Raw genomic sequence first — 51,646 nt, 5'->3', positions numbered from 1 at the left:
TACTGTCTCAGGAAGCCTAGGTCAGAACAGAGATGTACTAGGTGTCTTCTTTCTAGAAAAGAAACCCTCCAAACATAAAAGAGAAGCATCCAATTTAATAAAAAGGCTGGGGGGGGATCTGGGTACCAGAAGCGCTACTGGAAGGCAAAAATTTATCCGAGTGATGCAAAAGCTGGTTAAGACCTGGATTCTGAGGCTGTTTTATAGGTAAACTGTTGTAGGAAGAAATATCCTTCTGGGTTCAGCTCCAAGTGGGGAAAAAGACACTGGAAACATGGAGACTGCTTGGAAAGTTGGATTAATGGTGGACAGGATCACATGGCTTGAGTTCCTGAACAGAAAAGGGTGAGATACAGTACCCGGGTTTTATGCTCTCTCTGGCTTTGAACTTCCTGGGGCCCCGAAAGAGTATCCTGACTGGTTGTCAGACTCCCAGGGGGTGGGGGTCTTAGCTAGCCTTGCTGGCTGGTGTAATCTTCCCAGGTGCCATGTGGTGAGTTTCTGTCCTAGATGGGTCCCATTGTGTTGCAGATGATGGTCCTTTGACAAAGGATTGAGTTTCTGCCTCTGGCCCATTAACAAAGGTGTGTGGGGGTGGGGAGAGGCAGGAAGCTGCTTTGTCTTTAAAACATGGTTCTCCATTTCCCATCCAGGGAAATATAATATTCTGCCTTTTTAAAATTTCCTAAAATATTTCATTCTTCCAGGAAAGGGGGGGGTGCTAACTTCCTACACTGTAGTTTGGGGTTTGGGGTTGTTTTGGATTGTTTTTAAGTGCCGTGGGTTAGTGGTTGAATGGACTTCCCCTTCACTCTGTATTTTGGACAAATCGCACCAGCAGACTAGAGGCTTTTTAGTCTTTGACTTCTGACAAGAGGGGCACCGTATCTAAGATGCAAATACAAATGCAGTATTTGTATTTCTGGGAGTTGAAGTTCATTCATCTTAAAGTTACCAAGGTTGCTAAACGCTGCTGTAGTGCTTTTCTGCCATCTACTGATCATGTAGAGTTTTGCAACCAGTTATGGCTGTTAAAAGCAACTCCTAATACAGGTAGTCCTCAATTTACAACAGTTCATTTAGTGACCATTTAAAGTTACAACAGCGCTGAAAAAAGTGTCTTATGACCATTTTTCATACTCACAACCGTTGCAGCATCCTCATGGTCACGTGATCAAAATTCAGAGGCTTGGCAACTGACTGATAGTTATGGTGGCTGCAATGTCCCAGGGTCATGTGATCATTGTGCAACCTTCTGACAAGCAAAGTCAATGATGAAGCCAGATTCACTTAACATCTTTGTAACTACCTTAACTATTGTAGGAAGTTAGCACCAGTAGTGGGATTCAAGTAATTTAACAACTGGTTCTCTGCCCTAATGATTTCTTCCAACAACCAGTTTGCCAAACTGCTCAGAAAGTTAACAACCGGTTCTCCCGAAGTGGTGCGAACTGGCTGAATCCCACCACTGGTTAGCACCTACCCCTCTCCTAGAAAAATGAAATATTCTAGGAAATATTAAAAAGGCAGAATATTATACTTTCCTGGATGAGAAATGGAAAAACATGTTTTTATGCAGGAAGCAGACTCATTTATTTTTTTAATTTTAATTTTTATTATAACACAATATGACAAATACAAAACACACAACATATGGCATAGGACCCGGGTACCTTCGACCGGCCACCAATAGCCTCCCACCGACCAGTCCGCTCCCACAGAGAGGGTCTCCTCAGGGTGCCATCAGCCAAGTTATGTCGGCTGGCGACACCCAGGGGGAGGGCCTTCTCTGTGGGAGCCCCAGCTCTGTGGAATGAACTGCCCCCGGAAATACGTAAGATCACCGACCTCCGGGTGTTTCGCTGCGCACTGAAGACCCTGTTGTTCCGCCAGGCCGGGCTATCAATATAATAATTTTAAATTGGGGTATTTTAAATTTTTGGGGTTTTAAACCGGCCAAATCTATTTAATTATTTTAATTTTTAATCATTGTTGTGTTTTGTGTTTTTAAATTGGCTGTACACCGCCCTGAGTCCTTCGGGAGAAGGGCGGTATAGAAATAAAATTATATATATATAACCAAATATATATATATATTTTGGTTATATATATATAACCAAAGACCTACATATATATATATATATATATATATATATATATATATATATATATATATATATATATATATATATATATATATGTCTTTTTCTTTTTTCATAGGCTTTTATGTGCATATTCTTTCTAGCCAGGTTCCACCTATGTAAGCTAAGTTGTTCTTCAGCCCTAGTTGTGAATGAGATTTCACAAAACTAGGGCTGAAGAACAACTTAGCTTACATAGGTGGAACCTGGCTAGAAAGAATATGCATATATATACACTCTTTTAACACTATTTCGTGGTGGTCATCTCTTAATAGCCCCCATACTCTCAATAGCCCACAGCAGATGTCAGCACTTAAGAGAGAAAGAGATAGCTAGGTCTATTCATAAGCAAATGTCCTCACCCAAGATCCAACAAAGATAGGATTAGCCCTCTACTCATCTAGCAACAGAACTCACACATGGCACCTGGGGAGATTGCATCACCAAGCAAGACTCAACCAAGCCTGGCACTCAAAAGACAACCTACAAAGTTACCCCTGCATGGCCCCATGGAAGTCTGACAACCAATCAGAATACAAGCTCAAATTCAAAGCCCAACAGAGGGTATAAATCAACTCAATCTCTCTCTCTCTCTCGCTCTCGCTCTCGCTCTCTTACCCATCAATGTGCTTGTTTGCCCAGGACCTCAAAACCATGTGGTCCTCTCCACTATTAAACATCTTTTCAAGCAGTCTTCATGTTTGCAGTGTCTTTCTCCCCACTTGGAACTGAACCCAGACGGACATTTCTTCCAACAATATGGCAAGAAATGTCGTAAAATGGGGCAAACTCACAACGTCTCACTTAGCAACAGAAATTTTGGACACAATTGTGATCTTAAGTCTAAGACTAACTATTGTAGTCTGCAGGCTGTGGCCTAGCTTCACAGCAGTCTGCCCAGAAGCTGAGTGGCTCTCCTCCATCTGTCCTTGCCTTCTGACTCACCTATTGGATTCTTTCTCCGTGGGTGAATGTGACTCCTACTTTACCAGCTTTTTTGGTAATCAATGCTTTTAAAAAGTCCCAATATCATACTTATTAAGCTATAATTTTTATTAATAGAACCAGATTGGTGTAGTGGTGGGACAAGGGGAAAGCCATGAGTTCTAGTCCCTCTTTGGGTACAAATCCAGTTTGGGTGACCCTAAACTACTCTCCATCTCTCTCAATGGCAATCCGCTTTCTGAAATCTTGCCCAGAAAAGTGTCTTGTCCAGGCAGTCGCCAGGAGTTATCATTGACTCGAAGTCACACACACAAAATTTGTCATGACTCGTTTATTTGTGCTGGCTGTCTTATTGCACTATTGTAATATTTAGTTTTCGTTACCCTTTATGAAAGCATTGGTATTTCAAAGATTGCAGATGTACAAACGATCGAAAGCTCCTCTTGCTTGGGAACTTCAAACGCACAAATAGCGGACTTGTCCTTACGTGGATTTCAACAACGTGAAATAAGTTGCGCCTTTCTATATTAATTACAGAGGAAATTAGAGATCTTTAATGTAGCCTTGGGTTGAAATCATCTGTTCTGCGGCCTAATCAAAGAAGGCAAAAACACTCGCTTTTGGGGGGGGGGTGTTGGCCACTCCTAATTTTCTATACACGAAAAGTCCTCTCGCTTTTTCTTTTCTTCGCCTTCTTTTATCGGGCATTTAGGTTAGACGCCTATAAAGCAGCGATCGCGCCCGAAGTAGTGAAAGGTCCCCTCTTTTCCCGCAAGATGGCGATGCTGGCGGAACGTGAGTATGAAGCCGGTTGAAACGGAGGAGGTAGAAAATAGCGCGAGGTATGGGGGCGAAACTGGTGACCCCCATCCCCCGCTTCGTATCTGCCAGTGATCATTATCCGATGTCTATGATTTGGGTAAAGGAGCTATGATAAAGTGAGATTTAAACCTCTATCCATCCAGGATCTTCCTTCCAGTATGGGACGATTAGCTATTGATGCCCATAAGCAAAGCATGGGAATGGCAGCTGCTTCTATCTATATATCTATCTATCATCTATCTATCCTATTTATTTCTTCTAGGTTTCAAAAGCATTCAGTCTCCAAATCTTTGTTTGGTTCTTCAATTGCTCGAGCGGGGGGGGGGAGGGGGGGCTTGGACTAGAAGACCTCCAAGGTCGCTTTCAACCCTGTGAAGATCTAAAGCAGTGTTTCTGCCCTGATGATTCCTAGGCGACAGTACAGTGTTATTTGCACCTTTTGGTCGTCCAGATTTTCATAGCCAGAGAACGTAATGTAGATTTCTGTGCTGTGGGTTTTAAGCAAATCATTTTAAAAAATTATTTCACGTGCATATGCTGCCCCCAAATGGTATCAGAGGAGTTAGAAACAATATTGGGGGGGGGGGTTTAAGGGAAGCTTTACCGTTGTAACTTGCTTTGAAGTACCCAACACACATTTTAAGAGGCTGAGTTTGAGAAGCCATAGAAAGTGCCTCCAGAGGATTTAAGAATAGAGGGGACAGAGAGAAACTCGCATTAAATACTGTTGTCAGATTTATCTGTAAACTAGTGAGCAGCGCTGCGATATTAGTCAATGCAATATCAAAGAGGGTATCTGAGGAGTCATCTCACCCCAATGGAATTGGCCATCCTACTCACTCCAGCAGAAGAGACTTGCTACAGACCCCGTCTGCCAAGAAATTTTGGCTGGTTGCATCCAGGAGAAAATGTTTTTCTCCTGTGGGTCCCACCCTTTGGAAATTTCTGCTGCCAGAAATGAGTTCCATCCCAACCTTTTGGCCTTCCAGAAGGATCTTAAAAACTGGCACTTCCAGCTGGCCTGGGGTCCTACACTGGGAATGGCTGAATGCAATACAAAGAACACCCCACCCCTATGCCATTCATCCTCTTGATTTTTAATTTCTATTCAATCCTTGTTAATAATTTTAATTATTTCCAAATTATCTTTTTATACTTTGTAAGATGCCTAATTTATCTCAATAAAGAGCTAGCATATGAATTTTATAAATAAATAAAATGCTAAGTTAATATTGAATTAGTTTTTGAGATCAGAACTATAATATATATTTCAATTATTACTATTTTATCAACAGCAGTTCCTATTTCCTGACCCTTATTCTTCATCAATCATTTTTTCTTTCTTTGGACAGATTTAAGGAATGCTGCAGATGAATGTTTGGAAACATAGAAATTCACAAAATTACTACAAAATGGCAGACTTGAATATGATATTAGCTCATTAAGCATTTGTCAGTAAAATGTTTAAAATGGTTTGTCAATCATCCTGCTTGATTGTTGGGATTCCCAGTGCCTTGTGTACTCATTCCCTAAAATGTTATTTAAAAATCTTTACAGAAAAAGTGCTTTGGTTAGGAGAAGCACTAATTGTGAAGAAGAAAGACTTCCAATTTCAATTTTGAAAATATAACTAGATTTCATTTCATTTTCTCTTGTAGCACGTCACAAACTGAAATGGTCTGTGGATCCCCGGAACAGTGCTTGGAGTAAAGATGAATCAAAATTTGGCCAGAAGATGTTGGAAAAAATGGGATGGTCAAAAGGCAAGGTAAATTCGTATGGTTGAAAATAGTTGCTTAAGTTTTCTTTAGTATTTTCAAGGTTAATTAGAGAATAAAATGTTTATGAAATAAAATAAGTATTGTAAATGTTGCCAGAAAAAGAAATTAAATGGAGATCATATGCCTCCTTGGCCTTCCTAACAAGGATCATCTTGCTTTAATCTGGAACAAATTACTTTTTAAATAAAATCTGAAGTTTAATGCAAACTGATTTCCCTTGGCATAAGGACTCTGGATAAATTTCCTGAAATAACTATCCTGAATCCAGTTGTTAAATCTTGAAGATGTGCCTCAACCTGGACTTTCATTACAGGAAAGTTGTCCCAGTTAAACTCTTATATTTGTATTGCCTTATGAGTGCAACGCTGATGCAAGCAGAAGCCTTTCTAGACCCATTTGTTGCCTAAGAATCAAGAATCATTGAGAAGATATACCTCAAGAGTTTTCAGATTAGTAAGAGAAAGCTTCCATCTCGTACAAAAGGAGCAACCTCAGGGACTCACTTCCCTTTCTCTGCAAGTATGAATGGTTGATTTCTGATTGCTAGTTGTTTTAATATGTGTGGGTTTTATTTTGTTTTCTAATTATTTCAACTTGTTGAGAATAATTGGATTGAAAAAAGAAAACAAAATGAAAAATGACACCCTTGTGCACACTAAAAACAAATGAAGTTCTCCAAGACAGATCTGTTTGTCATTTGTTTCCACTAGGGGCTTGGGGCTCAAGAACAAGGCAGCACAGAGCATATTAAGGTTCAGGTGAAGAACAACACATTGGGATTGGGAGCATCTGTGAGCCAGGAGGTAAGTGGAGGTAATAGAATTGAGGCTACACAGACTCGTAGCTCAAGCACTTACACACACACACACACACACACACACACACACACACACACTTATTTATAAATCAGGATTTGTATTAGGTTTTACAGAAATAGAATTAAGTCTATAAACTTAGCAGATGTAAAGTTAATTTGATTTGGAAAGACACAGAAAGTAACTACAATGCATTTTTGTTTGGTTTGACAAAAATATTTTCATATGAGACTGAATTAGTTGGCTGTTTGTAATGATTTAGAATGTTGATAATTTTAGTGCAAAATGTTCAGTTCACGCATTAAACCAACATTGAAATGGAAGTGCTACAATTTGTATGATGTATAAAATTATAAATATAGTTTACAGTTAGCCATCAAATCAGCATTGCAAGCTTTAGTTCCAAGTTTCTCTGAATTGCTAAACCCCAAAGCTTCTAGAGGCTACTATATCACATCAAGGATGTGTAGAATGTAGTGAACCACAAAGTAAAGCAGCTTTAAATCATGACTCTTCTGCTTGTGCATTTGGGAGTATAGATGATGGTTTGTATACCAAACTCAGATTTATGATAACTGATTTGGTGGTCTGAATTTGAATCAGTAGAACATGGAAGAGACATGCCTTTTTTGTCATCTTTCCCTCATTCCTGATCAGTTTAGATTGTAATCATTTGGTTTGTGTGTTGGGTGCAGGACAACTGGATTGCTCACCAAGATGATTTCAACCAGCTTTTGGCAGAGTTGAATAACAGTTATGCACAAGATGACCCAGGTAACATGATTCAACTTTGAGAGTAACTGGCATTGAAAATCTTAATATAAAATTACATACAGTATGTTGGCCACATGAGGTCACTATTGCTGTTTGAGAGCAAGCATATGAAATTAAAGCCACCTCCTACCCTGTCAGACTTGCCGAACATTAGAATTTTGTGGGATTGGGATTATGAATTTTGGATGAGGGGGCATTACTCTCACATCCTGCTGATAGTTTTACCAAAAGAGTGATGCTTGTAGTCTGGAGGAATTATCCTTTTGAGATCCTCATCTTGATGCAGATCTTCTTTATCATCAAGATCACTTTGCATCTGAATTTGGCTTTTGACATTTGATTTGCCTTTGGATCTTAGTGTCCATTCACACACATTTCTGAAGATGTCTGAAAGAACAACTCACATCATGACAGACACAGAAAAAGCTGCCATTCTTCAGCACATGTTCTTCCTGTTTATAGTGATCCAAAGCGAAAACTGAATTGTCCATTCTCTGGCTGATTGGCAACAGGGCCGAGAAGAACACAAATCTCTTACACAAGTTATCCACTGCTGGAACTTGAAGCAAGACTTTTATAATTTGAGAAACTCAGGGAAAAACAACACTAAGAGTAGAAGCTGGTGTCAGCGTTCCAGAAAAAAACCCAGCTCCAAGTAAAAACTTTGAAGCAAGCATTTTTCAGAGTTCTATTTACTAGAATAAGTAAACTGGCACATCTGGGAAAACCCGAATCTGAGAGGTCCGGGTTTTCCCTCAGTAAATCAAAACCCCCCAAACCATCCCCTCATTCCTCAGTCGATACATGTCCAATCACTATCCATCCCATCTTGAGACAGCACCCTGACCACTCCTTCTCCAGATGCAGGATTGGCCTGACCTTGACCGACAGTATGAATGCTATTATGTCTAAAGACAACCCCTCTACTAAATCCCCCCTCCTACTTTCCCACACATGAGAAGGTGGCAGCATGGAAGCTTTCGGCCTAATATGGCTTCCAAAGCTAACAGCTGGGAGCAAGCTATTGCTATTGTAAGAATCAGTAAAGATGCACTGGGAAAACAAGAAATACCAAGGGGATGTTCTACATTGGAATTTAGTATGTCAGGAGGACTACAGATTTTGGGCTCATGTAATTTTCTGTTTCTATTCTAGAATCTACTTACAAAAATAGAAAGAAAACTTTTAACCTCGAAGAAAAATCCAAGATCTCTAAAAAACGAGTTCACTATGTGAAATTTGCCAAAGGTAAATTCAAATGAAACTAAATAAAACCTGTTACATGAAAAAACCCATTAAAATGTTTCTAATGTGATCAGTACAGTAACCACACTGGAAAAAAATATATTTAAATATATCAAATTATTGTTGAGAATTAGAGTATTTGATGGAGAATGTGTAGCATGGAAAGGGTTAAATTTGAAGCTGAGGCATGTGTGTTGGTACCTGTAGGATATTGAATGCAGTTGGTTTTGATGTACATTGCAACTTTTACTTAAAGGAAGCAAGTTTTCAGTGTTCCCTCCAAAAACAATATCTATGGTAGGAGAATTTTTTCTGGTTTAAGCCCATTGAAATGAATCAAACGGAGAAAAATTAATTTTCTTCTTCAAGAGCATTGATCTAACTTTATTCTATAAGAAAGCAATAAATTGTTTTGTTGTTTTTCCTGCATTTCTATCCAGGAAAAGATCTTTCTTCACGAAGTGAAGATGACCTATCCTGTATTTTTGGGAAACGCAAAGTCAAAAAAATGCAAGTATGTGATTTTACTTGATATTGTTGATACGTATTGGGCTGTATGCTTTAAATAGTGATTTATTCTAATCACTTAAAAAATACTTCTCATCTGCTGTGCATCATTTGAGAATTATATACATTGCTGTAGCTTAGGTCACACAAAGCCTTCAGTCTTGAAGTGGTTTCAGAGAATGCTTTTCCACGGCCTCTGCAGTTTTTTTGGAGGGAAAGCCTTTGAAAAGCAAAAGCACACCCATTCTTTTGTGATTTTTAGAGGGTCTGGAGGCTACACAAGAGCATGGCCCTCTCACACAACTTCTGGAGGCTGTGCAAGACCACACTCCATGCAGCCTCCACAGACTCTGAAAATCACACAAAAACAAGTTATGTTTTTTTTTTTTTTTTTTTATTTGATTTATATGCCGCCCTTCTCCGGAGACTCAGGGCGGCTTACAGTGCATTAAGCAATAGCCTTCATACTTTTGTATATTTATACAAAGTCAGCTTATTGCCCCCACAAACTGGGTCCTCATTTAACCTACCTTAGAAAGGATGGAAGGCTGAGTCAACCTTGAGCCTTGGAGAGATTCGAACCAGCAGTAAATTGCAGGCAGCTGTGTTAATAACAGGGTGCTTTAAACCACTGTAGTACCAAGGCTCTTTTTGAGAATAGTAGTTGAAAGTTGGTACATGCTGGCATATCACCTAAAACATTATGCCATTTCATGGTCACCGTTACTGAGCTACTTGCAAATAGATTATTAGTGCCCATTTATAAAACATAATAAAAAGCTAAGCACAGCGCTTCACATTTTGTGTCATAAAAAAAATTAGGAAGCATAGGTCTCAGCTAAACTCTATTTTCTATTCCTGTAAACCAACCTTGTACAACATGATATGTTTCACCAGAAATACCAAACCTGTTGATTGGAAATCATAGGAATATTTGTCCATTCAGTTTGGGAATAATGTTCTAAATTCTCTGGAAATGCAGGTGATATTTCCTTGATGGTGGACTTTGGAAACCATAATTTGCTGAGGAACTAGTATGAATCAATACTTGGGACAAGGTGATTAAATTCATCTGTAAAAAGTGTCAACATACAAAATTAGAAATTAGGCAATTTATAAAGTTTTGTTTGTTTGTTTTTAGAAAAAAAACTCATGTTTTATCTACTTATTTATTAAGATTTGTTCCACAATGGATGCCTTTGGGAAAAATATAAAATCCTGGAAAATGTAAGGAAATTGCAGCCTTCCAGATATCTACCACCCATAATTTCCATTCATCTTAAGCCAGGAATGATGGGGAATGAAATCTAGTAACATGTGGAAGAGCATTATTTTCTTTTGCCTATAGTTTAATATGGAAGTTCTAAGGAGCCTCAAATTTTAAGGCCTCCGGTTTACTTTCTGGTGGGTATAAAAAGTTGAAAAGGATAGTTTCCTTCAGAATCTTCTTTTAAAATGGCCAAAAATAAATGTTCGACCTCTGCTGAAAATTGAGTATCAAACTAAATATTAAATTGAATATAATCAAACTAAATATTCCTTTGTTCTAGCTCTTTTTCTGCTTGTAAAACAGCCAGAGCTGCTTCAGAAAAACTGAGGGAAATGAATGGATTTTTTTAAAAAATATATATTATTTGATCATTTCAACGATCATATAAATTGTTAACTGCCTACTCCCAGACTGCTTTCCTGGTTCCTGTTTTATGTCTTGGAAGCTGAGATTATATAGTGATAGGGAAGCTTATTTCATTCAAAAACTGTATTTCAAGTTAAAGCTCTTCTTTTTATCTAGTCTGGTATGTGGGATTGATTAGAAATAATAAAATGTGGTATTAGACAGGACCCATGAGCTCTTGGTACAGTATGTCCTTAGGATATGGTTGAAGATTTGTATTCTTTGGAAGATTGGCACTAAACACACACCCTTGATTTTAAAATCTTGGCATATATGAGTGTTTAAAAGATTGAAGGAACAGGAAATACTGGATGAGAACATCCTTGTATCTCTTCCTGCCTAGATAGGAAGAGTCCTGGTGTCCATCGAAGCTTAGAGTTCTGTTGTCAGTCAAAGATTAGCACAGCCAACATTTTCAATTTTAGTATCTAAGTCACGTGGATCAGGTGAGGAATGTTCCTTTGCTAATATAGTTTTTAGCCCATGTTTCTTCCTATCTAATTTCAAGAGATTCACTTCTGCTTTTTTGAATGTTTTATGTCCTGAAGAAGCTCCAGTGTACCTTTCCTCTTCTTTGAATATGCATCAGCTCTTTCATTGGTTACAAAACACCAAAAACTCCTGTGATTGCTTTTCAGTTCCGTCAAGATTCAGGCATATCTAGCCAGCACTTTAAGTGAACTCTTAAAAAAAAATGCCAGCAACTGAGAATAGGCTTTCTCTGACTTCCTAAAGGAGGTGCCTCTGTCAAGCATGATCCTTTCTACCTTTTGCCCTCTAGATACATTGGATTAGCACAGCCTCCCTTAAAAAATGAGATAAGCTTGCCAATAATAATGATATTTTTATATCTTAACCTTACGGACTTCCTGCGTTGCAGATCCTCTAAAACTAAACCTCTGAGCCTAGCTTTTATATTCCCCCTCACCCCCCACCCCCTTTGAGGCAAATATTCATGTTCTTTTGTCAACCTCCAATTAAATCTCCAGTGGTAGAATAATCTCCATTTCTTCTCTTATGTGATAAACTTTTCCACTTTTTTTGACTTAGCTGCAAACCAACATTTGGCCTCCTTATGAGCTTATTTCCTTTACAACAAATTATAAGGGTAAGCAACGGTGTGTTTTGTACCTAGTTAGGGGGGGATTTCTGTCATCCTTGATGTTCTTGCTATATACAAACCACACAAAACATAAATATTTTTACATTCAGATTGTTCACATTTTTTCTCAGGGAGATGGTGAAGCAATTGGAGTTACTGATTAGACTTACATCAAAGAACGTTTTTAGTAAGGGGAGAATTGCTTAGGTGTTTACTTTTTTATTGTACTGAGCACAAGTTCTCAACTAAATTATTCGAATTCTGGAGAACTACTGAAAGCCCAGTGATTAAAAGCCAACAAATATTCCTGTCTTTAAAAAAAAAAGTTGGGGGAAGATCCATGAACTACAGGGCAACAGTCCAACAACAATACCTGGAAACATTCTGGAGAAAAACATAATCTGGAAACATTAAACATTAAAAATATCATTATCAAATAAGCGTCAAGAACAAATCTTGCAAAATTAATTTATTCTAATTTTTTATCTGTTAACTTTCTAAAAAGCATGGAATGCATTAGACATAATATATTGTGACTATAATAAAGGAATAGCCTATTTTGTATAAATGTATAGCTCTTAGAGAATTATCAGTGATTTTCATCAAATAGAGAAAAAGTTTTGGGTGTGCTTCCACAAGGACCAGTTCTCAATACTCTACGTTTAAATATTTTTATTAATTATTTTGATTTAAAAGATAGAAGAAATGTTTATCAAATGATACAAAATAGATGGAATTTTTAATATTCTAGAACGGGTCCCCAACCTGTGGGCCACGACCTGCTAGTGGGCCGTGAGGGGATTGCAACCGGGCCACAGAAATGGCTGTTGAGCATGTGGCATATCCTCATTTGCGCGAGTGGCAGGCATGCGTGCACGCTACTCACACAAATGGAGCTGCGAGCGCGTGTGCTTGCCAGCCTTTCCCACGGAACCACCACTACCACCCGCCAGTCCGTAAAGACGGAAACATTGGGGAACTCTGTCCTAGAAGGCAAAAATAGAAATAAATATAATCTTTGTAGCATAGAGAAAAGACCAAAAATAACAATGAATTTTAATAGATAAATACAAAGTTCTTCATGGAAGAAAAAAATCAAATATCCAAGTACTGAAAAGGAAATACATGGCTTGGTATTTTACTTAAGGGGGATAAATAATTGCTTGCAAATAATATAAGCCAGCAATGTGGGGCAAGTGCAAAAAAGACAAATACAATTTTTGGCTGCATCAGTTGAAGTATAAGTTTAGGAAGTAATCATTCCATTTCATAGTCAAATGCTATGAATGGTTTTATTTAAGAATTCAGAAAAAATTAAACAGGATCAGACAAGGGCGATAGGGATGATGGAAGGACTAAAAACTAAGTTCTGTGAAGAAAAATAGAACTGAATATGTTTAACCTTGAGAAATTACAATGGAGGGCTGGATATTAAGTATTTTTGAGATATCAATACCTTAAACAATACCTCCTCGTCCGAGATTTAATTGACGACAGGGACGCGGACCTGGCATGCATTACGGAGACCTGGTTAGGGCCGGAGGGAGGCGTCCCTCTCATCGATTTATGTCCCCCAGGCTTCCGTGTGCTGCACCAGCCACGACAGGATAGGGGCGGGGGGTGGCAGTTGTTATTAGGGAAAGTCTCAGTCCCAGGGAGGTCACTGTTCCTCAGATAGGCGGGTGTGAGTCCCTCCTTCTGAAATGGGACCCTGGAGTTAAGCCGGGTCTGTTGGTTAAGTACCTATCTCCCAGCTGCGTAGCCTCAGCCCTGCCCGCACTGCTAGATGTCCTGGCCGAATTGGCGGTTGAACTCCCCAACCTTCTGGTTGTGGGAGATTTCAATTTGCCATCGGCCGGGGAGACATCTGAGTCAGTCCGGGAGTTCATGGCCTCCATGACGGCCATGGACCTTACTCAGGTTGTACAGGGCCCAACTCATAAGGGAGGACACACACTCGACCTGGTTTTTCTCTCTGGACAGTGGATAAATGATCGTGGTAGGGGAAACTTGTCAACCTATCCCTGTCATGGTCCAATCATTCCCTCCTCAGGCTGGACTTTCTCTCCGTCATCCCCCGCCGCTGGGAGGCGAAACCAGTGAGATTGTTCCGCCCCAGGTGCCTGATGGACCCGGAAGGGTTCCTGACGGAGCTTGGGCCTTTTCCCACCTCCTTATCCCACGATTTGTCTGAGGCCCTGATCGCAGCCTGGGAACAGGCCGCGGAGGGGGCTTTGGATCGAATCGCGCCTTTGCGGCCTGTGACCCGACGCAGATCCCGGGTGGCTCCCTGGTTCACCGCGGAGCTCAGGGAAATGAAACGTCGGAGAAGACGCCTGGAGGGCGGTTGGAGATCCTCCCAATCCGAATCTGACCGAACACAGTTAAGAACCCATATTAGGTCTTATCTTGTGGCAATGGAAGCGGCAAAGCGCCAATATTTTGCCGCTCTCATTGCATCTGCAGAAAATCGCCCAGCCACTCTGTTTAGAGTGATCCACTCTCTCCTCAATCATGCAGCGAGGGAGGACCCCTTGCAGGGCAGAGCTGAGGATTTTGTACAGTTTCTGCAAGATAAAATCACTCAGATTTGGACCGGGTTGGACTCTGACTGGGCAGAGTCTGACGAGTCGACAGGGGCCTGTCCTGATGGTAACATCTGGGTTGAATTTGAGCCTGTTTCGATGGATGAAGTGGACAGGATCATGGATCGACTGGGTGCCTCCACGTGTTTATTGGACCCTTGTCCCTCCTGGCTCGTTTCTGCAGCCAGGGAGATGACTGGAAGCTGGATTCAAGCAGTTGTCAACGCTTCTTTGAGGGAAGGGGTCTTCCCCGCCACACTCAAAGAGGCGGTGGTTCGTCCCCTCCTCAAGAAGCCCACTATGGATCCAGACTCCCTTAATAACTATCGTCCAGTCTCCAACCTTCGCTTTATAGCGAAGGTTGTTGAGTCTGTGGTGGCACAGCAGCTCCTGCAGTTCCTGGAGGAAACTGACTACCTAGACACATACTAATTGGGTTTCAGGCACGGTTACAACACGGAAACGGCATTGATCGCCCTAGTAAATGATCTCTGGCGGGCCAGGGATGGGGGTTGCTCCTCCATCCTGGTCCTTCTTGACCTCTCAGCGGCTTTCGATACCATCGACCATGGTATCTTACTGCAGCGACTTGGGGGGTTGGGGGTGGGAGGTACCGTTTTACGGTGGTTCTCCTCCTACCTCTCGGGCCGGTCGCAGTTTGTGTGGACGGGGGGAGAGAGATCCACCCCGAGGCCCCTCACTTGTGGGGTGCCTCAGGGGTCAGTTCTCTCCCCTCTGCTCTTTAACATCTACATGAAGCCGCTGGTTGAGATCATTCGTGGTTTCGGGGTAAGGTACTATCAATATGTTGATGACACTCAGCTTTACATCTCCGCCCCGGATCACCCTGGGGATGTCCTTTCTGTGATGTCCCGCTGCCTGGGAGTGGTGCGGGCCTGCATGGGAAGAAACAGACTCAGACTCAACCCATCCAAGACTGAGTGGTTGTGGATACTGGCATCTCTTGATCTAGTGGTCCCATCACTAGTGATGGGAGGGGAGATCCTTACTCCCTCAGAAAGGGTCCGCAATCTGGGGGTCCTCCTGGATTCACAGCTATCTCTAGAAGATCATTTGATGGCCATGACCAGGGGGGCCTTCGCACAGGTATGCCTTGTGCGCCAGTTGCGCCCTTTCCTAGATCAGGATGCCCTTGCCACGGTCACTCATGCCCTTGTTACGTCTCGGTTGGACTACTGTAATGCCCTCTACATGAGGCTGCCCTTGGGATGCACCCGGGGACTACAGTTAGTCCAGAATGCGGCCGCGCGGGTTGTTACGGGGCTTCTCGGTACTCCCGTGTGACACCTCTCCTGCGCAAGCTGCACTGGCTGACGGTGGCTCTCCGGGTTCGTTTCAAGGTGCTGGTACTCACCTATAAAGCCCTACATGGCTTAGGCCCGGAGTATCTGCAGGATCATCTCCTGCCTTCCTCCCACCATCCGGTGCGCTCCTACAGAGCGGGCCTCCTCAGGGTGCCGTCAGCCAGACAATGTCGGCTGGCGGCCCCCAGAGGGAGAGCGTTCTCTGTGGGAGCGCCGACCCTCTGGAATGGGCTGCCCACCGGCCTCAGGACAGTCCCGGACCTCCTCTCCTTCCGCCGCGAATTGAAGACGTGGCTTTTCCACCAAATGGGCTGAATCCGTAGGGGTGACTTCAAATAATTTTAATATTTTTTAATTGATTTTAATTTAATTTTAAACTGATTTTAATTGTTTATGTAATTCTTTGTTTTGTTTTTGTAAGCCGCCCTGAATCCTACGGGAGAAGGGCGGCATATAAATTACATAAATAAAATAAATATAAATAAATAAATAAACTGCACCCAATAATTGCTTGGCAATCAGTGCAGGGTTTGTTTTTCCATTTTTTGTTTTTGTTTTGTTTACTTATTATGAAATGGCATTTTATTGGCAACAAACTATAACATTTACCTGTAAGGAAAAAATATTCTCCCTAATTTATTGTCATTGTACAATACAATTTATTGTAATGGCACTTATTTAATCATTAGAATAATATGTTCATGATATTAAAAATAGCTGTAGCTTAAGAACAGAAAAGCTGTGATGATGTCAAGTCTACATAAACTACAGCTGGAAGAATGAAAGCAATATTTTTAAAAGTCCCATTTAACATAGTTTTTCAAGAACCCTTCACTTGTCTCCTGTGGCCATGCCTGGAATATATTTCAGGACCGCCCAGGATCACAAGATGAAACATGACTGAGCTACCTTGGAAGATAGAAGGTCAGTTTTGAATAGCCATTAGTGCAGAATAGAAAAAGATTCCCAATCAATAAGTAAGTCAACCTGAGAACACTTTGATAGCACAAAAAGATTACTTAAGGACTTTCTTCAACAGATGGAAGGTCTTATTTCTCTCTAGGGCAGAAGAACCACCTAGCAGCCTAGTTAAGGTCATTTAAAGAGACAGGTGAAAATAGAGGCTTACTTTGGTTTCTTGTAGTTCTGTCAGGCTTAAATAGTGCTTCCTCTCTTGCTTTAAGCTGTTTCACTTTTTCAGCTGCATCATGCATAATAGAAGTTGGAGTTGATGCAGTTTTCCAACTGGAATTCCAGCAGTGGGCTGCAGTTCTGCTCTCTCATGGTTCTATAATCTATAATAAACTGTGATTGATTATCACAGAGAAATGACTGGCAGAAAAGTCATGGAGAGTAGTAGTCATTAACTCTCTTCATCAAGCAGCATCTCCAGCATGGATTTTTTTTTAGCAGAGACTGTGTGTGTAAAACATACATTCCTTGTAATTTGCATGAGTTAGCAAACAGAATGCTTCATTTTCACCAGTTATTGCTTCTGGACTAAATGCACATACATAAATACAGGATGTTGTCAAAGCATGAATAATTGTCACACACCCTGACCAGTTAAGGAAAGGTCACCACTAGCACTGTAGGCATAATTATGTGAAATTATTCCTCACCATGCCATCTGCAAATCTGCAGTGGCTATAGAGATGAAGAAATATTCATAGACTGTGAATCTGCACTTTCAGAGTGAGCACAACTCTGTACAAAGCATACTGCTTATTTCCTAGTGACCAACAGCATTTATGTCTTTTCTGGATCTAATTTTATATTTTCCCGTTTATTTAAATTTGAATTTAAATTCAATATAATTTAAATATAATAATTGTTTTTCTGGGATTTGAAACCAATTCCCAAGTTGAAGCTGGACATTATTAGCATATCAATGGTACCTCATTATAAAATTCTAACTACCATCCTCAGCAGTCTCCTTAAAATGCTGTATAACACAGGAGACAAAATCTGATCTCTTTCTGATACCATAAGTGCCCTGGGGCAAAACGATAATCTTTAAGCACAAGCTTCTGGAATTATTGCAAAAGTCTGCCTGAATGTCTAGTTTCAGTCAGAATGTTATAGTCTGTTACATGAAAAGTGGCTATGTGCTTAATTTATTTATTAAAGTTGTATGCAAGCCCAATCTTACAGTCAATAAAAGCTACAATATGTAACATTAAAACAATAAACAATAACACTAAAATTAATTTAAAATTAAGAAAGACGGGAAAGAAGGGAGCAAGATGCAACGGGGAGGAGAATGGAGTCCTTCAGATTTAGGAAAACTAGTAGGCTGCATTTCTGCTATCCATTTTCTAAAATAGGTCAACCAACAGACAAAGCAAGCTCAGCACTTATCCTGGCTGTATCTGAACCTGCAAGGCCACCATCTTTTTGGTCACTTTCCCAAGAAACGTGCGCGCTTTGGGCACTTGGTCCGGTAAAGGTTAGCCATCACTGACATAGAGGAAAAGCAAGTCTTCACTGATACAGGGAAAGAATCCTGAAGTTCTTTATTTAGTATTTAGTATTTAAACTGAATACTTTCTGGCCAATATTTTTCAGACATGGTTTGCCATTGTTTTATCCTAGGGCTGAGAGACAGTCACCTAGTTGGATTCATGCCTAAAACAAAATTCTAATTCACTATTTTCCAATTTCTAGCCCAGTTATTTTAACCACTACACCAACTGCCTCTCTGTAATTCATTATCTCTTCTGATTTCCTCCACTTACGTTTCAATTCTCTTCCTCTCTGTTTCATTGTACTCAGCTTGGTAATAATCGGAGCAGCTGCTTAGATCTTTGAAGAGAGTATTTAGAAAGGATTGTATCAATCCCCAAGGCTGCTTCTGTTCCATAGATCAGCCAATGCTTTTATTTCTTTTACCAGTAGAAAAGATTGGAAACTCTCCTAGCACATTCAGAGAAACATCTACATTTATCAGGTGCCTACATCAAGCTAATTTAATAATTTTTTCACTCTTTATATGTTTTACCTTTTAGTTTCAGAACACAAAATGAGTTAAATAGTTTCTTCTTGTGCCTTTTTTAAAACCTCTTTGTTGTAAGATACAAAAATAACATTTCTATCAGTTCCTATCTGATTAAATTCCCTGGATAACACATACACACTCTCCTCTGCACTTCCTTCTCCTATCCAGCTGTATTTCCCATTAAAACTTTTATCACTAAGGAACATGCTCCAGAAGGTAACATACAGTCCGATTTCATTTTAATGGGGATAGGAACATGCATTCAGAAGAATGATGAAAAAATCATGGTGTGCCAACTTGGAATCAGAAAAGTTCATTATGCACATCTGCATACAAATTATGAGCTGTCTTGATTAGTAAGAGCCTTCCTTTCAGACATGTAGTTTCAACATATTAGAGGTTGGAAAAGTGACACCTCCATCTTCCGATCCCTTCCCTTTTTTGGTCATGGTAGATTACAATCCTTCTGGGTGATGCTGCTCTCTTAAGACAGTTTCCTGATTACTAACACATTTTTCTGCTCAAAGTTTCCCTTTCCTGATGTACACATTTCCTGATATTCCAATAAATTGAATGAGGGGGTGAGTTGCTTGTTTAAGGCTTGAAACACAGTTGACAGTTTCACCCATTGCTCATTTAATCTTAGAAGAAAGTTCTCATTTTCCCAGGTTAACTGCAGAGTACTGGATAAGCTAAAAGGGCCTTGTGTGACTGAACTCAGTCAATAGAACAGGAGTGGATAGAAGAAGATAGATCAGGATTTACTGAAAAGTCATTTTATCATTTGCAGAAGATTAGTTTATAAAAAAGAAGAAGAAAAGCCACAAAAATTTCCAGTCTCTAAAACTATTAAAATGATGCTGAAAACAATTTTTCAAGTTAACAATTTGCTCAAAGGTATTATTTTTCCTGATTTTTCTAAGTTTATGCCCGTCTCGCATCCATTTTTGCACCTGATATTTTTAGTGGCTCCGAAATCACTTGTTAAAGACTAAAACCAATTCCAGCAGGCTGAGCTCTGCCCATACCTAGTATGCAATGACTTTGCAAGGAGAGGGTGCTCAGTTAAAAACCTGGTATTTCCAACTTTAAAAAAAAAAAATAGAAATCAAATTCTGTACTCGAGATTCTAGAAAGCTAATATAAGTCAAAATAGACAGTGGCTGAACTAAATGGTCAAACATTCTGAGCTTTTTAAGGGAGACATTTGTCCATCAATTAATCATCTACAGATCAGCTTCCCCATTCTGGAGAGCATGGTGTATGTCACGGCAAAATATTTCTGAAAAGTATTTAAAGACCTTGAAGTGAGAACTTACAGGATGTGAATGGGAGATCTGTTTGCAACATGTTTGATTGTAGCTGGTTATAGAAGCTCTTTACATATTAAGTTCTGGATTTATATTGCTATCTTTCAAAAACGTTGGGTAAAAACAGCTTTTTAGGATGATTTTCTAAGCAAATGAAACAATGAAAACAATATGATCTGTAAATTACATATCAAAAATCACAAAAGAAACTAGATAACACAGGAGTAAAATGTTTATTTTATTTTTTCTTTTTTTTTTATTGCAAAAGTTTTACAATTACATTTTCACCCCATTTTCCCCCCCATCCCACCCCCCACACCCCACCCTAACCCCCCCAAACCCCCCCTAACCCTCCCCCCCTGACTTCCACAAAATATAATCCCATCAAAATCCCCTTTTTATAAAACTTGAACCCCTCCGACCCCCTTAAAGATTTTTTTTTTTTATCTTCACAGTTTTCATACATTTCTATTTTTATATAATACTTTCAATGAAAAACTACTTGGTACTTTCTAACTTGATATTTGTTCTGCACATAATCTATCCATTTTTTCCATTCCCATTCATAAGTCTCTTGTGAGCGATCTTTTAAATATGCTGAGATCTTCGCCATCTCCGCAAAACTGGCCATCTTCAAAGTCCATTCTTCGATAGTGGGTAAAGCTTCATTTTTCCAATATTTACCTATCAATAATCTCGCTGCAGTTATCATGTACAATATCAACTTGATTTCATCCAGTGTAAAACCCTTTACTATACCCAATAAAAACAATTGTGGAGAAAATGGAATTTTTTTCTTCAAAACATTCTGCATAACCCACCATATTTTTATCCAAAAAGCCTTAACTTTCTTACAATTCCACCAAACATGATAGTATGTAGCATCTAAACAATCACATCTCCAACATTTTGGCTGAACATTAGGATACATACAGGATAATTTCTTGGGATCTAAATGCCATCTGTAAAACATCTTATAAAAATTTTCCCTCAAATTCTGCGATTGCGTAAATTTAACATTCTGAACCCATATTTTCTCCCATGTTTCCAACATTACTGGTTCTGCAAAATTCTGTGCCCATTTAATCATGCAATCTTTAACCAATTCAGTTTCTGAGTCCCTTTCTAACAAAACATTATATAGCCTTTTGATATGCATTGGACCTTTCTCTTTTATATGTCTAACCAACTCTTCCTCATGCAACATAATACCAGTTTTTTGGTCCTCTTTCCATCTCAGTTGAAGTTGATTGTATTGTAGCCAAGTTAGGTTAATCCCTTCAGCCAACAGTGTCTGTAGTGTCTTCAGTTGCCATCTGCCCGCATCTGTAAAAAGAACCTCTTTATATAAAAACCCCCCGAGTGACATTATATTTGTATTCCAAATAATATGACCAAGATCCAGCCACAACGGTATTTTATAATCCCATTTGATTCGGTGCTTCTTCCATACTCTCATCAGAGAATCTCTAAGTATATGACTTTTAAAAACTTTATCCACTTTGTTATCATAAAACAAGTAAGCGTGCCAACCAAGTTCGAGATCAAAACTTTCTATATTCAATATTCCAGTCTTTTTCCTTCCAAACCAATCGCTTGCTTGAGTCAAAGCTGCTGCTTCATAATATAACTGTAGGTTTGGAAGTTTAAGACCTCCCCTTTCCGGAACATCTTGCATAATTTTCAGTTTCACTCTCGGTTTTTTCTCGTTCCAGACAAACTTATTCACTCCAGTTTGCCACTCTTTCAATTGTTTATCACCTTTAAGCACCGGAATCATTTGGAACAAAAAAAGAAATCTTGGCAAAATGTTCATCTTCACTGCTGCTATTCTTCCAAGTAAAGAAAGCTGCAGTTTTTTCCATGTCTCCATGTCCTTTTGTACCTCTCGCCACAACACCTCATAATTATTTTGAATCAGTTTCATATTAGATTCTGCAACCTGAACTCCTAAATATTTAACCTTTGAGACAATCTCAAAACCTGCCCTCTTTTCAAGTTCATGTTTTCGATCTTGTGTCATATTTTTGACTATCATTCTAGTTTTTTTCTGGTTCAGTCTAAATCCTGATACTGTACCATAATCTTTTATAATGTCTTTCATCAGGATTATTGATTCCACCGGCTGTGTTAGGGTAACAACCATATCATCTGCAAATGCCCTTATTCTGTAGTCTTCTTGCCTTATCACTATACCTTTTATTTTTTCTTTATGTACACTAAGAGCATATGCACCAAAGACAAATTCCTCGTGTGTCCAATCACACTTGGCCAATAAAGAATTCCATTCCATTCTATTCTATTCTATTCTATTCTATTCTATTCTATTCTATTCTACTCTACTCTACTCTACTCTACTCTACTCTACTCTACTCTACTCTACTCTACTCTATTCTATTCTATTCTATTCTATTCTATTCTATTCTATTCTGGTCAAAGGATTTTTCTGGGAAAATTAAAAACACTGATAGCAAAGACTGATAACTGCAAAAATGAGATTGACTTAAGGACCAGGTGAATCTTTCTGGAGAAATCATTCCATAATTGGAAAATTCTGGTCAAGAAGGCTTTCTCCTTGATTATCAACTGTATTAACTCTGGGTAAAAACAAATAGAGAATCACTTTTCATATATAAAACAAATATAGATTTTCTGTATCACTCTATGAAATTTCTCTAGTATATCATCATGGTTGCTTGTGGATTTTCTTCTTCTTGCATAGTGTGGAGAATGTGGTTTAGATGAAGAATTTTTCCATTTCAAAGTACAAAAAAACGTAACTGAAACAATGAGAAATTAAGGATGGGCCAAAAGAAGTACTTATTCAGATAGTGAATAATCAGACTATTACATGTGCAATATTTGTAATGATGGCTACGAATTTAAACTCATTTAAAAGAGAGTAAAAGTTATTGAAATTTATCCATTATATACATCTTACTTGCAGTAGTGAAAGCAGTGTGGCCCACCAGCTCCTGGAAAACATGGAGTTGGTTTCTCAAAGGTATCTGTCTGGTCTCTGTGACAACAGACTCTTAAGCTAGGTAGGTTGACCCAGCATTGTCTTTTATTCAGTGGATATATTCATGGCATCTATTTGAAATTTCAAGGTCAGTTTTTTAAAAAAGCTATTTTACATCTGATTTTGCAGGGAGGGGAGTCTCAAGCCCTCTCACAGAACAGCACTGGGGAAGAGAAAGATTGAATGGCATGGCCTTTAAGACTTAACCACAAGAACATTTCCTGTTGAATCCTGTCCTTGCATTCCTCACATAATGCAAGTCAGTGTTCTTCAACCTGAGGACCCTCTCAGTGTATGGATTAAATCTCAGAGTTCCTTAGCCAGGTGGGCCATTGTTGAAAATTCCAGAAGTTGATGTGCATGCATTTGGATGGCCCTAAATTGGGGAAAGCTAATATAAATGGATGAGGAAAAGATTAAACTTGCCTTACTTTGGTATTATGTAATACCAGCAGTGTGTTTTTAAATGCCCACAATCATTCTACAATATATTGAGGAACTGTTTAAGATATACACTTTTTGGTGTATCTGAATAAATAGATGATATTGTGTATAGCAAATGTGGCTCAATTGCCTCCTATATGTGGCAAATTTGTTGGGTGTGTGTGTGTGTATAAAAATAATAAAATTAATAAAAGCCGGAGATAAGGCAGCCACACAGAATCAAGCATAGCATGCTATGATAGAATTTGCAGTTTCACCCTTCCCCTGCCAATTTCTTCATTGGTGAAGAATCTCTTCTCTACCCATTGATTCCTTGGGGGATTTGTTAGGGCCCAGTGCAATACCAAGAGTGGAGAGGAAATTGGGTTTTGATTTATTATCTGGCCTTCTCATTCGGCCACTTCGATAGGCTAAAAGAGCCGAGTTAGCTTTAATGTGTCGCCATTAGAGACCGAACATTAGCTGGGATAACCCATCAGGCCTCACAGTGAAAAATGTCCCCTGATTGGCTAATTAATCAGTCAAAGGGGAATGACACGACTCTTCGGCTTGAGGGACTCTGCTGTGGAGGTAAACAGCCGTGTTGATAAATGGTCTCCCTGCAAATTCATATATCAAGGAAACTTAAGTCATTTTTTAACTGTACTTTGGCTGAAAGCAGGATTACCTGTTTTCTACAATTTTCTCCATTCTTCTTGTTTTCTTTTCTTTTCTTTTTTCTTTTAAAATTCTGCTGGCTTTGCTTTTTAAAGTATTTGGGGGCACAGTGAAAAGTATGGAGAAGAGCAAACCCCTCCATGGTGGAGATGACTAGCGGGTTGCTGTCAGGTTCTTAATGGGACCTGATTCCCTAAACTGTCTCCAGGGCTGCTTGCCGTATCAGGGCCAGCTCGGCACAAGGGAAACTTTCCCAAGCATGTTCCAAAGTGTTGCCTTACTCCTGAGCAATAGTTAACAGCTTGCTAAGCAATGAGAATAAGCGGCTCTAAATAAGAAGTAACTTTGTTGGTTTGGGAAGTTTTCAATTTACGGATGATGGAACCAAACTATAGAGGCCTGTGTTACTGAATACCAGTGGTATGAATGAATCTCTCTGTATGTTAGCTTTCCCAATCCCATTGTTTATGGGGGAGAAACACTTTACTATGTAAAAGAATCACCAGTAAGACAGTAAAAAATAAAGCTTTAAAAATCAGCTCCTGTCCAACTCTGACCATTAGATGACATTGATTGATTGATTGATTGATTGATTGATTGATTGATTGATTGATTGATTCGATTTATGTGCCGCCCTTCTCCGGAGACTCAGGGCGGCTTACAATGCGTTAAGCAATAGCTTTCATACTTTTGTATATACCTGCTTAGTAGGGCTAAAGGCCCCCCCAAGCGGTGTTCTCTTTTTTTTTAATACAAAGTCAGTTTATTGCCTCACAATCTGGGTCCTCATTTTACCTACCTCGAAAGGATGGAAGGCTGAGTCAACATAACCATCATATTATATTTCTTGTGAAATTTGTGCAGAGATAAGCTTCTGTTGATCTCCAAAATGGAAGAGGCTTAGGTGCTTTTGAGGTGTCTCAGGACAAAGTTTGATCAATATCTGCATATACTACTGACATAAGAAAAAGCATGCCGATCCTGGAGTTCCATTACATAATTTTCTATCTCTTGTTTTTAATGAAATTCATGTATCCAAAAAAAAAAAAAAACCACCACCAAACACAAATAAAAAGTAGGGCAGGAAGAGGGAAAAGCTGTTTCATTCATTTTTAATAAAGCAGTTCCTCTATCATGAACTGTGCCATCTACAACTACAAGGGTTGCACCTTAATAACTGTGTTTAAGTAACTGAGAGACATCTATGGGAGTTTATGCCTTCTCTCTAGAATACAAATCCCCCTTCCACCTTGAGTGCAGATGAAGCAAAATTTCAGGTGAGGCAAGAGAGGGCATAAGCATTTTCAGTGAACCCTTAATGACTTCATTAGGAAAGCTGCAGTCAACTACCACCTATTGCTAAAAGACTTCATCCAGCTAATGCTGCAGTGCAATAGATTTGATCCCTTGCAACAAAGCATTGATCTGTATTTCAAGCAGTGGCTTAAACAGGCCAAAGTTGCATTATATCTAAGCTGGAAAGGCAGGCAGTAAACTGAGGTCATCTTCCCCAATCTGATGAGCTGGAATTACCACAACCCCACAATTCTCAACCAGCATGTTGTAGTCCCAAAATATTTATTGAAGTGTGCTGTGGCTCTCTATTTCCAAGCCTATTTTTACTGCCCTCCTACAGCAATAATTTTTCATATAATCTAGAGAAATAGTTTTAATCATATTCAGGATGACTTTTCTTCAGTATTCAGAATAATAACCTTTACTCCTCTCTTTTCTTTTCTTTTTTTGGGGGGGGGGGTGTTAAACACTATGTTTTCTACATTCTTTTCCTAGGGCTTCTGAAGTTGAAAACTGACTGAAGTTCAGTAGTCTTCCTAAATGACTGAGAATCTCCATAGACATGTAGTCTTCCTAAAACAATCAGATGATCAATTACTTGTGGTCAACTTCTTAATAAAGTAGGAAGTGTCAAAGCTCAATGAAGTTCCATCAGAACTTCTTGCCATCAGAAGTTGTGAGTGCTTCATCACTGGAGGTTTTTAAGAAGAGACTGGACAGTCACTTGTCTGAAATGGTATAGAGCAGTGATGGTTAACCTTTTCGGCACTGAGTGCCAAAAGTGGAGCGTGCACACGCACCAGAGTGCTGAAACCCAGAAGAGAGCAGATGGCCGGTGTGCATGCGCACGCAACCAGCTGCTTTTCAAAGTTCCATCGCATGCATGCGCGCCGACCAGCTGCTCTCTTCCGGGTTGCTCTTTTCATAAAGACCAGCTGGCTGGCACACTACCAGAGCCTTGGTAGTACAGTGGTTTAAAGCACCCTGTTATTAACACAGCTGCCTGCAATTACTGCAGGTTCGAATCTTACCAGGCTCAAGGTTGACTCAGCCTTCTATCCTTTCTAAGGTAGGTTAAATGAGGACCCAGTTTGTGGGGGCAATAAGCTGACTTTGTATAAATATACAAAAGTATGAAGGCTATTGCTTAACGCATTGTAAGCCGCCCTGAGTCTCCGGAGAAGGGCGGCATATAAATCAAATTAAAAAAAAAAAAACATGGGCGCGACAGAACCTGGAAGAGCAGCTGTGCCTATAGAGAGGGCTCTGTGTGCCACTTCTGGCACGGGTGCCATAGGTTCACCATCACGGGTATAGAGCTCCTGCTTGAGCAGGGGATTGGACAGGAGACCTTGAAGGTTCCTTCTAGCTCTATTCTGATTGATTGATAGAAAGTTCCGGATTCAGTTCCCAGTATCACCATTTCAAGAAGTTCTCAGGTAGTAATTTCTTCTATGTCTTTGGAAATAAATTACAATAATCAGCCCAAGTCAATGCATACAGAAAGACCAGTCAAAGGCAGCCAATTAGTATTACTATTTATTACTATTTTGGCAAAGAGAGAAGTAATTATCTCCACAGCTTACATATAGCCCTTTCTTTCCTCATATATGAAACCCAAAGCACCCAGAGATTATTCTGCTAAAACTGAATGGTAAACCAGGAAATTTTTGGTGGAGTGCAAAAATGCTGAAATACAAGTAGAAATAATGTTGAATTGCCACAAAATAAAACAAGCTTTGTTTTCACTTGTTGATCACTCTCGATCTCTTTGGTTGTCCACAGTTTTCGTGGCTTTGATCAAACCAATGAAAGCTGTGCCATGCCACAAGCTCCACCCCTTTTGGATGTGCATGCTACATCACAGTGCACGTACAAAAAGGACAGCGCTACTTTTATTACACAGACTGGCTGAGTTTGATTTCCCCTGCCCAACTCCATTGTTCTCTTCTTCTAAATAGGCTGAGTTACTGTGAATTCGGTGGTGAATTCACTAGTGGTTCACCTCTCTGATTTGCCTGTCAGAAATAGAGATGTTGGCTCCATAATTTTTATGTTAATAATGTCAAACAGGAGCTGGAAATTAGTGCATAAAGTGTCTCTGAGGCAAAACACATTCCTGCTCACTTTTTAAAAAGCTTTGGAATTCCCAAAAACAGAAGATAGCCCTCTACCTTTATGATCCTCTCTCCTTCTGTAATGCTACCATATCTGGGTAGGATTCCTATAACCTACCAGCAGATCAGACTGAAAAGAATTGCCTGTTCCCAAGTTTGCACAATGCCTAGAAAGTTATTTTAAAACTTTGAGAATCAGATTATTTTGAAGCCTCACGACTAGCCCAGATCTGCCATTAGTTCCTGACCGTCTGCTTTGGAGTTCACCTTCCCAATTCTTCTGATATAGGGAGGAGGTCCTACAAATTAATGTGTCTCAGAATTTTCTATAACATGAAGCCCTTCACTGACAGATACTGCAGGTTTCCTTCAGAAAAAAAATGGATGTGGGAATCCCCCTAAAAGTCAGAAGTGTAGGGGACAAGAAAAATACAATCATTTAAAAAAAAAAAAATCATTGGGGGAAGCTGGTTCTATTTGAAGAGTGTTAAACTGGGTATGTCAGAGTGTGAGAAGAATTTCAAAGTGGATTTTTGTGTCTCAGGAAGCTGCGGTCAGAGAGCAGGTAAAGAAGTGGAATTTGCCTGTGCAAATCAGTTGCTGCTTGTAAAGTGAAGTAGCAGCTCCAGTTCTGACAGTTTGTACTTAATGCATCATTTGAGCTGTTGACTCTAGGACATGTATTCATTGCAGCTCAGGCTCCTCTAATCAACCCTTGCAGGGAGCAAAATAATTTTTCCTTCCCCGCTCTCTTTTCATAGTATGAGGAAAGGGCGAGTTAAGAAAAAAAAAATGTCCTATACGTACTTAACTTACATTCAGGTGTAAAAATAATTGACATATCCCAATGAAATACTGCGGTATTTTATTCATTCATGCCTAAATCTAAATCAAGAAATGTACAATAGACTTATGTGCTGAATTAAAATTCTTAACTCCCAGCTTCTATGACCACATTATCTGAAAATTTTAGAGATCTTATTCATTGTATCGAAATGGTACCGGGGGAAGATTGCAGTAAACTGTATAGAAAATGTATAGAAAAGCAATGTTGTGAAATACTGAATATCTGGACGAGAAAGGGCCTGGATTGAAATATTTGATCAACTCTCAAAGTTGGCTGGTAGTATTTGGTGAGATGTGTGCTGCATCACCATACTAAGCAACTTGGAGAAGAAAGGCCCAGTATAAGCCATCTAACTTCCAAAGGCAGGAGCAGCTGACGGTAGTCTTCGAAATAACTTGAAAATGTAGTGGCTGTATTTATTTATTAACTTTACTTAACTTTATGCAGAAGGTTTCTACAACACAGGTGGTTAAGTTTGGCTTGGCCAATATTGGTTTTGGCCATACCAGAAGGCCAAGGATAATGAAATAACCAGACTATTAAATGTCAAAGGTAAAATTCAACTTACGCCAAGCAAGTTACGCAAATCTTAGAAGTACCAGGTGGATTGTCACTTTTCATGCGTCAGGAGATCCGGGTGGCAGTAGGGTGTTAATGCTTTATAATTTATGGGCCTGGTCAAGCGTTCTTCCCCCCGCCCTTTTTTTTTTTTTTGCTATTGATGCATTGCCCAGAAGTGTGTTTTTTTTTAAAGGAAGCCACATTACTCTGTCTCTTGACTAAGTAGTTAGGAACACAACATTCACATTAATCATTGGTGGTGGGAGGAAAAAAAACTACCTTCCAACACTTTTCACTGTCAATTATTTCTTGGCGTAGGTCTCTCCTTGCCTCCCCTTCACTCCTCCCCATTGCCATCTCCGTTAAATGGGCACGAAGAAGGAAACTTGCCTTGGATAAATTGGGTTTCTATTCCTTCATGAGATGTTTTGGACACCTTTCTTCCAGATTAGCTACCAGGCACAGGAATTGGTATGACACTTTAAAAAAAAAAAATCTCCCTAGGCCAGTGATGGCTAACCTCTTCCGGAAGTGCCCAAAGCGTGCATACACATGCGGGACCCCCGCATGCGCCCCGTGCATGTGTATGTGCCACACCTCCCGCACATGCACGGCAGAGACCCGAAGACCAGCGCATGTGTGGCTGAGCTGGGGCAACAGCTCGTGTGCTCACAGGGTGCTGTGTGCCACCTCTGGCACGCGTGTCATAAGTTTCCCATCATGGCCCTAGGTTGTCAGCCTGAGATTTATATTGTCATATTTCAAAAGGGGGAGATAATAATCGGGAGAGCTTTGATGTTTGTAGCTATTAGTTTGGAGGGGGGGGGTTAACTTTTGGGTAAGCAAAAGGCTGAAACTTAGATAAATGATATGAAGAATGAAACTAGGCTGGCCACTGTGGCAGAAATAAAGGCTGAACCTGTACTTGAAAGGCCATTGTGCTGGAGTCCAAAAGGTCAATGCTGATACCATCTTGCAGTTGAAGTTTAGAGAAGAAATGGACTTGAGCAAAAATAAACCCCCTCCTCTAAACTTTGTTTTCTTGATTTCACCTACGAGGAAGACTACATTGGCAGGGGGGAGAGGTTTAGCATTTTTTTAACCAGTGGACACCATAGCTGATTTCATATGCCATGGACAAAAAAAAAAAAGTTTTAAAAGATCAAAAAGCCAAACTGGGTTCAAATGGTCAAAATCTTATGAGGCTTTATGTAAGACCTTAGATCTTATGAGGGTTTACCCATTGTTTACTTGTTTCTTTGTCACATCTTAACGAGGATGATAATAGTATTTTTCATCAGATAGCATGTTAATCTATGTTTTTTAAAAGAATTACCTGACTAGATCAGTGTAATATCCAATAACATGTTTTCAATATTGGCCAAGAAAAAGGAGAAGGTCAGTTCACTTCTGACTTAATTATAATACTGTATTTTTTGGACTATGAGACTCTATTTTTTGGACTGTATAAGACTCTGTGCGTCTTATACAGTGAATATTGTGGCGGGGGGAGGGGGGTTGGTGTGGCGTCAATTAGCTGTTCTCCAACGAGAGGGAAAAACGTCAGTCAGACTGGGGATACGTCCCGTCCAGCCAATGACCGAGACCTTTGAAAGCCAAGGGACCGCCCCTTTGAGGCCGCCCCAGTTCTTCGTCTCGGTCTTCGCCTGACAGGACGTGTCCTCCTCTGAAGAAATTGTTTTCCCTCTCCTCTTGCTAAATTCAGCGATCGGCAAGTATTTTGTGCTGCAGGCTCCGCGCCTGTCAGCTGGAGTCTCCTTCGGGCTCGTTAGTGCTGCGCTTAAAAGGCTTTGTCCAAGCAGCTAAATTCCCGCCGCCGGAGGTTTCCCCGCCGCTCCTGGGTCGCGTGTAAGGCGTTTCTGCTAGCGACGAAGAAAATCCTCCTTCTTGGTTTCAGCTTGGCGGCGGAGACTCGGGCGCTCAATTATCGGCTGCAGCGGAGGCTTGCCTGACGCCTCAGAAGTCGCTTTTGCCTTAGGGCTTGCGACGCTTTCGGAAGCTTTTTGAACTGTTAATCGGGGGATTCCCTTTCATTTGTTTTTGGCGCCAATCGCTGCGGCTCTTCAGTTGTTAAAATGGCGGCCACCTTGCAAAGCACTTCACGGCATACCTCGCGCAGGCGCCATCCCAGTGATCCCCTTGAGGGACCTTCTTCTGCCTCAATGCCACCGCCGAACAAAAAGTCTCGTTCAAAAAAGAGCAATATTCAGTCTAAAGAGACCGGGGCTTCCCGTGAGGAACAGCGCAGGCACAGGGCGATTGAGAAAGCTTTTTCTAGAGCCCAGTCCCAGGCCTTGGAGTCAGAACGCCGGGCTTCTCGACCTCCGTCTGTTTCACTCTCTCCACGGTCGCTAAGGGAGTTATCCCCAGATGTTTTAGGGGATCCTCCATCGATCTCCCCATCAGAGCCCCAAAGGCTTTTCCAGACCTTACCGGATTCCGGTCTTCCAGGAATCTTGCCTCCTGCTCCTCCTCCCCCACCACCTACTTCTTCTCTGCCACCCACCCCTATGGCGGATTCTTTGGAGGCCCTTATTTCCAGGGCTATCCGCCAAACTATTTCTGATTGCCTCAACCCAGCTCCAGCTGTTTCAGCAGTTCCTTCCCCTTCTCAACCTCTTCCTGAGGTTCGCCAGGATAGGATTCTGGATCAGCAGCGACCTGACCTACAAGTTTCCTTAGATGAGTCTGTTTCCGAAGGGGAGGAATTTCAAGACCAGGCCTGGTCGGATGACGAAGGATTGGGCCCTGATCAACCAGCCTTTGTTGGACTGTTCAAGCCACAGTTATTCCGATCCCTCCTTTTTAAGGCGATTGCCATCACTCGTTTGGGATCTTCTCCTCCAGTGGTTCCTACTTCTTCTACAACTGATCCAGCGGCCGCCATGTTCGCAGAACCTACTAGTGAACCTGAGACTATTCCAGCTCCAAAGTTGTTCACCGACGTGCTCCAGCGGCAGTGGGCATTGCCAGGGGCGGGTCCTAGCCCTAATGGCTTGGATAAACGCCTCTACAATTCGGCTCCACCTCTGTCAGATATTTTACAAGCTCCCAAGGTGGATTCTCCCATTGTCGCTCTAACTGATTCATCTCATCCCACGGGACCTCCGGAGGACTCTCCTCGACCCGAGGACAAGAGAGCTGAAAAGACACTTCTGAAAGGGCATCAATCTACGGCCTGGGCCATCCGTGCCTCCACTTCTGCTTCATTCTTCAACAGGGCGGCCTTTTTATGGCTTAAACAATTGCAGGCCAGGCTTCCTCTGTCAGATGCGAGGTCGCACCAGGACCTAAGTAAGATCGCTGCGGCCCTCGAGTATTCTGCGGATGCCACACTAAATGCTACCCGCTTCTCGGCCAGAGCCTTAGGCTCCAACGTCACTTCTCGCCGCCTCTTGTGGCTCAGGAACTGGCAGGCCGACATGCGCAGTAAATGGCAACTCGCCTCAGCCCCATATGCTAGTGGGTCTCTTTTTGGTTCGGCCTTGGAGCCCTTGCTGGTTGAGACCAGGGATCGGCGTAAGATCCTTCCCCCGGCGACTCGGCGGTCTGATTCCCGGTTTTCAACTTCGAGATTCCAGTCCTTTCGTTCCTTTGGTTCTTCCCCCTTTCCAGCTCGGCCACAACGAGCCTTCCCTTCCAGACCTCAACCGGACTCTCAGGTTAGGCAGGGGACTAGGGCTCCCCCTCGGAGATCCTTTCGGGGAGGAAGGGGGGGTCGTTGGGCTCGCAGAGCTCGATAAACGGACCTTTCAATCTCCTATTGGAGGCCGCCTTTCCCTTTTTCGGGACCGTTGGGCTTCCTCCATTTCTGATACATGGGTGCTTAACACCATTACCTTTGGGTTAACGTTAGAGTTTTCCTCCTCCCCTCCTTCTCGTTTTCTCCCTTGTCCAGTTTCAAGGGACCCGGTTAAGTCACAGTTAATGTCGGAGGCGATTGACCATCTTTTCAAGATTGCGGCCATTGAACGGGTACCTGTCTCTCAACAAGGCCATGGTTTTTATTCCCGCCTCTTTCTAGTTCAGAAGGCTTCAGGGGGGTGGCGGCCCATTTTAGATTTGAAATCCTTGAACCGGCACATTAAATATCGCCGGTTCAAGATGCAATCTCTCTCGTCTATTCTTGAATCTATCCGTCCTTCTGACTTTCTTTCTTCTATTGACCTTCAAGAAGCTTACCTGCATGTCCCCATTTTGCCCTCGCATCGTCGTTTCCTCCGTTTTGCCTTTAAAGGGTCCCACTACCAATATAGGGCCCTACCCTTCGGGCTGTCTTCGGCCCCTAGGGTATTTACAAAGATTATGGCCTCTTTGATTGGACACATTCGTTCCCATCCAGTTCGTCTTCAGTTTTATCTGGATGACATTTTGGTTATGTCCTCTTCCCTTCGAGTAGCTCATGGGGACCTATCCCGGGTCATAGCCTCCCTTCAGGACCATGGTTTTTCAGTAAATTGGTCTAAGAGCCAGTTGTCCCCTTCTACTAGAATTCTCCACTTAGGTGCATTAATTGACACTGTTTCGTCTACGGTTTGTTTATCTCCGGACCGCCAGTCCAGTTTGCGTGCCCTGGCACTTAAATGTTTGTCTGCGGGCACAGCAACAGTTTTGGTTCTTTCCCGTCTGTTGGGCATGATGGTTTCCTCTTTCGGCATCACCCCGTGGGCTCGCCTGCACAGTAGAGAGCTTCAGTGGCTCTTGTTGCCTTTCCAACGGGCTAACTTGGAGGCCTCATCCCGTCGCATTCGTCTGCCGGACCCGGTACTGCTCTCTCTGCATTGGTGGACTTCGCCTGCCTTGACCCGGGGCTCCCTCTTTCGGGAACCCCTTAGACTCCGACTTACCACTGATGCCAGTTTATCTGGATGGGGAGGCCACATTCTCCATCGTATGGCCCAAGGTCTTTGGACTCCTCAGGAGACCCAGTTCAGTATCAATTTGTTGGAGTTGAGGGCCATCCGTCTTGCTCTGTTGCAATTTCAGGATCTCGTGGAAGGCAGGCATATCTTGGTCCTCACCGATAATACGACGGCTAAGGCCCATGTTAACAAGTTGGGGGGTACTAGATCGCGACTCTTAATGGACGAAGCTCGTATTCTGGGTCTCTGGGCTGAGGAACACCTAGCTTCCATCAGAGCTGATTACATTTCGGGTTCTGACAACATCCAAGCTGATTCACTCAGTCGGTCGCAGGTGGATCAGGGCGAGTGGTCGATCTCCCAAGAGCTCTTCCAAGACATCGTTTCAAGATTTGGTTGCCCTGTTCTAGATTTGTTCGCTTCTCGTTCAAATCATCGTCTTCCCCGTTATTTTTCCAGGTTCCTGGACCTCCAAGCGGAAGCCACGGATGCCCTGCGCAGCCCTTGGCCTTCCGGGCTGCTGTATGCCTTCCCTCCTCTTCCTGTGATCCCCAAGGTTATACGGAAGTTGCTCGAAGAACGGGCTCAGCTCCTGCTTGTGGCTCCCTTCTGGCCAATGCGCCCGTGGTTTGCGGACTTGATGGGCCTTTCCGTGGCACCTCCTTGGACAGTCCCTGCCTCCAAGGTCGTCTTGTCCCAGGGCTTTCTCATACATCCGGACCCGAGTTGGCTTCGCTTAACCGTTTGGCGGTTGAGCGGCTCCTCTTAACTGTGGCCAAGGTTCCTTTGGACATCATTCCCACGATTCAAGCAGCTCGACGCCCTTCGACAGTACGGATCTATGAGGCCACGTGGCGGTCTTTCGCTCTTTGGTGTTCCACTATTCCTGTTTTGCCTACTTCAGCTTCTATTCTCCATGTTTTGTCCTTCCTTCAAGCGGGTTTTCGCAAAGGTCTGCGACCCAACACCTTACGTCGCCAAGTTGCCGCCATCGCTTCAATTTTGTCTTGCGGTTCTAAGGACTCCATCTCTCATCACCCGATCATCACTAGTTTCCTCCGGGGAGTTTCAAATCTGAATCCCCCTACAATACATCGTTTTCCTACATGGAACCTCAATAAGGTGCTTAAGGCTCTCATGTCTCCTCCCTTCGAACCTCTCCGTTCTGTTTCTCTTCGCTTCCTGACCTTCAAGGTTGCGTTCTTAGTTGCAATCACTTCTGCCCGCCGAGTTTCAGAACTGGCGGCTCTCTCCGTGCGGTCTGACTTATGCATCTTCCATGCCAATAGAGTGATACTTCGCCTGGATCCCTCGTTTGTGCCCACAGTGAACTCTCCATTTCACAGAGCGCAGGAGCTCATCCTTCCGGACTTCTGTCCTCACCCCTCGCATCGGCTGGAGAGGTTGTGGCACACCCTTGATGTCCGCCGTGCGTTGAAAATTTATATCGCACGGACTGCTGGTCATCGTAAGACGGAGGCCCTCTTTGTGGCCTTCCTTCCTTCATCTCTCGGGTCTCGAGTCTCAAGTACCACGATAGGCCGCTGGATACGAGCCTCCATAGCCTTAGCCTATCAACAGTCTGGCTCTCCTCTCCCTTCTTCCATCACGGCGCACTCGACGCGGAGCGCTTCTACATCAGCAGCCTGGGCGACTCAGGCTTCCCTCGAGGAGGTTTGTCGAGCTGCCGCATGGACCACTATCAGTCCCTTCATACGGCATTACAAAGTTGATTCCTTCGCCTCGGCGGATGCTGCATTCGGACGACGGGTCCTCCAGTCTGTGCATCTCGCTTGACGGTTACCGGACCAGTATCTTCCCTCCCGGGTGACATCGAGCTTTGGTATGTCCCCAGTCTGACTGACGTTTTTCCCTCTCGTTGGAGAATGGACGTTGGTCTTACCTGATACGTCCGTTCTCGACATGGGGAAAAACGTCAGTCAGCCCCACCCTGAGTACTTTCCGGTAGGGTTGGGGGGGGGGGTGATCTTACCTTTTTACTTTGTCTTTTCAGGAGTACACGTCATTCGAGTCCTTTGCTTCGCCTCAACGAAGAACTGGGGCGGCCTCAAAGGGGCGGTCCCTTGGCTTTCAAAGGTCTCGGTCATTGGCTGGACGGGACGTATCCCCAGTCTGACTGACGTTTTTCCCCATGTCGAGAACGGACGTATCAGGTAAGACCAACGTCCATTCTAGGCAGCGGGGATCCCTGCCACCACCAGCCATTTGCAGCGAACGGGCCACAGCGGCAGCAAACAAGCTGCACCAGCAGAGGCAAGTGTTTTTTTTCTTGTTTTCCTCCTCTAAAACTAATAGTCTTTATAGTCATATAGTCCAAAAAATATGGTAAATAGGTCAAGATAAACTACTATGAACATGGTGGAGGTTTTGCCTTTGCTATCTCCCTGTGCTAAATTTACCAAAGCATCTGGGGTAGAAAGGAGCAAATTGGAAAGCCAAGTATTTTTTAACAGTGGCAGTAACTATATTCAGTGTATAAGAAAATGTATCTGCTTATTTAATAAGCAGGTACTTTTTTCATACCCCAACTGTATTCTCATGTCGCCTTGAGCTATTGATTGGATCTTAAAAGTTGGGAATTTGGTGGCAATTTTTCTTCTTACAAAGGAAGATTTTGGACAAATGGGCCCGTCTGATTAAGTATTTCCTGCCCTGCTTTCCAAAATTTCAGAATCAAATCAAAACCCCTGGAAGGTTAAGCCTTCTGTCTAGAGAGTATTATTTCCAACACACATTTGCTCATTGAAGGATATTTGTGGGGGACAAGGAAGAGGGTGTTTTTCTTTCTGGCCTCTGTTTTAAAAATAGATTTTGCACAGTCTCATTATGAAATTCATTCAGAGCTAGATTTCATCTTTAGCCGATACCTGAAAGCCTATTTTTTTTTTTTAACTACCGGTAATTCCCAAAAAATGAGCTAGGGACAGGGAAACTTTTTTCCCCTTTCCCCCATTTTTTGATAGGGCCTGATGTCAAAAATTTTCTTCATCAAATAAGATAATAACTATGACACATGTTTATGCACTTTCCCACATAGGCACATAGACATAGACACTTGCTTGGCTGCCACAGGCTAATTGCACCCTCTTGTGTTTATTTTATAGTTCCCCAGAGACAAATGCTTTGCTAACTCCTGCTACTATTGCTTACAAAGAATGTCTTTAAAAATTGGCTGGCTTCTTTTTGGAACTCTTTCTTGGCTGATGTTCCAAACTTTTCCTGTCCTGGTCTCTTAATATCTAGATGTAAACATACTGGATTCATTGCAGGGGGGGGGAAATCACAGTCTTGCATTCTTTATTTCTCTTCATAGGCAGAGAAAACATATTTTTCTCATTTCTTTTAAATTGTGACGTGCCCCTTTGTTCCTATGAAAGAATGGCTGTATGGGGTGCAAAAATATTATTCATATCTTAAGTTAGGCACGATCCATGTTAATTTCAGAGGACCTGATTTCTAAATCAGCACATTGTATAGGAACAGGTAGTTAAATTTCACATATTACATATGTAATTGATGGACACTCGGTGATAACACACCAGTGCAGCTCATGAATGGACAAACAAAAATAGAAAATTGGCAATATTAAATGATTTATAAGTCAGGTTCTGGCCCTTTGTGTATGAGTTTTTCCAGCCATTGTGTTAATGCTGGAATATCATAATATGCCCATGGATATTCCATATTCAGGGATCAAGCAATTTGTAACCACAAAGTTGCTGTTAGGTTCAATAAAACAATGGTCCTGTTTAGTCCAATATTACCTATTATTGCAATATGTCTTGTACATTAACAACGGTTCATTAGGAGCAAGGCCACGGAAGTGAGTGAAGCCCCCCTCCGTGCATGTGTGGGATGTCCAGGCAGCACGTGAAACCACACACACACTCCAGTCCACAGAAAAATCGCTCTCCACAGAACCAGGCCCTGGCACCCAAAAGGTTAGGGGCTGCTATTGTACAGTCTCTCTCTCTCCCATACTTTTTTTTTTTTTACAGTTAAAGAGACTTGTAATTGGATGTGGCATACATCAGTTTTTAGCCTGATTATTTGACATCTGAGCTACAGAAATTTGGTTCCCTTTACCTATCATTTTAAAAAGTAAAATGAAAACTATTACAGATGGGTGCAGAAAGTTGTTTTGGTTCAGGGGAAAAAAGGAGGCAAGGTTTGCCAGTTGTCAGGCCTTTCATACAAAATAGGGTAGTTGAGAAGCTGCTTAGGTAGCAAAGATCAGGAAAGGAGACGATTCACATACAGCCTCAAAGGAAGAGGGAAGGGAGCTTGAAGCTGTTGATGAGAAAGGCAGAGAGGAAAAGAAAGCTCATTTGCAGTGCAGCCATTCAAAAAGATCATCCCAAAGGTTAGTGTGTGGCTTGCATCTAAAAATATACGCTGGTAGATGTGGGGGACAGCTGGGTGTGTCTATGTGTTAATTTTAGACAAGATTTCTTTTTTCTCCTCTGCATGTTACTGCAGAATTGCTGTTGTGAGGCCAAATATTTGCCCTTTGCTTTGGTCTGTGTGTATTGTTTTGAGCATTTGAATTTGGGAGGGAGCATTACAAGAATAAATCATTCCAGGAATTAGAGACCTAAATCAAGGGGCGCTAGCAAAAAGATAATTGCCGTAATGAATAATGATAAATAAATAGATTTTTATTAGAACTTCCTTATGCTCTTAACAGCAGTGGAACATTTCTCCAAAGTTTTGGACCATGGATACATAAATTATCTGATCCAAGGAGGCACATATATTGTCAGGTGGTATATTGGCAGCCATATGTGTGAATGTACACATACAAAGACAAAATATCTTGCCAAATACTGTACACATTCTCTTCTGTTTTTTGGATGATGCAAATGATAAGGGATAAGGAACAAAGTGACATGGCTGATTGGGTCAAATAAGACACAGCTTGACTGTGGAGGATTGAATTTTCAAGAAGAACTTGCTGCTTGCTCATAAACATACGAGGCACTTGTTGACTGTAGCAACACATGAGAAACACAGCCAAATAAATCATCAAAGACTAGTTAACACAGGCTGTGCCCTTCACATTGCTCTGCAGCAACTTAAATGCAGACAAGGTATGTGTACGCGCGCACAATCGTATGTGTGTACACATGCATCCATCCATGCTTGTTTTTGATTGGTGAGATCTTTTTGCACCTTTTCCCCTCCTCAGTTTGTATGAGCAAAAACTTGGCTTGCCAGTTTTGGTGCGATGTCTGTGTTGGAGAGTAGCCGGAAAAGCCGATAAGGCTCCCGGGACAGAAAGCTCTGTGCTTATCTCGGTGGAGCACATGGGCTGCTGAGAGTGCATCCTTTTCCTGTGCTAGTATCAGGAGACGTAAACTGACCATCTCCCAAAAGCTAGGACTTCAAACAGGAGGCCATAGCGTCTACAGGGCAAGAGCCTTCTCCTGCACAACTTCAGAGGCTGGGGAGGTGAAAGTGGGGCACTCCTTATTCAGGAAACAGGGAGGGGGGGAAATGTTTTGCATTTTGTTTTGGGTTTTGTGCATGAAAATTTCTGATAACAGCTGGGGAGGGCAGCTGAAAACCTCTGTAGTTATATTTTATTTTAAACCACTATAGTTTCAGCATGTCAATTTCTTTGTTTAAAAGGAAGTTAAGCAGGGAAAGGCACACTCTTCCCACTCTCCCTTCTCAACAGTATTCACACTAAATTTGAGTACTAAATAACTCCTTGAGTAAAGAGTGTGGTACAACTTATTTAAAAGCCCCTCCAACTGGGGATGTCTATGGATATTCTCAGTCATCCAGGTCATCGTTGTGCCAAAAGTTCTTTTTCAAAAGGCAACTGGACTTTCTATGTTTTTCCTTGAAGATGTTTCGCTTCTCATCCAAGAAGCTTCTTTAGTTCTGACACAACTGAAGAAGCTTCTTGGATGAGAAGTGAAACACCTTCAAGGAAAAACAAAGTCCAGTTGCCTTTTGAAAATGCACCTCTGGGACCCAACTGGAGAGCCATTTCTTTGTTCACACTCATAGTGTGGAGTGATAAAATGGGAAGAAACTGTTACAAGAGTGCTGAGTTTGGGGTGTTTTGTTTTGTTCTGTTTTGTATTTGTATCAGTGTTGACTCTTGGCAACTGCTTGGACCTGCAGTTTTCTTGGCAAGATTTTTCAGAAATGTTTGCCCTTGCCTTCTTCCTCAGGCTAAGAGAGACTGGCTGGCCCAAGATTACCCAGCTGATTTTGTGCCAGCAAAATATCTGAAGCCATATTATGGTGAGCCACTATTGTTTACATGCATAGCAGGTGTTCTCCAAGGTCATAGGAAGAGGTAGATTTTCATTTTAGTTCTGCAGAGAATTCTGGGAGTCTCTGTCCTAATATAATTAGAAAGTGCCAGATCAGGCGAAACTGCTTTAGAATGATTTATAGCTGTTGGATTTAGCTCATCTTTCAGAATATTTGGTTACTTTTGCTATTCCATTACTTTGGGAGTCTGGAAAAAGCAATAGAAAAGTCAGCCGTTTTCAAACCAATACTCACTTAGAAGCTGAATGTTTTCAGAGTTGGGAAAAGACTGATATGGATATGGATACATGATATGGATAGAGAACTGCCAAAGTTTGTTTTCAGGCATCTTTAGACAACCCATCTTTCTCCACCTTTTGCCAACCTGATGCATTGCAATGTTGTAATGGAGGGAGAAACCTATTTTTTGCCTAACTAGCACATTCAGTGTTGCTGGTCTTTCATTGTATGAACAGAGATTAATACTTAGAGCTGCAAATTGTTATTCTCCTGCTGAATTCTTAGTTGCTCTTTTTTTGCAACCAGTCCAGAGAACCCGTTTAGTGTAGTCATTAAGATGCTGGCCTAGAAAGCAGGAGACTGTGAGTTCTAGTCCCACCTGAGGCATGAAATACTTTTTCTTAGCTCAACCCACCTCAGAGGGTTGTTATATAGAAAATAGGAGTAGGAAAGAGTAGTGTGTTCCCTGCTTTATAAAACTTATAAAGTAATAAAGATGGGATTTTTTTAAAAAACCCTAATAAATATATCCTATAATCTTGAGAGTGGCAAGGCAGCTAGATTTTAATATACTAAAAAATTGTTTAGGTTGGTTATTTATTTATCAAACTTATTAACTGCCCATTTCTCTTCCAGAGGGGCTCTGGGTGGTGTATAATTTAATCAATGCAATAAAACATTCAAATGAATAATTTAAGATTAAAAATGTAAAAACAACATTATAAAATTGCAAGAGGTGGAGAGATCCAAGATGGGGAGATTAAGAGTTGTTAATTCAGGTAGTGGGGGTTCTCATGAGGTCAGCCATCCCCATAGCTGTGTGGACTTCCACGCAAGGCTACACAGCCAGGTTTTGACCCCTTTGCAGAAGCCTTAGAGATTGGGGACTTTCCTCACCTCTGGGGGTAAGATGTTCCTCAAAGCAGGGGCAGAGGCAGAAAAAGCTCTCTTCCTTGACCCTGCCCGCCAGAATTGTATGACTGATGAGTTCTGTTGCATGCCTTCCCTGCTTGAATGTGTGGGATGGGCTGATGTGATATTATGGCATTTGGAAGTCTATCCAAATCTGCCAATAGTTGCTTTGTGTCACCTACAGTTTAATACAATGGGCCTTCTCCTTCTCTTCCATCTTGTGATGGAACATCCTTTTCCATTGAGCAAATTTTAGCCTGTTTTCTACGTAAGCCTCTTCCAGTGATCCCTATTTTGATTGGGAGGATTGCATTGTACCTCATAATCCTTCATCCTACAAAAAGAACAGGTTCTGAGATAATTCACTGTCACTATGTGCTATCTTATTATTCAGCCATCCCTCACCTGATTGCCTTCCAGGTGTGTGGCCACTCACTTCTCATCACACTTCTCAGGAATTTCAGTAGTTGAAATTCACACATGTGGAAGGTGCCCAAATGAAACAGTTTAGTTAATTTTTCTAAAACTTTTATAACTGACCTAACAAATTGCTGGATTACAGTCAAATTATTTATGCATTTGCAGTGGCACTCCAGAGTCACCATCTGATAAACGGGAGATTCCCTCCCATCCAAATTTCTCTTAATAAGAAGCTGATCAGACCAAAAGAGCAAATTAGTAAAATATGGGATAGCTCTCCCAATATAGCACAGGAGAAGACACAGTCTTTCCCTATCCCTAACCACAAATTAGTAAAAATTGTGGTGTTTTTCTCTCTTTATTTATCTTTGGGCCCCCTGTTGATGGCACATCACTTACAATTATTCATATTAGTCCTGCAGGGCAGAGTCCCAAACTTTTATGGAAATGACACTGGCCTTCCAGAGATGAATATCCCAAAGAAATTGGATATCCCAAGATGCTTTCTGCATTGAATAAACAAGAGTCTGCTTGACTTAAGTTTACAGCTGACTCCATTCCCAAGCCATGCCTTAGGGCATGTACACCAGGAGATGCAATTTCCTTTTGACAAGGGATGCCTGTAATATTTTTTGCTTCTTCCCTCCCTTTGGAGCTAACATTTGTGAGCAGAATGTTGTCATTTAAAGTTGTAGCGTGTATATGTCTCTAGATCATGTAGCCACATTAATTGGAGATGCAGAGGGTTTTTCTTGGAGATGCAAACCTTGAGCTTTTCCCACATCCTAGTTTTCATTTTGAAGGAACAGTCATACATGGAGCAATCTGAAAACTTTATAAGAAGCTTATTGGATGTGTTACGAACTTTAGTGGAAATGAGGGAGCCATTGTCTATTTCTATTTGAGTGTCAGTTGTTTTTAAGACTTCTTATTTTAAATCGTAAATGCACAACTCCTGCTCAAAGAACAGGTGGCAGGTGTGTCTAAAAGGATCTTTCTGCAACTTGGTGTGGTGCATCAGCTGCGCCATTTTCTGGATCCTGAGGCTCTGGTCACTCATGCCCTAGTCCTATTTTGACTGGATTACTGAACATGCTCTACATGGAGTTACCCTTGAAGAGTATTCAGAAGCTGCAGCTGGTGCAGAATCCAGCAGCGCGCACACCCCTGAGAGCTTCGAGGGCTGCACATATAAAGCCATTACTGAGCAAGCTGCATTGTTTGCCAGTTTGCTTCCAGATCCAATTCAAGGGATTGGTTGTTATCTTTAAAGCCCTACATGGCATGGGTCCAGGGTATCTGAGGAACCATCTCTCTCTGATGGGACAAGCCCACCCCACTTGTGCCAGCAGAAGAGGCCTGCTATGGAACCCGTCCGCTAAGGAATTAATGCAGGTGTGATCAAGGAGCAGAGCCTTTTCTGCTGTGGCCTCTTCGTTGTGGAACATTCTACTACCGGAGGCAAGAACTTCCCCCTCCCTTTTGGCACTCCGGTAGAGTATTAAAGCCTGGCTTTGCCAGTTCGGCTGGGGAGGGGGAGGTCATTCACCGTTGGAGCTGGTAAGAAGATCCCATCCAACTCTTGATTCTTTTAGATGTGGTTTTAGTATAGCTTTTAATATAGGTAGTCCTCGACTTAGAACAGTTCATTTAGTGACCATTCAGTTACAACAGCATTGAAAAAAGTGTCTTATGACCAATTTTCACTCTTACAACCATTACAGCATCCATGGTCACATGATTAAAATTCAGATGGTTGACAAATGGCTCATATTTATGACGGTTGCATAAATATGGTTGCATAAGGGTCAAGCGATCGCCTTTTGTGACCTTCTGACAAGCAAAGTCAATGGGGAAGCCAGATTCACTTAATAACCATGTTATTAACAACTGCAGTAATTCACTTAACAATTGTGGCAAGAAATGTTGTAAAATGGGGCAAAATTCACTTAACACCTGTCATGCTTAGCAACAGAAATGTTTGGCTAAATTGTGGTTGTGTTGAGGACTAACTGTAATATTTTAATGTCTGTCATTTTAATCCGTTAATATTTTAATTATTTTTCACTTGTTTTTATAAATTATATGCCATCCAGAGTCACCTTGTGGGGAGATGGGTGACATAAAATTAACAACAACAACAACAACAACAAGAAGAAGAAGCCAAATCCAGTCTGAACATCTGGCTGACTATGCAACAAATCAGATAAATAAATGAGCATATTTACATACACATGTATTCACCCAATTTAACATCTTGTTATTTATTTTATTTATTAAATTTTTATGCCAAATAGGGTAACACTCCTGGCATTCTGCTGGACAGGTCTTCTGCGTATTTTGGACTTAACTTGTTGGCCATGTTGCCTCTGTATTTTAGATTCTCTAAAAAGATGTATGCAATGGTGCTCCCTAAGCCTTCTGCAATCAAAACAAAATGTTCCTCATGTTGAGGCCTCCTTTGAAACAACCCAGGGAGCTTAACTTATTCCATTACGTTGTGCTTCATTGAATTGCCCTGGTTGCCATGATTGGTTGCCAAAGGGAAACGGAGTAACAAATCACGTAATTACGATGTCAGATCTCAGGATAGGCGTTCAAGGGAATGAATATAAAGGAGAAATCTATAAAATGGAGAATTTTTTTCCCTTCTTCTTTTTCCTTTAATGTTAGAACCTGAAGTTGTCCAATAAATCTATTGGCAGGAGATTCAGGACAGACAAAAAGAAGGATATCTTCACCAGGTACATACGTGATTTAAGGAATTTGTTGATGCAGGATGCCTTTCAGTTGGAGGCAACGGGGGTTAAGGGAGAAAAACATGGTGTTGATAAAGGCTATTCCCATCCATTAGTCTGATGAATGGATATGATTTCTAGGTTGAGAAACCATTATTGCAGGAAAGAACTCTTTGCCTTCCCATCCTGCTTTTGCATTTCCTTTTATCAGTTGGTTGGTCACATTGCAAAGCAGAGTTGGACTAGATGGGTGGGTTTTTTTAAGGAGGCAAAATAAGATTTTCCAGAATTTCCACTGAGGTGTGGCTACTACTTGTAGCTCCACATTTTTTTTCTCTTCAATAACTAAAGAAAAAAAAACTGCAGATCTGTGTGCATTGGCTTTCATTTTAGCTATTTGGGACTGGTTTGTAGTTCCCGATTTACTCCTGAACTAATTGGGACTACTTCTGCATTTATAGGTAAGCTATTGGTTACCTGGGATTTCTCATAAGCTTGGCCTCTTTTACTTCATTGTCTGCAAAGCAGGAACTACCTGTTTTCTGTTGCTAACCTGGAGTCAGATTGATTGGGCTGTGTGACATTAATTACACCCTTTCCCACCTACAAACCCGTGGTGTTAATTCTGTAGTGAACATTTAAAAAAAAAAAAAAGCTTATTTGACATACAAGTTGGAAAAAAAGTAGAAAAGTAACAATTCAGTATCCCCCCCATCACTAAATTATATTTTTATTTCCCTATCCCAACTCTTGAGCATAACATGAAAATTCCTGTAAGTGTCAGTTATTCCCAATTTCAAAAGCAGCATCGTTTCCTCATCTCTGAGAAGCCCAGCCTTTTCACTTGTTGACACAGCTTCCTCCTATAATCTCTGCTGGAATCCTTTTCCGTCTTCAGGGTTTTTCCAAGCTCATACTGACATCATTTTTTCCAAGCCATTTTATCTCAGCAATCTACTTATGTACTCTACTCTCAACCCACAATCCATGGCTATCTGAACACAGATTTTTGTGGCATTTCCCTCCCTAATTTTATTCATTTCACCTTATTGTAATAGGGTTTCGTTCTTTTCCCCATCTATTATTTTCACCAACATTGTTGCATTGCAGTTTCCACCATTTCTGATCACGGAGAATTGGAATCTAACTTCTAGATTATAAATAACAAGTTCCTATTTCTGCTATAAAGCATAATGTCTTGCTTTTACTTTTTCTTTTCTGCTTGGACTTCTCTTAAATGCAGTTCCCAAAAAACCCAAACTTTGTATAAATTTGTATTGTGGGATATCATACTTATAGCTGGATATAATTTTTTTAAAAAAAAAATCTTCAGTTTTGAAATCTGTTCTGCCATCTGCTGCAACAAATGGAGTAGATGAAGTATCCACATATTATTAACAATTGTTTAAAGTTGCTCTAGTCATCTTTAATTCCTCTTAATATAGGAAGTCCTTGACTTACAACAGTTCATTAAATGACCATTTGAAGTTATAACAACACTGAAAAAAGTGTCTTATAACCGTTTTTCACACTTATGATGGTTGCAGCATCCCCATGGTCACTTGCTCAAAATTCAGACACGTGGCAACTGATTCATATTTATGACAGTTGCAGTGTCTCAGGGTCATGTGATCACTTTTTACACCCTTCTGACAAGCATACTCGATGGGGAAGCCAGATTCACTTAGCAAGCATGTTAATAATTTAACAACAGCAGTGATTCACTTAACAACTGTGGCAAAAAATGTCGTAAAATAGGGAAAATTCACTTAACAATTGTCTTGCTTAGGAACAGAAATTGTGGGCTCAATTGTAGTTGTAAGTTGGACTATCTGTATAGGAGATGTGCAATTCAAATTTTCATCTAATATAGGGACCATATAAATGCTTAATTTTCATAGGATTATGCTCATCATAATTTACTATTTGTATTGAGGAATGTTTAGTTTTGATACACATATGCACATATTCAGAGAAATATTGGAAACATTGAAAATAACATACAATCCCCTCCAAAAATATTGTAATACCAATTCAACAATCATAGTGAATGCATTTCCCTATCACTTAAGTGAAAGGGAAGCCAATATATGTAAAATGTATCAAATTCTATTCGGTTTTAATACTATAGTTTATCATACTGATTTGTTAACATAGGAAAGCAGCTCTGTTTTTTATATAATGGCTAATTGAATGGTTACTGTTTAAAAGCATTTCAACTAATTGCAAATTTCATATTTCAGAATAAACTATTTGACACTATCAAGGAGTAGCTTTACAAGTTAATGAAGTTATGCACCCAATAGTAGACTCACTACAGGACTATCCTATGTATTTTGTCTAAAATCAATTATCTCTACATTGCTCATTGATTATTTTAAATATTTGATTTATAGACTTTTTGTATCTTTCTACAAAGCTGATAACTAAAAATTTATAGTGACTTCCTTTAGCATCCACATAAAAAGAAGCTGTTGTAAAAAGTGATCACTATTTTTCATCCGGAACCTGAGTCTCCTCATCCTTTCACATCTTCTCTGAAACAGTTCTCCATACCTCCATGCAAATCTATCATAATTCAGCTACAATTTTTATGAACCCACTTGGTCATTCCAGATTTAATAGATGCCCACTTCTTGTAACTGCCTTCTCTTCAGAATCTAGCATATTGTATGTCTTAAGAGAGCGTTTGGGATTTCTTCTTCCCCCAAAAAACAGGACTGGAGATAACATCTCTGATCTGCTGCTTCTGAGTGGCAACCAGGCAAAAGAGGCCCCAGATTTTAATGATCTGGTGTCAAGAATGAACACTGAAGCCATAGCAAGGTATGGCTTCAGAATAGAGGAGGAACATCTGAATAAATAGGAGGCCACTCCTCCTTTTTGCTCACCTCTTGGTGGCAGCCTCCTATTACTACATTTTTCCTGATGTAAATAGCATCTGATTTAATCTGACAGCACTGTTCAGATCACCATCATTGTTTTTCCCTGGTTTCCAGGGTTCCAAAGAGAAAGTTGGTCATGCGAAGCAGTTGGGAGTGTTCCTGGCACCTACCTTTTCCAAATGATTAATGGTTCTCCATCAGTGTCCCCGAAATGTGGTGTGTGAGTTTGCTTTGGAGCCGACACTGCCTTTACCTGTCTTCATGCCCTGCTAACTTTGTGTGCAGTGGCCCATGGTTATTAAAATTCCTGTCCGTATAGGAGTGGTTTAGCCTGCGTTCTTGTCTTTAGGCATCATGGGTTTCTCTGAACTTCTCCATTTTAGGCAGTCAGTCCAGTACATGTGCCTGATTGCTGACTTAGAACTGATTTAATATTTTGTGCTTCTAGCTTAATATTCTTGTCTCTGTACCTTTCACCTATGCTCAATTATGATGGAATTCACAAAGCTATTTTTTTTTTAAAAAATGTTTTAATACCTGAAATGCTAAATGTTGTTTTACCTAGGTGAAGCAAACTTTGATGACAGCCATTGATGGATTTTTTTCTGTTGTCAGAATATAATGAAAAAACAAAGAAAGGAGTAAATATTTTTGTGCCTGCTTGCACACTTACGTTTTATCCAAAAGATAAACCCCAGATTGATGTTTCTTCTTTGCATAAATATATTATAGAAAGATAGAAATCAAGGAGACTTACTTCCACAAATATCACCCATATTTGTATTAAAAAGTTAAAATTTCTTGATTTCAAGAGCAACCCAAACAAATAATTCCTTCGTGCTGAAACTAGGGTATACTTAATTGTGGTTGTATCATGGCGAACAACTTTTAAAAGGCACATCGTTCAAGTTCACAAGAAAAAAATAACAGCAAAACGAAGTATTGTAAGATATTTTTTGTTTTTTCTTCTTTTAAAATTTTTTTGTTTTTCACAGGAGAAAGAATGAGGAAGTGACTAGGCAACTTTTGATCTGAAGGAGCCACAATAGGAAAACCTTGCTCTGTTACGAGCCAATTTCTTCTCTGAGAAGATTGAGATCTCTCCTTTCTGTTCCAAAGTGAATGGAGATGTAGAAAGTGGCATAAATGAGCTTTAACTTCCAAATAATCTTCATTTTGGCATAATTAGGCCTGCCATAGAAAAGAGATGTAGAAAAACATCTCCTCATAATATGTACATATTTTGTTCTATTTTGAATTTTAGGGAAAAGGTTGATGTTATATAATATTTATAACAGTGCAGTAGCAATTCACACCATCCTAACCCTGAAACCTTAAGATTGAACAAGGCATCATAAGATGAGATCTTTGATCTGTGATACCAAGAATATTCACATTACCTCAGTAATCAGTCTCCAGTTGCATTTTCTCACTCATTGTTGTAAATTAGGATATGTAATTCTAGTATGAATTAATACATCAGGGCAATTGTAGGATGTTAGGGGAAACCGTGTGATTCCATTTGCCAGTGAAATGAGAACACATGATAACCAGTGCAGAAAAAACATGTCTTTCTGTAATATACACAGAATGATCTCTCACATTGTGAGAGAGATATCCTTCATTTTGCATAATGGCTGAAGAAGCACATCCTTCATGCATACATAATTACCTATCACTTTCTTCAGGGTAATAGGAGACAATAATACAGGATATCCAAATATTTGAGGTAAAATACTTTCAAGCCTATGTCATACTGGGAACTTCATATAGTGTACATGAAATCAAGTATTTCCTCTATTGGATGTGATTCATACTATCACATTCTGAAGTTCATCAAAATTTTGAATTACTTAAAATTCACATCTTATGGCACACTGTAATCTGCCCTTCAGATACACCACTGGCAGCTTTCAATGTGTTTAACTGTGATCCAACTAAGGAAGACTGATGGTATCTACCTGACCAGGAGCTGCATGAAAAGGCAACTTCCTGATGAATATGCACTCCAAGGACCAAGTCCTGTGGAACAAAAATAATGCTGCTCTTGAAATTCCATTAGTGATTCTTGGGGTACTTAAAAATCTCTGAGTAAATTCTGCTTAAGAATTTTTTAAGTGATTTGCAATGTTGAGTATTCCAGCTCTTGAGTTGGTCTGTCTTTACAGGATTACTATGTTTATTTTTACTGAGTTTGCTCTATGAAATAAAAGGCTATCTCATTCCTATTGGGTGTATAACTAGTTGTTTAAGAAGGCACTGGGTCTGCCAACCTGGTCTTCAACAAACCCCTTAGATTTTGCCTTCCCAAATAAGTAGCAAAATTAGAACATTTGACAATTCCTTTCTATAGATGTGTGTGGCTTTTGGATTTCTTCTGATTTGACATATACTGAGCTTAGCCAAGCAGGGCTGTCTTTCAGGAAATTCCTATTTCAGGAAATAAAGCAGGATTGGCCTGAGATACATGCATTGCACCTTAAAACATAGGATGAAGTTGTGTTGGATCTTCTGAAAACCCTACCTGATCAGACAGTTTATAAATTTTTTTAAAGCACTTACTCAGTTTACTCCTCTGACCTCTATCTCCTCTTTTTTCATTCTCAGGTTGATGCTGCTAGCACAGGCTTTCTAGCGGAAGATTCAAAAGAAGTGATCATGCCACCTGACCAAGTAGATGGGAGCAATACTGTAACCAGCACTCTTACCGTGCAGGAATATTTTGCCAAGTGCATGACAAAACTGAAGAAAACTCAACATTGCCCCAAAGTAGAGCCAGGTAATTCTCCTCCAGTGGTGGTTGAGACGTTGGAGTGTTTGGAATCCCAGACAAAGAAGAAGAAAAAACACAAACATGCACAGGATGTGGCTGGAGAACCAAAGATTATCTGCACTGGGATACTAGATTCAAGCAGAGATGAAGTGGACACCCAGAAAAAGAAAAAGAGGAAGAAATCTAAACATCTGGACACCAGTAATGATCTTATTTATAATGAATCTCAAATTGATTATCAAAAGGCAAGACAATGTTCCTTTGAAACATCTAAGGAAGAGAATAATGATTTAGGAGAGCAAAAATCAAAAAGAAGGAAAAAGAGCAAAAAAAGTAGACTGGGATGTAACTGAACATGTTGAATGCATAAAGCTGAAGAAGAAATGTTCCAGTTAATATAAATCTACATGTTTAACTTCATTGAAATATACGTAGATTTCCAAATTTACCCAAATAAATAAACATTTTATAAAATAGACACGGTCCTTATTTGTTTACTTATTTCAAATTTAAAAGTGGCTACTTCATAAGCATACAACATTAAAAAAATACAGAAAAGGTAATACAAGAATTATGTATGTCAAGAAGAGGAAATATTCAAATTAATTTAAAAAACCCATCCCATAAAAGACTTGCCATCCACCTTAACCAAGAAGTGGGAGAAAAGCCCGGTTTTTAACAATCAGAGTGGGGACCTTATGGATATTTGTTGTGTTTGTCCCCTCTCATACCATCCCCACCTTTTGGAAGATTCATTGCAAAAAAGGATTTGGGGGGGAGAGGGGTGTTGGTTGGTTAGTAAATCCTTCAGGAAATCCTGAATCTGCTCATGATCTGCTCTATGTGTTGCACTTCTATGGACTTGCATGTCAATTACAAGCATCAATGGAGCTCCTAATCCTATGACAGAGAATTTTTGGGGAATGGAGAAGATGGAGAGGTTAATTCATGGTTTGCAATATCCATGTTCCTTATTTTCTTGACACACTTTAAAAGAACTTGGTATAGTTTTTTTATTTACATAATTTATATGGTTTCTCAGCTCAAACAATGTGACTTTGGGTGGTGTATAAAAGAAAATTAAATCAGCAATACATGACAAGCATTTATGAATTTTTCCTGAAGAAATAGTGGATCGTTGCCTATTAATGCTTTTTGATCTGAATTACTAACTAGTAATTACTAATTGAATTACTGGCTATTTTATTGCCTATAAATTTCTTTTTCCTTTATGGTATTCCAAAGGATAAAATAAAACTAGGGATAAAAGCCTTATTAAATGAAATGGCTGAGTACACACAAATGCAGACATACTATTTTTTATTGCACTTTTCCTGCTTCAGTTGGTCTCTTTTTTTGATCAACATAAAAAAATATAAAGTATAATAATATTAACAAAGAGAGATTCAATCCTAAATAGAAAATAAAGTACCAGGCCACCAAAATAAATTCAGTATAAATAAGAGGGTAATAAACTTGCTGCTTCTTTTGGAAAAGATTTAGTTCCAAGGTTATTTGGTATAGATTTCTTTTAA

The 51,646-nt window shown here is 40.6% G+C and overlaps 1 protein-coding gene across 2 annotated transcripts; it reads left to right on the top strand.

The window, feature by feature from the left end:
- The first annotated feature begins 3,810 nt into the window (after positions 1–3,810).
- Positions 3,811–50,589, top strand: PINX1 (PIN2 (TERF1) interacting telomerase inhibitor 1). Of its 2 annotated transcripts, none has more exons than XM_070932212.1 (7): positions 3,811–3,881; positions 5,567–5,676; positions 6,400–6,492; positions 7,200–7,278; positions 8,434–8,526; positions 8,964–9,037; positions 49,946–50,589. In XM_070932212.1, the coding sequence occupies exons 1-7, from the start codon at positions 3,863–3,865 to the stop codon at positions 50,462–50,464; spliced, it is 987 nt and encodes a 328-aa protein (XP_070788313.1). In that variant the 5' UTR covers positions 3,811–3,862; the 3' UTR covers positions 50,465–50,589. The 2 variants fall into 2 exon arrangements, with proteins under 2 accessions (XP_070788313.1, XP_070788314.1); XM_070932213.1 differs by having other exon boundaries at positions 3,874–3,928.
- Positions 50,590–51,646: the final 1,057 nt, after the last annotated feature.

This window comes from Pituophis catenifer, unplaced genomic scaffold, assembly GCF_029215685.1.
Source record: "Pituophis catenifer annectens isolate HBS135680 unplaced genomic scaffold, rPitCat1.0.hap2 SCAF_1, whole genome shotgun sequence".
Lineage (NCBI taxonomy): Eukaryota > Metazoa > Chordata > Lepidosauria > Squamata > Colubridae > Pituophis > Pituophis catenifer.
Note: the sequence above shows the minus strand (reverse complement) of the source record. Positions and strands in the feature narration are given on the sequence as shown.

Coding starts and splice junctions, on each gene's coding strand:
- PINX1 (XM_070932212.1), top strand. Junction 5,677..6,399: donor TGGGATGGTCAAAAGGCAAG/GTAAATTCGTAT, acceptor TGTTTCCACTAG/GGGCTTGGGGCTCAAGAACA. Junction 7,279..8,433: donor TTATGCACAAGATGACCCAG/GTAACATGATTC, acceptor TTTCTATTCTAG/AATCTACTTACAAAAATAGA.